The sequence below is a fragment of the Zonotrichia leucophrys genome, chromosome Z, assembly GCF_028769735.1.
Source record: "Zonotrichia leucophrys gambelii isolate GWCS_2022_RI chromosome Z, RI_Zleu_2.0, whole genome shotgun sequence".
NCBI classification, from domain to species: Eukaryota; Metazoa; Chordata; class Aves; order Passeriformes; family Passerellidae; genus Zonotrichia; species Zonotrichia leucophrys.
Genome location: NC_088200.1, coordinates 71,888,733 through 71,958,389, shown reverse-complemented (window position 1 = coordinate 71,958,389; position 69,657 = coordinate 71,888,733). Strand labels below are relative to the sequence as shown.

General features: G+C 41.1%; 2 protein-coding genes across 3 annotated transcripts; both read left to right on the top strand.

The window, feature by feature from the left end:
- Nucleotides 1-8,938: 8,938 nt before the first annotated feature.
- Nucleotides 8,939-16,568, top strand: RFESD (Rieske Fe-S domain containing). 2 transcript variants are annotated; one of them, XM_064735983.1, is made up of 4 exons: nucleotides 8,939-9,046; nucleotides 15,023-15,203; nucleotides 15,294-15,328; nucleotides 15,510-16,568. In XM_064735983.1, exons 1-4 carry the CDS (start codon nucleotides 8,969-8,971, stop codon nucleotides 15,801-15,803), a joined length of 588 nt encoding a protein of 195 aa, XP_064592053.1. In that variant the 5' UTR covers nucleotides 8,939-8,968; the 3' UTR covers nucleotides 15,804-16,568. The 2 variants fall into 2 exon arrangements, with proteins under 2 accessions (XP_064592053.1, XP_064592052.1); XM_064735982.1 differs by lacking the exon at nucleotides 8,939-9,046 and adding an exon at nucleotides 14,037-14,257.
- Nucleotides 16,569-35,232: 18,664 nt separating this feature from the next.
- RHOBTB3 (Rho related BTB domain containing 3) lies at nucleotides 35,233-63,679 on the top strand. Its single transcript, XM_064735856.1, has 12 exons — nucleotides 35,233-35,398; nucleotides 35,568-35,784; nucleotides 43,315-43,507; nucleotides 45,962-46,113; nucleotides 46,927-47,038; nucleotides 47,817-48,185; nucleotides 50,420-50,532; nucleotides 52,072-52,183; nucleotides 54,282-54,455; nucleotides 55,638-55,804; nucleotides 56,944-57,040; nucleotides 60,193-63,679. Coding segments are annotated over exons 1-12 (1,824 nt in total). The 5' UTR covers nucleotides 35,233-35,396; the 3' UTR covers nucleotides 60,309-63,679.
- The last annotated feature ends 5,978 nt before the right edge of the window (nucleotides 63,680-69,657 follow it).

Genomic DNA, 69,657 nt, shown 5'->3' with positions numbered 1-69,657 from the left:
TCTAAAAAGACACCCCAAGTACACGGTAAGTATATACTGCAACAGGCTGTCATGCACCATGTTTCTAAATACATTTAACATTTTAAATACATTTAAATAATTAACAGCAAAATTCAGTAACAATCCACTTCATGCTGAAAGCTGGAAGAATGAGAAAAACAAGAAAAACAAGATGAACTGGATAAACTAGTTAAAGCAGAGAAGCATTGTCAAGTGCTTCTTCAGCTACAAGCAGAGACATTTTCAAACATGGATGAATTTCCTCATTTGTTTCAATTTATGTTTTCCCTTCTAAGCTTCACTGCTATTTAGCCTAAACAATAAATACAAACTTCAATACACTGAAATTAAAGTTCACTGTGGTTCTACACTGGACACAAAAATAATACATACCTCAGCTTCTCTAAAGCTACCACAGAACTAAGGGCCTCCAGACAACATGATCCAAGCCTGAACTCTGCTTTGTTCCTGTATTCAACTCCATATTTACACTTTTCAGGGAGAGAAAAAGTGGATCTTGACCATGACTGATAGTAACTGGTCTGGTTCAAGATCAATCAAGTCTTATATTGTACTTTGGCCTGATCAGGTTGCTTTAAACCAGCAGCTGCCAGGCCAATGAATAACTAAGAATTGTAGATATTTTTGTCTTGCTTCAAGACTGCCTTCAATTTTAAGTGAAAAATGAGTGAATGCATCTTACAGATCTGTGGCCTGTGTTTTGTCATTATTGAATAGTTTATGAACTATTCAATCAGGTAATAGTAGAGGTTAAAGTAATTTTTTGGAAAGAAATAGTAAATTCAGCTTTTCCTGCCAGAAAAGGTTACATATCTGAACTGTTCTGTCAGTAACCATACCTGGAGCTCAAAGCTCCTCTGTGGGGTCTAGATTAGAAGAGGATTTTTAATACTAGCACTCTACACTTCATATTCTTATCACCACATATAAGGAAATGCAAAATGAAAGGGAATAAAAGTTCACCTGTGCTCTACTAACATGAATCATCAAGGAAGTTTTGAACATGAAACCTGAAAATCAATTTCAACCATTATGTCAATAAGGTACTCCATACTCCACATTACTTTACACCTGTATGGGTAGGAACAGCCAACAAAATATGCAAAAAATATTGCTTTCCAAGTAATAAAATAATTACCTTGCAGTTCTTTGAGGCTTTCTTATATCCTTTATTTCATACGGTATCTCCAGCTATCTCATTAACATTGTTCCCACCTCCTTATTTGACATTATGGATACCAAGTAAAAATTACATATAATCAGTTCTTATAAAAAGATATATTGAACTCAAAATATTGATTATATCTACTATAATTGCATAGAGATTATTTTAAACACAGTGCAAAATCCCAAATTACAGTCACACCAAGAACTGCCAGAAAAAAATTATATGCCTTAGAAATGCTCAAGTTTAGTTCCAGTACAGGATTCAATCAATGTTCCAAGCAGCTAAATGATACAAAATAATCACTCCAGAATTAAAGTTTTGTTAAGGTTTTAAATAAATTTAAATAGGGAGAGATGTGTTATAGGACAGGCAGATCAGTTAGTATGACACCCTGCATGTAGCCTCTTTTTAAAGAGAAATTGCTAAGCAGTGAACTGTTTCCAAGAAGCATTTTGCACTGGACATGTGCTTGAATGATTCCTGGGGACCAGGGCTTCTCTTGCCAGCCTTTTCCACGGCCAGCCTGTCGCTGGCACTGTGTGGCCCACAGTGCTCCTCTCCTTCACACACACTTAGAGCACTTCCAAATACAGCCAGGGAGCCAAAAAGTAAAAGCCTTTAAGGACACACCACAGAGGCATTCGTGCTTTTGAGCTCTTGTCAGGATAACCATGCACTGTTTTGGCGTATGTCAAAGTTTTTGCCTCAAGCCTTAGAAGCACCATTGTCATCAAAACTGTCTGAGAAACCATGGTGGCATCAGCACAGAAAGGAAAAGCGACCAGATGAAGAAGAAAAAAGATCTTTCAGTAGCTGAAATGCAGAAGAAAAAGAGTAACAAAAGGGTCCAGTACTAACTCTGTAAGATAAATTAGTGGATAATAAGTAATGAAAGGAAAAACGAGGAAAACAAATTTCAAATGTTCCCTTGGAGCTCAAAAAGCACTGGGAAAAGTCTCTCCAATTTACATTGATCAGCATCTCCTGGAAAGACATTTGTGCCCAGAAAGGCACAGATGCCTTGGCCACCACAAGTGCGCTCCGCTGTGGCCCTGCTGTCACCCAGGGCCACAAGGGACACGGCAGCAGCACCTGCCCGGGCACGGTGGGAGATGCAGCTCCTGCAGTGCCAGGAAGGACACGCTGTGAGCTGTAGCCCTGGGTCATGCTGTCTTTGGGGGCCATCTGTGGCTCCTGATAAGCGCCCAGGGAAGAGGCCCATCCCACGGGGAATCACGGCGGGGATGCTGTGACAGTGGTCACAAGGGTTGCAGGATGAAGAGAGAGACAAGAATGTTGATTCCATGCTCAGAATGCTGATTTATTATTTTATGATATATATATATTACATTATGACTATACTAAAAAGAATAGAAAGAAAAATTCTCAGAAGGCTAGCTAAGCTAAGAATAGAAAAGAATAGAAAAGAATGAATAACAAAGTTCTGTGTCCCGGCAGAGAGCAAGAGCAGCTCTGTTTGGATTTACTGAGTGGTCAGTAAATCCAAACATCCACAGGAGACCAATCACAGATCCACCTGTTGCATTCCACAGCAGCAGATAACCATTGTTTACATTTTGTTGCTGAGGCCACAGCTTCTCAGAAGGGAGAAAAATCCCAAGAAAGGACTTTTCACAAAAGATGTCTGTGGCAGGATGTCAGGGCTGCAGCAGCGAGGATGCAGCAGCAAGAGCTTCCCGGGAGGCTTGATACCAATATCGGCTCTGTAATATATGTTAGAAATAATTCATGCTATTAAAGAATGTGCTTTATAAAGATTGCGAAATCCGAATGTGTCTCTGACCACACAGGGCCCAAGAGTGGATGTCCATTCAGATTCTAAGATTCCCAGACACAGCTAATGATCAATGCTCTAGCGTAAGAACAGACGCTTCCAGGATGATGATCACCAGTATCTTGAGTCATCGGATACCGCCTAAGAGCGATCATCGCCCTGCTGATAGCATCAATCAAGATAGCCAGCGATGCCAGAATTATATATCTGAATACAAGGTTCCCGCAGAGCCCATCAACGCTGACTATCCACCTGGAGACGATCTTTGTCCCACTCTGCACACTGAAAGGAACAGCGATGAATGTGAAGAGTTACAAAAGAAATCGGGACTCCTTTGCCTCGGGCACAACAAACTGTATAAAACCTTGTTGCTAGACATGGTTCTTGTGAAGGAAGAAGGATCTGATGCGATAGAGGTTGGATCCAAGTTCACCCAGTGCCGATCCCTGGCTCGACGCTGCCTCTTTGGCTGTGGTGGTTTTGAGGACCATATTTCGGTTGGGCAAAAAGATAAATATTTTCACAATTTTTGATAATTTGGCTCACTATTGATCACTTATAACAGGCTCTGTTCCCAGGAATGTGCTCCAGGCTTGCATCAGGCCCATGGCAGGGGTCAGGCTCTGGTGGTGGTGCCAGGTGTGGTACCCGCAGCGGGGAACGGCAACCGCTCCAGGAACAGAGATGCTGCGCGGGATGAACCCCCTTCCATGGGCTTGGAAAGCAGAAGGGAAAGCAAGGTCGATAAAAGCTGTTGTTCTTGGCATGCTGTGTCCCAGGAACCTTAGGGATGGGGTGGATTGTTCCTCCAACCACACGTGAAAAATTTGACTGAGTTAATGTAGAAGCATCGGGGGGGTAGGACGGTTGGGACAGACAGATAAGATGCTGGGCCTCACATATTGTTTGAATCAGGCTTTTATTAATTATAAAAAACACTACAATTCCAAATAAACCCAGATAAAAGGATACAGGAACCAGTAGCTTTTATGAATTTCTAGTAGCTTTATTACAGTGAATTTATTATTCATAAGTTTGTATCAATACATCCAATATCAATCAAGACAGGTAGAGAAGATTTTTCTTCATTCCCAAATTCATACTGTATATGTCAAATACATATTTTCATTCCCAAACACACAGCATAAATAAACATATACTATATATATATATAGTATACATACCCTTGTGAACAGCTAAAACCAGAAAATCTTTTACTGTTTTCTCATCACTCTTCTCTCTGTTCACCCAGCATACTGGACGTGCTTTACTCACAGGAAAGGGGAAGCCTTGGTTTCACTGCCTCACCCAAGCCCTCCTTACTGAGGAATCCAAAATAAGCTCCATGCTATTATATCAAAGGCAGATTACCATTTTGATTACACTAGTGGAGAGCTGGAAGTACCAGGTTTATTTTTAAAAATAAAATGCTTCAACTCCTGCAGTTGAACTCTTCCTGTTCAAAGGTCTGGGCTTTCTTTTGAAAGTGTGCCTGCCTCAGTAGTGGGTGGTGCTCCCTCTGGAACACTCTCACCTGTTATGATAAGTGTGACAAATGTTTTCTTCTCAGTGAAGAAGGCTGGGCAGAAGTGTCAGGTCTGCAGAGCAGTGCCCTGTGGCTTGAACAGCCCCTTACAGCTGCTGTGTTATGTTAGGAACACCCTCTGTGCTTCTCACAGTGCTTGCTGGTGGGATGTTCTGGCTGGAGATTCAGCTCCTAAATTGCTTCTTGAGGCTAACCAAGTGATGACACGCTCTGCTTGCAACACAGCTTGAGATCCTGGATGACATGTGCTTGATAAAGTTGCTCAGAATTAGGACACTGCTTAAGGTCCCTCAAAACCAAGAAATTCTACATAGTCCTTGTAGAGTGGGTCTCCAGAAAAAGCTGCAGCATTTTCATATTCTCAGTCTGTTCAAGCAGCTTCTTTCACTCAATAGACATGTTGCCTGGGCACTAACCAAAGTGGCCTACAGCTGTTCAAACAAACCCTTTCTGTGTTGGACAAAGTTGTGAGTATGTGGTTGACAGGATGACACGTCAGTTGTGTACTTTCTCAAAAGAAGTTTCTGGTCCAAGTCCCTTTTTCAAATTCCACCTTATGATTGCAGCTTTATTTCCAGTTTGTCCTACACAGCGCCTGTTCCAGTTGCCAGTTATAGTGGTGTACCAGATGAGGCAATTAGTCTTTAGACAAACTTGTCTGCAAGCTGATTCCAGCTGCTGGGATGTCATGGTTAGCTCTACTGGTGCTAAATGAAATTATGTATTCTACAGTGCTGTGTCATCCAGGAGCATTTGCTGCCAAAAAACATAAATTGAGGGAATTTTTTCTTCTGAGTGCATCCCTGTTATGAACTCTAAAAGGTAAAAGAAAATTACATTAACTATGAACTGATGAGTGATGGAAGGGTGGCTAGTGAGGTAATGAAGAGCTTCCGCTGTAAGGTTAAAATATTTGGAACAGTGCCATTGTAAATGTAATATTAAAACATTTCAGTAATTTACAAGAACTGTTTCCTATGGTAGAGCACAATTTCAGTGCTTAACTGTTTTTGGGTTCTCTATGAGACCTCACAAAGTCTAGTTCTGTGCAGTGTCCTTTGTAAATTGTCACTTGGATGGTTAGTGCCTATCCCTAGGGAATTATGTGTCATAGAAGCAATAGCAACACAGACTGTAAATTTTTTTAGGTTTGGTCTCCCTAATTTGTTCAGGATGGGGCCTTTTTACTCTCAGAGATTATTACAGAAATTTCAAATAATAAATACTGAAGTGTTAATTTGGAAATATATCTCCTCAACTACAAAAAGAGCGGAGTATGAAATTGATAGTAAGGATTATCTGATCTATATTCTCGAAAAGATGAAGACAGAAAGAAACTTATGCACCTGATGCTATATCTAAAGTCCAATGTTTAATATAGGAGAATGTTATGTTAAATATAGCTTTTGTTTGAAATGTTTGTTTTAAAAAAAGATACAGACTAAAAAAATAAAATTAATAAAAGCACATTTTCTTAATAAACATTGTAGATTTCTGTGGGAGAATCGTCTCTCTTCAAGAGCTGTGCCAGTGTTTATCTGACAGCATCTCTCACAAGGGTTCAGCCTCTCAGATGTTGTAGAACAGGGCTGATAGTAATGAGAGCATTTTAGCTTCAACAGGATAATTGGAAATTGGATTTTTCTTTCCGTCATGTCCTTTGGGATCTTCTACAATTGAGCTATTGGATGTTTTGAGGGATAATTGTGATGGTAATACTGGTGGTGAAATAATAATAATAAGGAGGATGATGATATGTCTTGCAGTTGAATAGCAGCCTGACAGAGTTATTTGGGAGAATTTTTATTGAAAGCCCCAGCATATGCCCAGAACAAACCCATTATCCACCTTGTGTGGAGCTGATAATGGGCAAAATGATATTTTTCTCACTTCTATCCAAATTAGCCACCTTAGGCAAACAGGGAAGAAACATTCTCTGTTCTGAATTATTTAATTTTTTATTTGCAAGGGCTTTGTACCACTTTACACAATAATCAACCACCATATTCCCTTGAGATGGGGAGAAAAATGACCTGAGAACCTCCATGCAAACAGTATGTTGGTCAATTACAGTAGAGAAAAGAAAGGAAAAGAAAGGAAAAGAAAGGAAAAGAAAGGAAATGAAAATAAAGAAGGGGAAGAGGAAGGGGAAGGGGAAGGGGAAGGGGAAGGGGAAGGGGAAGGGGAAGGGGAAGGGGAAGAATAAAGGGTTTTTTTCATTTGGAAGAGACCTACAAGAATCATCTCTTCCAACTGAAAGAGAAAGGGATGACGCAATGTAAAAGTCACATTAAAAACACTGTGTAAATGCCTCTGGAACACTGACAGGCTTGGGGCATTGAACACCTCTCCAGGAAGCCAGTTCCAAAGTTTGCCCCCCCTCTTGGTAAAAAATGCTTCCTCATGTCAAGCCTGACACAGCTCTGAGTCATTTCCATGAGTCCTGCCATGAATACCAGGGAGAAGAGGTCAGCACTTTCCTCTCCACTTCCCCCAGAGGATGGCCACTTTGTGAATTTCCACATGGTCAAATTTTATACCAAAATGCTTTCTTTGAGCAGGGGTGGCACGATGCTTCCAATATTTAGTACATCTTTACTCCAGGACAAAGGTGGAGTGAGAGAAGGCGTGGACATATCAGCAGAGGAGAGACAGGGATGGTGAAGCTGGGAAGAAGCAAATGTGGACCAGAGGTCTGTGCTCAAATGTCACCTCTCTGCTTGTGTCCTGTGCCCTCATGTTCTCCTGACAGCCCACAGTCACAGCACCAGGAAGGCTTTTTGCTGATATTAAACAGAAGGAAATTGTTGCTATACTTAGCTGTATTTTTGTTTTTCAGTATGAATCTGAAGTTCATGATTTAGGACAGTCTGCGTAGTGCTTGTTAGAAGTGACAATTTATGGAATCATTCTCTCTGAGGTGTATTGTGAATATATGAAACTTGGATATGAAGTAGTAAGACACAACAGAAATCTCTCTTTTCTGTTAACCTCTTCTGTGCGCCTGTAGCTTTTCAGTGTTTTCAGAGTACAGAACACTCTTGTTATATGGAAAACAAACAAATAGTACTTGCTAAGAAATAAATTCCAAAAAAGTGGACATTTTTTATTCTGTCTCACATCATGTCTTCAGGCACCACTCTCTACTACAAAAATGTAAATGGCTTACAACAGCTTTCACCACATAAAGGAATCAGCATTCTCTGCTGCTGAAGAACAGAATATTAAGTTTAAAAATAAATTATGTTTATTTAAAACAAAAAATCAACTTATGGAGTTCATGCAACTTATGGCCTTTTCTATTACAGGACTGTAAAATCTCTGTGTGCAATAAAATCAGAAATACTTGGAAACAAGGACATACAAACAAAGGCTGAGAAACATGAATGTCATTGTATACAGGGTTGTGGTTCTTCTAGGAATGGTGAGAAGTTTTGGGGGATAAGGAGAGCAGGGCAGGGGAAATATTTGCAAAAAGGAAAATCTAGCTTGCACATGAAGGAAAACTTTCCAGGTGCTAAATGCTAGGTGAGATGTGTCTTGGAAAGCAGGGGTTCCTTTTATTCAGGTCACAGACAGAGTTATAACATCTCTATTAAAGTTTCCTCATCCTTAATCCAGCTAGAATATGTAAACCCCATAGGCTGCTGAGGTCCTTTCCACCACTATTTACACATTTCCAGTATATGAACCACCATTTGCTGATGAAAGCCACCATTTACTCACCATTTGCTGATTCTTCTGGAGTGCAACTGTGTTTTGAAAATGACAAAGATCAATCTCTCTTTTGAGTGCATTGATGATGAACTTAGAACTTAAATTAAATTTTAGGTCTGCTGGGGAGATAATACAGAACAGAGTACCAGCAAAATATGCTTGTGAAACCTTGTGTTGCTGAGCAGATGGTCTTCTGCATTTTGCACAAGGTAGCGCTTTTTCAGGGCATGTGGCTTCTTTCATAGGCCTGAATTACCACAGAAAACAACAGGATTATCTTACACTTCTTCATAATTAAATGGATCGGCACCTGTTAGAAAAAAAAAAAAAAAAAAAAAAAAAGAAGAAGAGTACTATAAAATTGAAAATTGGTGTAATGTACTGAATTCTTTCTCTCAAGGTGTCATGATCTGTCATGCACTGTCCTGAAGACCTTATAGGATAAATGAATTTCTATATTGTTCTGTAGTCTCACATAATGCCCAATCTTTATGGTTTATAGTTATGCTACAGCTAATAAGATGCTACGCCTGTGTTTCTGTAGAGTAAAACATATTTTCTATAGAGTAAAACTGTAGGAGATTATTATGCAGTACCCCCTTAAAACAAAAAAGACATGACCTGATAAAGCACATATTTCTGGCTCCTACGCTTTGTTTCTAGCTGATTTGTGCAAGCATCTTTTAAAATAGCTTGGTATCTGTGGAAGCACAGGGAGAACATGAAGGAGGTAACAATGCTGTGTAACAGATTAGCCTCCGTGTTTCTGGGACCACAGAATGAAAACGACAAATATATGGTAAAAGGTTTTAAATTACATCTGCTTTTTTTGTTTAGTTTTGGGAGGTTTTGTGATTTTTAAAAAATTTGTTAAATTTAGTTGCTAAAGTATTGTAATTTCTTTTTACCTTTATGTAACTATTAAAATGCCGAAGTAGTTGCAGAGGTAGATTATTACTCATTGTACACCAAGAAATTGCACAGGAGAGTTCTCAGAGGACGAAGTGAGAAAACTGAAAGTATTTTATTATGCTGTATGTACAGGGGCAGATGCCACACTTGGTAGGTATTATTCTGATTATTTTTTTTTTTTTAAATATTGATAGGCTGGACTTTGGCGGGGGGGAAGAATAAAAAGGTCTGGGAATAAATCATATGGATGTTGCTTACCCAGTCTACAAGACAAATAACTGTATACTTTTGAATCTTTTGCAAGATGAAGTGAGAGTACTCTGTAAAGAATTTACAAGAAGCAGTCAGAGGCACAGTAACTGCAGTAAAATATGGAATGTTTTATGTGACTCATGCAAGAGGAACTGAGGAACTAACTAAAGAACTAACAAGAGGACCAAGTGTTGACTGAAATTATGGAAATAGTTGTGAATGGGACAGACTGGCAAAGCAGAGCTGCAGGGAGAGAAAAAATTTAGGGCATGGATGAGGTGCTGTTGTGCATGGACTGAAGAGTAAGGTTATTCCTGAAGTCTTCCTTAGCAGCATATTATTGACAGTTTAGAAGAAAGCATTAATTGGGCATTCAGAATTCTTCCTAGTTTACAGCAAGGTCTTCGTTCATAAAAATGATAGTACAAATTGGTCTTAATTTACAGGACTGGAAACCATGATTCCCTGGGGTTTGCATGCTCCCTCACTGGTACAGAGGGGAAGGAATATTTTGAAAGTACATTTTTCTTGTGGCACATGATCTATTTTCAGCTCTGTGAGATATCTGGCTTCTTACAAAAACAATTTCCTTATTACTGTTACTGTCATCAACACAACTACAGGGAATCATTAGATTCAGAATTATTTGCTGTTAAAAATGGAGGTTTAGACACAAAGTCTTTGCTAGCAGTCATGCCTAACAGTTTACTACAGAAATGATAGCAAAAATGCATCCAGGAAAAATATTAAACATGAAAGGATGGCAGGTTCATTAGCTTATCAGAGAAATTTCCATTGTGAAGGGTCATGTGGAAGAAATGTGATAAAGACTCCATACAGGAAATGTACTATTGATCTGGACCAGCAGGATAATATGTAATAACATGAAAATAAGATATTATAATGGATGTAGTTCTTACCTCCTTGGATATGCAGGCACTCATTATGAGAAATAATGAGAATGAAATAAGAAATAAGACTGACATTAAATTGCCTAAATACACATGGAAGTTAACATTAATAGTGAATTTTTGAAGTGACCTGTGATAAAACATGTAGGAGATGAATCTTATTGAAACTGAACTTTAGAAGGTTTATCTGGGATCTTTCAAGCTAAGACTCAGGAAAACATTCTTTGCAATACAGACTGCGAAACCTGCTCTTTCAGAGTCATGTGTAAACTCCAGTTTCTGGAGAGAACATGGAGCAGGAGATAAAACTGCACTTCTGGCAGTGAAAGCCAGTGAAAAATCCTGTATTGTTTCACTTTCATTTTCTAAAAGCAGAACAAAAGATTTGTCTGCTTGTCTCTTCTCAAATATTTGCAACCAGTTATCCAGTTGAAAACAGGACAGAAAATCTGAATAGCTTTGTCTTCCAACTATTTATATCAAAAACTAATTTGGATAATAAGTTTTAAAACTCTTGTATTTTACTTTGTGCCTTTTCCCCAGATAAAACAATTGGTCTGCAAGAATTCAATGTAGTGCTGTTTGGTATTTTTTTGGGAAGTAATTAAATACAGGAGTATGCACTCTCTTCTTGCTAAGCTTGAGAAAATGCACCCTGGGAGAGCTACCAGCGCTCCTCAGGATAGGCTAAAATCCAAAGGAGTCTTGATTAGCTGGAAAAAATACCTGAAATCAATCAGGTAAAATAATCATGGACTAGTTTGAAGTCAAAATAAAAAGGGAAGGGAAAAACATTATATTGGTTAACAAAAAACTGTCCGAGCTGCATTTTTGCAGTTCAAAAAAAGTGCAATAATGCCTGGAAATTTTAGAGAACTTGAAGCAGAGCATTAGCCAACCACATGATGGGGTGGAAAAGGAAATGAGTGACATGTGGGTATGACTTAAAGGAGTCACAAGAGGCAACTGTTTTAATAACTGCAGTGAATGCTCAGGGCATTGATTCTGCTTTGTGACATCATAAAAAGATGAGAGCATTTGGAGGAAAATAATACAAACACGGGACTTGCGAGTTGTATGAGGTATCAGCTGTCAGAGGAACCTTGAGGAGCCCTCTGCAGTGACTAAGGCTTCACAGCCTGGAAAATGCTGCCACCCAGAGCAGGAAAGAGAAATTATTTTGGTTTCCAGGCAGGCCTCCTCTGATGAGCAATGTGGAGGAAAAAAGTGAAGAACTCCAAGTGTTTAAGCATGAAAACTGCCTGCCAAGTTATGCAAACTCTGCCACTGGAATTTAGTTCAAAATATTTGTCAGGAATGGCCAAAGTAGATGTGATCTTGCACGAGATAGGGAGGCCGACACAAATCAGTGGGAATGTGCTTCACAGCCCCTTTGTGTTTGGGGCGGTGGTTGAGGCTTCACCATTATTACTAAAAAAGAAGCCACTGAGATTTTGATGTTACCTGCCTTGGTTTGTCCATCCTTTTTGTACACGTAAGCTCTCATCATCATGCTGAGGGTTTTAATAACACATTTGCTACCAGCTCTAAAGATTGCAGGTTGCTCTTGCCCGACCGCACAGAAACAGAGCTCTCACATCACAGAAAAGTATAGGTTTTATTTGTAATGTCAAAATGATGAAAAAAAGTCAGCTGGTTCAGTGAGTGCAGTGAAGAATCTTATGAACAGCAACAGAACTAAGTGAGGAGGATACAGTCCTCATTTAAGGACTGTGCCTTAAAAGGCAGGAATAATTATAACAATGTTTTACAAGCCTTTTGCCACAAGCAGGGCAGGTTTTAGACATATACAACATCCCATTGCAGTGTGTCTGTCACAGTCTGTGCAGCTCATTAGTTAACTACTGCAAGAATTGCACCAGCCTGCTCAAAATGAAACCGTCACATCCAGACTCTTCTGGTGGGTTTAAACAACAGCAACTACCAAAAAACTCCCAACAACAGACTGGACAATTTTATTTCTGAATGATGTATCCCAAAATCCACAAATATGACCAAAATATTGCAAGGCTTTGTAATGGTAACAAAAACTCAGAGTCTGAATGAGAATTCAGAATTCTGAATGAGAATAGTATCTGGGCAACTTGTGTAGCAACTGCCATCCTGCTGATCTTACACGCTTTTTGAAGTTTGACAAGGAAACACAGCGGGGAGAAAACGAAATGAAATTAAATTAAATGTTACAAAAAAAAAACCAAAAAAAAAAACCAAAATAAAACAAAGTAAAACAAAGTAAAATAAAATAAAATAAAATAAAATAATAAAATAAAATAAAATAAAATAAAATAAAATAAAATAAAATAAAATAAAATAAAATAAAATAAAATAAAATAAAATAAAATAAAATAATGTGCCCTGTGGCAGGGGTAATTTTCTTTTACCCAAAATAGGGAAAAATTATTCAGAGCAGGGTACAGCAGTGAATTGCCACAATTTACAAAGCCAGCTCTGTTTCCAGCTGGAGAAGGAGCCCTTACACGGCTTGCAAACCCCTTTGCTGTTCCCACGAGGTGGCACTTGGCAGCAGGGACAATTCTGGCCATGCTGTCTGCAGTGACTCAGAAAATATCAAAGCAGCCAACCTCTTAAGAAAATATCAGGACAAAAACTGTTAGAAGGCTAAATTACTCTGCATAAGCCTGGAAACAACCTTTCCTCTTACTGACTGAAGTGTCCTCACTTGCACGATTTGGAATTGCTCGATAGCTCAGGATTCTGTCTTGGGATCTGCGAGGAGGTGATGTGACCCATTTCCTCTTATCTAGGGGAAGAAAGTAGCCTTGAGTGTTTCTTTTGGAGGGCCCCTGACGTGCCTGTGTAGTCCTTAGCCTACATTTGTTCATAGATAAGTGTGCAAGTATCAGCTGTGAAAGGAGCTTTTTGGCTACTGATTGCTTGCACAGTTTAGGCTGCTCGGGATCCACGATGTGCTGCTGATGGTGTCAGTCAGGTTTCAGAGTGGGAGCCTGGATAATTCATTAGTGCAAAATCCAAGCTGAGTGTAAGAAGTTATCTAAATGAGCTGGAGGTGAGGTGTATTCTAATACTGGTTGGGAGATACAAACAGGTATGTGTGTACACAAATACGTGTGTGTGTGTGTGTGTGTGTGTGTGTGTGTGTGTTTCTGTTATATACATAGGGGTTTACAGAAGCATCTCATAAAGAAAGATTTTAATTACAGGCTTCTGCATTTTAGTGTCTTTGGCAATTTGGAAAGTTTATAGGGAGAGTCAGCCAAAAGGTGATAGCAAAAACTGGGGATTTCCTACTCTGGTTCCTGAGGTTAGCTTGCTTATCACCTGAAAAAAACTGAATGTGAATGTTTTACTGGATCATGCTGTGAGCCTGGCAGTGACGTTTCACTTTCTGGGTAAGACTGGGTGGCTGTTCCTTGAACTGGAAAGCAGGGAGCAGATCTGATCCCGTGCAGATCAGTTCACAATTGGTCTTGGGAATGCCACACTGGCACTTAAACCAGCCTCCCCAGCACGGTGGCCTAAGAGGAAACCTGCATTTGCTGATCCTGAGGACAGGCCGCGTGTGGCTCTGAGCAGGGTTCTGGGAGCAGGCCACAGGACTGGGCTCACGGCGAGGACAGCAGCAGGGGGAACTGGAAGCTCTGCTCCTCCCTTATCAGGCCAGCCCCAGCGTGTCCCTGGCTCTTATCAGCCCTGGCAGAGCCAGTTTCTGATGCGCTGAGCCTCTACAGCCCCGTCACAGGGTGCTGCAGGGCCTGGCCCCGCTGCCTCCAGCTTGTGCTTAAAGAGGGGCTGAGTAGCACCTTGTGACACATGGGGACAAGGCAGGGCAGCGGTGACAGACCTGAAGGGAGGCCATGCTGGACCTCATCATCCTCAGCCTTCATTTCTTCATCTGCTTTCTCATCTTCATTGCAATCTGGTATGGACCAAAGGTACAGTACAGCCTCCTGCAGCCAGAGAGACACCCCCTCCTCCCCCTATCCATGCTTACCCTTTCTGTGTTTATAAAGACCTGGTCTGGCTTTGTTTTACTGAGGAAGCAAGGTTGTATTGGGAATTTGGGAAGAACTGGAACACAGTAGCTAATTGCAAGTAAATTTAAAGGGAAGGCTGTTTTCATAAAACTGCTTATGTTCTGTCTTGTGAGAGGGAGAGTCTATTATATGTTTGAAATACATAAGAGGAGGGAAGGAAAGACAGGAAAATTTACTAGAAATGTCAGGTTGAATACAGCTTCTCAATAAAAAATGTTTTCTTTCCTTTGCAGAATAATATTTTATTAATTTTAATCACTTTATATTTCTAGCCATAATATTATGGAAAAGTATTGGATTTACATGTCAATGTTACCTGTTGTATACCTGAACTGTATAGTATTTTACATTGGCCATCCTTATATTTGTTTGCACGTGTGTTTTGAGGGGTGAAAGTGGTTTAGGTGCAGAGTAAACAAATAGTGATTGAGAGTTTATCTTGCCTGAGCCTCAGGTATCTGGTTTCCAGCATCTGGTTTTCCTTGTCCTGTCAGTTCTGCTAGTGAACACAGTAACTGAACATTGTCACCAAGCTCTTGTGCTTTTCTACCTCTGCACACCGACAGTCTTTCACTGAAACCTTCTCTCCCTCTCCTCACATGAAATCCAAATATGAATTGCTTCCTAAGTGACCTTTTAATTTATTTGTTTGTGTGTTTTAAGGATGTGGATTCACACAGCTCAAACACAGGAGGAGCTGAAATGCATCCAGATGGTCTTATATTCATTGGCAAAGAAGATGACATAAAGAAGTCCCAAAGAATAACACCCAAAATCGATGGCAGAGAAATTGTTGTTTTCTACCATGAGGGGAAATTTCATGCTCTGGATTCTCGCTGCTACCGTAAGATATTGGCCTGTGTGATATCAGTGCTGTTAGAATTAAGCATAAAATCTGCTGTATAAATTAATATGGTATTCTGCCATGTTTCAGATGAAGGAGGCCCTTTGTGTTTTGGAGAAATAGAGGTATGTAAGCAAAATAAAACTAATGCAGAGGCGTGGAGTCATGTGAAAACTCTAATGGATTTTCTGTAATGCTTTTATCTGAACACTATATAGAGAACCTTATAACCTCAGACACCCTTACAACCAAACATACCTTCTGTCCTAGAAGATTACTTGCTATCTTTTCTTTTTCCTCCTGCAGGATATCGATGGACAAGCATGTATTGTTTGTCCTTGGCATAAGTTTAAAATTACCTTGGAAACAGGAGAAGGACTGTACAAAGGAATAAATCCTCAGGAGTCATCACCAACACCAAAGTGGCAATCAAAAGGAGTCAAACAAAGGATTTATAAGGTCACAATAGACAGTGGAAATGTTTATGTGAGTCCCCCAGATTTTTCTGTGAGCTTTGACTCTGATTATTATGCTGAAAAGTACAAGCAAGGTGGTGAATTAGCTATAGGAAAACCAAGCCGCTCAGAAGACACGGAGTAGGTCATGGCCATAATCCTGGGGAATGCACAAATGAAGAATCTGTTGGGAAATAAAAATGGACTGTGCCATCAAGATTGTCTCCAAATTAAATTCTAATATTGTTATGTTAAAGCATTGAAATACATAGAAATGAGTAGGATAAGAAACCTGCATTGCCAGAAATGTGACTGATTTTGTGCTGAGGATATTTTTTGCACTTGCATTTCAAAAAAAGACTTAATTCCAGCAGAGTGCCTCACAATATTTGATATTTTGCTCAAATTATTTTAATTTTTAAGAGGGGATATAGTACATTATGGCTTATAAAACTTACTACATAATTAAAAGCAGATAGTCAGGTGTAAAGGTTATCTTTATATACTTAACAGTTTATACTTCTAATGCCTGGGGTAAAAATGTCATGGAAACTTTTAACTTTTGAGATATTTGTGTGATTTCTAGCTATTTATTAAATGCCACAAAGGGAAGCACAGAATTTCAGAATTTTTTAGCACACTCTTTTATGCCTATTTATGCATTAACACCTTGAGTTTATAAATGCATTTCTTTTCCTCCTTCTCATGAATTCCTCTTGTTAGTTCATCAAATAATGCAGCAAGGATTTATTATGTATACCTTGTTCTTCCTGGTTCTGCTGGTTAAAGAGGGAGCTGTTTGGCGTGATATATAAATTAGTGACCCTTGTTTGCTTGTTTTTCTTTATTGTAACCACATTTTTCTGCATTCATTTGAAAAAAAAAAAAAGTGCTGTCTGTGTAGAGGCAAAACCTGTGTTTTTCTCTGTGTGTTTCTGTCCAATATCAGATCTGCCCCAAAAACCCCTTCCAAGGAAGTTTCTCTCTGGGCTCTGCTGCACTCCAGGATGTGGTGGTGTGACCGTGTTCACAGGGGTCTTAGACTGAGGGAAGAGACGAGGATTTGACTCCATGTTTCAGAAGGCTTGATTTATTATTTTATTATATATATTACATTAAAACAATACTAAAATAATAGAAGAAAGGATTTCATCAGAAGGCTAGCTAAGAATAGAATAAGGAGGAATGATAAGAAAGGTTTGTGGCTCGGACTCTCTGTCCGAGATGGGCTGTGATTGGCCATTAACTAGAAACATCCAACATGGGCCAATCAAAGATACACCTGTTGCATTCCACAGCAGCAGATAATCATTGTTTACATTTTGTTCCTGAGGCCTCTCGGCCTTTCAAGAGGAAGAATCCTAAGGAAAGGATTTTTCATAAAAGATGTCTGCGACATGGTGAGTTCTACTGTTCAGCCTGTGGAGTGCAGAGACAGAACACAGAATCATTAAGGCTGGAAAACGCCTCTAAGATCATCAAATCCAACCATTAAATCAGCTCTGCCAAGCCCACCACTAAACCCTGTACCCAAATGCCACGTCTACACTCCTTTTAAATACGCCCTCCTGCATGGCTGCAATTCTTCAGTGTGGGGTTTTTTTTTTGTAATTTTCTGGGTTTTTTTGCAAAGTTCATTCATAGCCAGGTTCAGTTTGAAGTGCCTGCTCTTCATCTCTACATTCCACTTGTGTTTGCAGCAGGCTGTCTTGTTTTAATGCCTGTCACAGGTAACCAGGCCTGTGTCAACACTGCTGCTGGTACAAATGTGTTTAGAAGTAGTGAGGCAGAGGGAAGAGTCAAAGGAAAATTTGTACTGCATCGATCACAACAAATAAAGCAAAGTACACGATCAATTGATTTCACTACAGCTAAACTGAGAGGAAATTATCTCTGGTCATGCCTCCTTGACATGGTTTTTGCAGTTGACAGGGAAAAGTGTTACCTTGAAATTGCTGCTGAGCTGACCCACCCTAGTTCTGCATTTTGTAAGAACTACAGCACAGAAATGCTTTTCTTGCCATCCTCTTCTTCCCCCTCCTCCTCCTCCTCTCCCTGACCACTGAGCCAGCCAGTGCCAATTGATCAGATGCAAATGCCTGTCCTCCTTCAGGTGAATCACATCTTGATTATCTGCTATGAAATGCTGTTCTGAACTGACCAGTTCTGTGATTTGTTGGCTTTTTTTTATCACAATTTGTTTGCTTTTAAGTGAATAGATTAATTTTTTTCTCTTGAAGCCACTGGGTAAGTGGCAGGAAGGTGGAGCAGGTACCATCTACTCCAGCTGGTGCCCCAAGGGGCTTGGGTGGTGTCAGGGGGGTGCAGAATTGCTGCCCTTCCCTCCCTCCTCACCCAGATACCTGCACCTGAGATTCAACTCAACCACAGACGTTGTGTCCTAGTCAAAGACATGGATCATATAAAAGGAGAGTATTGCAAGAATTTCAGATACACCTGCATCAACTCATGTGATTGCTGAGAGAGTATTTTTACTGACTTTTCTTGAAGTAGTGCATTTCTAGAGTGAATTTCTAGTAAATAAAATTAATAAAGACACGGTTCAGTTTAAGAAAGCACTGACTCTGAACAGTGTGCTATTATCTGTATGATGTTTAGAAGAATGATGGAAATAGGAAGTTTTACTTGAAAGTTTCATGGACATGTTCATACTAGTGGAAGAGTACTCAGGACTCTGCAAAATTTCATTTACTGGCTAAAATTCAGAAAAGTGTTTAATCAGCGGCTTCCACTTAATCACATTGAATAAATGAAACTGCATGTACAGGCATAGGTAAATCCTTTTCTTCAGTACTTCTCAAGCATAATAGCTATCTGAGAGAGTTCATAGTTATTTTGCCTCTTTTTTTTTCTTAAGCGTTCTTTCCCAGGAAGTTTGCCCATTGAATTTCATTCCCCTCGATTTTCCTGTTGATGATCACAGAAGGAACAGAAAATTATTAACTTAGGCAGCTGTGAACAGAGCAGGGAAGGTTGGTGGGCTGTTAGTTTTTAATTTATTTTACTCTTTCACCTTCCTGCTTTTCCCTTTTTTCCTTTTTCAATTTTTTCTTTTTTTCTCTTCCTTTTTTTTTTATTTTTGACAGCAAAGAACAAAGCTTCTCTTTCAGCATATTAAAGTCGCTACCTTTAAAAGAATGCATGCACTGCTCTGAGCTTTGAAGTGCTAGACTGTACACCTAATTTGAAAATAATTTAAATATTTAATGCCCAATAGTTGAACATTCTGAGTCTCCTACGTGGCATTTAAGGCACAATGAAGAGGCAGAAGGAATGAGTAGCTGTGGGCAGGAGGTCGGTGAGTGAGTGGCTGGATAATTACTGCTTCCTAGAGAGGTGTGTTAATGACAGCAATCAACCAAGCCATTCCAGAAGAGTGTTTTGTTTGTGGGAAGGGAAGTTTAGTTTAATATGACAAATGAACAAATACCATCTGTTTTTCATCACAGATCCGCCAGGCAGGGAGCAGAGAAATACCTTCTGTGTTTGGAAGGAAAAGTTTTGTGACGATTTGGCAAGGTACTCAGTCTCTATAATAAGCAAGCAGCTTGAAGACAATAAATAAGTAATGTTATGCTATCATGGAACCATCTTTTCTAAAAAGACAGGTGAAAACTGTGTAGCAGTTTGAAGTGCAGAGTGAGCCTTGACCTGATGTACCTGCACTGCAAACTCTGATTAGACGGTGTTGGCTATAAACCTGGGTGCTGTCCTTTCCCTTCTATTTGTAGTGCCTTGATATGCAATACACCCCTGGTTACACGTTAAATGAAGGACCCCTCCAATGCAAAACATGCCATCAAGTTGGGACTGAGAAGTTCATTATGGAGCATGTAACTTGGGGCTGAACAGTTTGCAGGACGGCAGAACACAGAGAGAAAAATGTTCATTCCGTAGGTAAGCAATTTTAAAAACAGTCTTTCACCACTGAAGCCCTTTTCAATAGCTTTGTGTGGTTCCTAATTTTATACTTAATATTGGAATAAAATCAGTTCTGAATTTTGCATTCCTGGTTCCTGAAATGATCAGAATTATCTCAGGTGGCTCCTTTGATGCTGGTACAAACATGGATTGCGAGAGTCAGCGCTCACCGACCCCCATCACTCTGCCCCACTGTCTTGGCAACTTCTTCCCTAGGTTCCTGGGGGAATCAGGGGACAGGGAATAGAAATAACATCAGAGGAGAGGTCCTTCAGCCCCCGTGTGTGTGTGGGGAGGCTGCCCTTGGCTGGCAGAGCTCTGTCAGAGCTGCTGCCACTGCAGACCCAGCCACGGCTGCTCCTGAGGTGTCGGTGTTACGAGTATGAACAAGGCCAAACTTTCTCTGGAGAAAGAGGTTCTCGTTTATTAAAATAGCTACAAGGAACGAAGTACCCAGGATAAGCCCAGGCACCCACACAGTGAGCCAAAACCAAAACAGTGCACTAACCCCAAGTATACAGGGCTCTCCCCAGCAAACAAGCTTCCAAAAAGAAGAACCCTGACCCAATGTAACTCCCCCCATTTACAGCCCCCTTCGAGTCCAGGATTGGTCCATTTTGGATCCGCATGATGATTGGTCCATTTCCAGGCTTCTCATTGGTCATTCTGGACCAATCGTTTCTGCAAGGCTTCGAATGATTGGTCAGATCTTCCATCCAATCACTCTTCGACCTCGCCTTGCCCTGCCACACCGCCCTTCCACCAAACCCTGGGCCCTTCTCCTAGAACATTCCAATAACCTCCTCTTCTTAACGTAATACAATTGCTATAACAAAATTAATGCAATATAATTGAACTATGTCCTAATTTAAATTAACTTAACTTTTGCCTATAACAACTGGGTTGTGGTTTTCTGATGGGCCAGCAAATCCAGCCAGCTCCGTCACCAGATGAGCAGGACCATGCTGAGGGAGGCAGGAGTCAGTGAGGCTTAGGGGGTGTGACAAACTGGGTCAGCTCTTCAAACTCCATTCTGCAAATGCTCTTTTTGATGTGGCATTTAATCATGCAAAGGCATGGATTTCATTAAGTGGATTTTTTTAGCTAAATGAAGAGTTGAGCACAGTTTTCAGCCTCTGCCAACTATAAACTGTGGGAGTAGAGTAAAAATGAAAGTGACAGTTTTGCCTGTTGGTAAGAAAAACTGGAAAAGCAGTGTAGATATTCTAATTAGCCCAGTGACTCTCCCTCCATGAGATGAAGAGAATTCCCTGACAAGCAGTACCTGAACAGTGGAATTGTTCTCCTGAAAGATGTCAGAGAAGTATAGTTTATTGTTGCCAACAATGGTAGTTAGAAATCCAAAACTTATGAAGGCAACTCCATAATTATTCTACCTGAAAGTAAAATATGTGTTATCTTTTTAAAATAAACAAACAGTTTTTTACATTAATTATATATTAATTATTAAATAATTATTAATTATTAATTAACCTAACTGTTCAAATTACAATTAATTTTTGCTGCAGCTGTGGGTGACTAAGGATCCAGATAATGCAGAGATTACCAGTAAGGGTGATCTCTCTTTATTAAGACAGTCGCTACAGTGGAAAAAGTGGTGAAGCTTTTGCCCCTACTAAGGTAGGTCGGCTGCACCTGAATGTTTTCTGAATTTTAATGTTTATATGACAGTTGCTCGATGAGAGGTTTCACCTCTGCACACATGTGTCCATCTGTGATTTCAGTTAGCATCTAAGATTCACATTCAAGGGAAAACTACTTTCTTAAATTACAGTGTGTGCTGAACATCCCCCTCCCACCCCTTCGCCCCCCGCCCCCCCAAAAAAATTACATCTTTATTTGGCACAGATTGCCCCAGGAAAAACTGAATACTTGTGTAGCTTTGTTTTGGCCCAGGAAAGCACAGAAGAACAGAGAAGTAATGCCCCCCCCCTTACATTTATTATAAGGCCTTGAATATTCCTAGCATGGCTCTGGCTCAGCACCCAGGAGACCAGCATGCCATCATTTGAACAGCCAAGGATGTTCAGGATCAGCACCACTTCCCTGGAGGCTGTGTCACCTTGCAGTGGTCATGGTATTTTTTCATGAGACTCAGCACTGAAAGAATACCTGAAGCTAAGATTCAGTTTGGAGGCGCAGGTGTTCACACTAATTTTCATTATCAGTTTTCTTGTGCTAAGCAGAATGGAGCTTTGATGTAAACTGAATGGATATGCAAGGTGCTGCACCTGGATCAGGGCAATTCCAGGCACAAACACAGGCAGGAATGAAAGCTGTGAGGAGAAGGACTTGGGGTGTTGGCAGATGAGAAGATCGAGATGAGCTGGCAATGAGCTCAGACAGCCCAGAAAGCCAAAAATGTCCTGGAGCAGAAACAGCAGTGTGGGCAGCAGGGTATGATACCATGGCAGGGGTGTTGGAACTAGACACTCTTTAAGTGTCCCTTGCAACCCAAACCACTCTGTGATTTTATGACTTTACGAGATGTGATACTCTGGTTACTTTTCCCATTGTTTTTTAATAGCTGATGGCTGTGAAACTGAAGCAGAAATAAAGATTTTAAATGTTTCCTAGTTTTGGTGTAGGGTATTAGTCTTCTATTAAAAAAGTACAAATACTCTAACTGAAGCAATAAAAATATTAAATGTGGTTTTGGCATTTACCCAAACACTCTCCCCACACCTCCCTACTGCAAAACTGAAACAAGAAGGAACCCAAAATTTCCCTTGGGCTAAAGAAAATAAATCTTGACTTCTTGTCTTTTGAAGTTCCAATGGAACGAAACCAGAGCTGTTCTAAGTTCCCTTCCTGAGATGACAGATAAACAGTGAAGCACATGGTGGCTGCCCCCTGCCCAGGGCAGCAGCTTTGCTCTCCCACAGTGGTGACAAGCTGTCCTGTTTCCACAGCTGTGACATGTTTACCCTCTCCTTAGCTGTACAAGGCAGCTTGTCAGAGAGCTCCCGAACCCTCCCTGTCCCTGGCTCTGCAGAACTCACCTCAGAGCAGGTGTGGCTTGGTCCAGCAAGTCTCAGATTTCCTTGACAGCCTGTGTCTGAAGGGTTCTTGTACCAGCAGGTTCAGCTGGAAACACAGGTTTACAGTCTTTGGCCTTGTGGAATGCACAATAACAAAGGAACAAAGCTCCTATAGAGACACTTGATGAGGTTTTATCTCTGTTCTGTCCAGAAGTGAGTGTTCCCCAGACTTTCTACATTACTACAGTTACTAACATTACTACAGTTAATGTAGCCTGCAGGCATTCCTGCAGGGAGTGTGGGGGTTTGCATGTGTTCCACTCAGAAGCTGCCTGCAACTTCATGAGTCCAGCTGTTCCAGTCTCCAGCAGCATTTTATGCACTTTTGCAGGCAGATGTGCACCAAAACCAAACATCTCTGCTCCCCCATCTCTGGAATGCATTAATTATGAGAGTGCACAGGCAGTCCCTCCTGCAATTCCCTTTTGCTGTTCCAGTCTTAGGACAAACCACATTGTCCATCAGTGATGGTGGGGGAAAGGAGGAAGGAATAACTTTTACCACTGTCACACTCTTCCAAGTCCCTTTCTACAAGAGTTGTGTGTGGGAAGAATATCAGTTTATTTAGACAGAGTTGTTCCAGCTGAAATTAAAAGGAAAAAAAAAATGCAGTTTAACATTGACAGACTCCTGGTCCTTAGTTTTAAACAGCTGGATGACATGCTCTGCAATGTCACCTCTGTACCTCAGGAGTGATATAAACATTAATTACAAGTGGATGGTCCTAACGAAAATTGCTCTCAAGAACTTTCACGTATCACCCATGTACAAGTTTCCCTGCATCCAGGGAAATGGAACAATGGAGGGCAAGGTGCCTGACAAACAGCAGAATTCAGGCCTTTATTTCAAAGGGAAGGAACTGAGTTTCCAAAACAAGCTTCCTCCAGTCCTTGTAAGAGCTTTTCTAGCCCAGCAGCACTTGACAGCTTCCACATCTTAGCTGATGGCAGCTGTGTCCCATCCTGATGAGTGTGGCGCATGTGTGATGCTTACTGCTGAGAAGGGATCTTGGCAGGACACCCTGTAGTACCTGGGAATACACCATAGTCAAAGCTTATTTTATTTAGGAGTAAGGGGAGCTAGGGTACACTGCTGTGCATATATATGTAAATTAGGCAAGGTTTCTGAGTAAAGAAAGCCCTGTCTGCCAGGAGGCAGCAAATGATGAATTGTAAATGAGATATCTTCGAGATCCTGTCTTCCTTCAGATGTTCATCCTTTTCAGAGCTTGATAATCCAGATTCCAACAGAAAAATTAGAGGCTTTAGGATGAGGAGTATTGTAGCACCTGTACATCAGTGGTGCAGCAGAGCTGGTGCCTCTCCCCTGTCTCATGCCACTTCCAAATAGGCAGCTGCCCATGAACAATTTCTGCCTTGTTGGCCCTGTGTTCCTGCTCCCTCTGGGTGCCTGAGGACTTGCTTGTGGCCAATCTCCTCCTTCTAAAGTGGCTGCCTGGCCCTTGTCCAGCACACTGGCCACGATGCAGCCGCCAACAGGGTGACCTCCAGCCATCTGTGTGGGCCAAATCCCAGCCAGCAGGACGAGGCCTCCTATTGAAAGCCATATGGAGTTGATGGAGAGGATGTCTCTGGACCAGCCAGCTGCAGTCTTCCTGTCCCACCAGAGTCTGGGTGCTCTGAAGTCCCTGGCAGCCTCCTCTCTCCAACAAGTGCTGGTGGGGAAGCTGCTGGAAGGGCTACTCCACATCCACAGCCTTCTGTGCAGGGGGGCTGCTTCACAACTTTTCAGGCTTTTGGGCTGAGGAAAAGGTTTTGATGTGTGCAGGTGAAGGTGCTGGTGGAGTCTGTGGTTGAAAACTGTGTGGGGAGGTCCTTCAGCTGAGGAGACCCCCAAGGCCAGTGACAGGCATGAGGAGGAACAGAGTGCTCTCACAGCCTGAGGCTTGGGGTTCCAGAGACCTCAAAGTCAAGATGACAACAGGGGAAGGGCTCTGGGTGGGCTTTGCTTCAGACTTCCGAGAAGACACTGCTGCACACACTGGTGCTTTGTGGACAAGCATTCGGAATAGTGGAGCAGTAAAGCAGAACAGGTGGGATTACCAGGCAAGACCTGGATGGATCCATCCCCCTCTCTGCCAGACAGAGAAGATGGCAGAGACATGGGTGGAATCCAAAAGGCAGGTGTATGTCAGCTCCACAAACACTGGAATAAGGTGTCTTGGGCAGTGAGGTACTTTCTGCTGTGCCTCCCAAAAGCAGCCCATCTCCTGGGTTTACTGGATTCCTCGTGCCACACAATAATACCTTGTAACCCCAAATTGGAGTTTTTAATCAAATGTATTAGGAATGTGTTTGTGTGGTGTTCACAGAGGTCCCAGGAAGAGGGAAGAGCCGAGGATCTGACTCTGTGTTTCAGAAGGCTGATTTCTTGTTTTATAATATATATTATATTAAAAAGAAAAGATATATTAACACTATACTAAAAAAAAATGGAAGAAAGGATTTCTTCAGAAGGCTTGCAAGCAATAGAAAAAGAATGGAATGATAGTAAAGTCTTGTGACTGACCAAACAGTCTGAGCCAGCTGACTGTGACTGGCCATTAATTAGAAACAACCACATGAGACCAATCACACATCCACCTGTTGCATTCCACAGCGGCAGATAATCATTGCTTACATTTTGTTCCTGAGGCCTCTCAGCTTCTCAGGAGAAAAAATCCTAAGGAAAGGATTTTTCATAAAATGTGTTTGTGACATGTGTTTAATCAAATACCAAAACTTTATCTGGAAAAACAAAGTGTACCTTCAGAGTCAACAACAAAGTCAACTTCAGAGGATTTTTGCTCAGCTTGTTCTTCATCACAGTTACATCCAATCTGTTTTGGGGTGGGTGGACTGTGCAAGATGTGAATGATGAAAACCAGCATCTTCTCTGCAGAACTGAGGTGATGATTTGGCAATTGGTCACTGACACCTCCAGGCTGCCTTCTGCCAAGCATTAACCCCAAACTGCCTGGTTTAGGCGCCTCCAGCTTTACTTCCTGAGAATGTGGTAAGAGTCCCTGGTAGATGTGGAAGGGCAGATAGGCCTTTCAGAGGAAAGGATGTAAATTGACCTCTCTTTGGTTAAAAACAAGAATTGACTCCAGACAATAGTGGCTTTTCCTGCCTGTGGGGTGGGCAGGTTTGCAGGATCCTACCAGGAAAATGAAAACCAAAGGCAAGGCAAACAAAAAGATTGGAGGCCAAGGAAAATGGGATGGAATGCTGGCCAGGAAAGGAAAGGAAAGGAGGAGGAGAGAAGAAGAAGGGGACAGAAAAAAATGTAGGAGGATCCATCAGGTCAAGAAGCCCAGGTGCATCTCAGGCTCTGCTGCCCAGGCTCTGCCTTTCCCAGAATGCTGCTCTAAGTCAGAATGACATGGAGCTGTGTCAGGGGATCTTAGGTTGGATATTAGGAAACAGTTTTCCATCCAGGGATTGGTTGAACACTGGAACAAGCTCCCCTTGGTCATTGCACCAAGCCTGACAGGGTTCAAGAAGTGTTTGGACATGGTGAGATTCATGAAGCTGTGTGGTACAAGGCCAGGAGCTGACTTCCAGATCCGGATGTGTCCCTTCCCAGTCAGGACATTTTATGATTCTAATTTGGCCCAAACTGCTGGCAAGGGCCAGTGAAGAGCAGCACTGTGCAGGGTGTGGAAAGAACTCCATGGCCCCCTCGTCTCCATCCTGAGTCCTGCTGTGTGGCACAAGGGCCCTGTGAACCTCTGCACAGGCACAGGCCTCTGTGCACATCACCCACAGGGGGAAGGTGCCAGAGCCATCCCATCATCAAAGCCAGCACTAATTCCCTTCTGGTCAGTGGTGACCCTGCCCTGGGTGAGCTCCTGACCTTGAAGAACACTGGCCTGGTGAGGAGACAGGTCAGGACCCTAAACTTCAGCAGAAGGAATTTCCAGATAGACAAAGATTTGGTGGGTGAGATCTGCTGGGATGTCTTTAGGAACAGAGGACCTGATCAGAGCTGGCAACCTTTTAATGAGACTTTTTTTGGAGCAGAAGACCTTTCCAAGCTGATATGTGTCACAGACACATTTTGTGAAAAATCCTTTCCTTAGGATTTTTTTCTCCTGAGAAGCTGAGAGGCCTCAGGAACAAAATGTAAACAATGATTATCTGCTGCTGTGGAATGCGGCATGAGGCATTGGTCTCATAGAGTTGCTTCTAAATAATGGCAAATCACAGCTGACTCAGATTCTCTGTCTGAGACAGAAGCCTTTGTTATCTTCTTTTTTTTTTTCTATTCTTATCTAGCCTTCTGATGAAATCCTTTCTTCTATTCTTTTAGTATAGTTTTAATATAATATATATATTAAATAATAAATCAAGAGTTCTGAAACATGGAGTCAACATTCTCGTCTCTTCCCTCATCCTAAGACCCCTGTGAACACCATCACAGATGTGTAAGGAACCAAGTAAGGTGGACAGTAAACTTCCACAGAAAAGCGGGGATCTTCTCCTGAAACTGAGGAGTAAGAGGAAGACACTGCCAGTGGGAGCAGGAACTGGTGACCTGGGGAGAGTACAGGGATACTGTTTGGATATGTAAGGATGGGATCTGGAAGGCCAAAGCAAAAATTAAACAGGGCTTGGAAACGGGTGTGAAGAGTAACAAGAAGGGATTCTATAAGGACATCAGTTGGGAAGAAGGGCCAAGGACAGTGTACCCCCGATAAAGGAGAAAAGAGAACTGGGGACAGCAGTTGGAGAAGGCCGAGGTACTCAATGAGTTCTTTCCCTCAGATTTCAGTGGCCATCAGGCTTCCTGTGCCTCTTGATTCCCTGAGGCTGCAGGTGGGGGTTGGTGAAGAACAGATTCAAGAGCAGCTGTTGGAACTGAATGGGCACAAGCCTGTGGGGCCTGGTTAGAGGCACCCCAATGCCCTGAGGGATGACATTGTTGCCAGGACACCCTTGTGATGTTTGTAAAGTCACAGCACCCAGGAAAAGCCCCCAGTGACTGTGAAAATAAAAGCATCATTCCTATTTTTCAAAAGGGAATAAAGGGACTACTGAGCAATCTGTGGCCTTCTGTAGTGACTGCAAGGACTGACAAGGGAAGAGTGACTTGTGTCATCCATCTAAACTTCTGTAAGGCCTTTGATGCCACCATCCCACATGGCATCCTCATGTCCAGATCAGGGAGACATACAGCTGAAGGTGGACTGCTGGATGGAGGAGGAATGGCTGGGTGGATGCAGACAGAGTTGTGGTCCATGGCCCAGTGTCCAGGTGGAGGCTGATGACAAGTGGTGTTCCTCTTGTGTCTTTGGGCTGGCGCTCTTTGCTGTTTTTGTCGATGACACAGGCAGAAGGATTTAGTGGACCCTCAGCACTTTTGCAAATGACACCGAGCAGGTTGGTGCAGTTGGCACAACAGAAGGATGGGATCCATCCTGAGGCACCTGGACAAACTTGAGTGGTGGGCCCATGACAACAAGGCCAGGGGCTGGTGCTGCACCTGGGTCAGGGCAATCCCAGGCATGAGCACAGACCTGGGGAAGAAATCCTTGGAAGCAGCCCTGTTAAGAACAATGGATGCTGGTGTATGCTGGTGGATGAAAATCTGGACATGAATAAGCCATTTCCAAGTACACATTTAGTTATGTCCTTTTATGAGAAGCCATTTCTCACACCACATAGAGAATTATGATGCAGCAAAGGCTTTAAGCAGCCAAAAACCTCTGGGAGAGGCTGCCCCTCTGGGGTAAGTAATATGAGGGTGCAGGATAATTCAAGAGGCTACAAAGCTAAAATCAAGTTAATTTCTCAAAGCAGTAAGGAGAACATTCAAATCCATGAAGAACATTCAGTTATCACACACTGTTCATCCTCTCTTGCTGCCCTCATAATTGCTTCTGTATTTACAGGTATGCAGACAGAAAAGGAGGCTGAAAACTAGAAAATAGCAGTGAAATCATAATGGAATGGAAAACAAGAAAATAGAAAACAGGAAATTAAGTTAAAAAGGAAATAGCTGATTAAAAGACTCACTCTGAAATGACTCTGTGAATTTTAGTAAATTGAAAGGTTTTCTTAAATATTATTTTTTAAATATGAAATGTTCATCCAATGGCAGATGTTTAACACCTCTATAATGCAAGTTAGTTAACAATGTGCTATGCCTTTTGATTCTGGAAAAATGCAATTATATAAAAATTAAGATTTATTTATGATTCATTGAGACCTTACAACGTTGATAAGTGAATAACTCTTTTTATATGCAGAGAAGCTACTGCAGATATTTGTATATCTAAGTATAACCTTTGTTCTTTCATTTTCTCTTAAATAAATCTTTGTCCTTTAAATTTCTCTTTAATTTTCTCTTAAAATAGATATTAACTCATATGTTTTGCTGACATTATTAGATAATTTTCATTTAACATAGCTAAGGAGCATTATCTGCAATCATATTGAATGTCTTTTGTAAGAAAAAGTGGAAACCTGATTTTAGTAAGAAAAACTAGAAACTTGCAGCCTACTGAAAAAAACATGTGGGCAGACAAAGGGCTGAGCTTCTGCAGAAACATGTTAAAGCAGTTTGAGGCACTTCTCTCAGTAAAATTCATGTGCTGAGTCACTCAGTCCTAAGTGCTTATCCAGGGGATCATAAGGTGGATTAAAATAGCTCAGAACTTTCAAAACATGCTGAGTGTATGCCATCCCTTCCCTGGCCCCAAGTATCAGCAGCATCTCTGGCCAGGGTGGTACTTTTCTGAGAGCCTTGGGGGAGAGGACACCCACAAGGGTGAGATTTGTTGAAGGGTTTTGGTCAGTATGTGTGGCCAGGCAGTGCCAGAAGGGATCTTTCCCTGCTCTCTAGTGACACAATGGTCTGTGTCCACCTTGTGGCAATGGCTTCCTTTTCTGAAACAGCAGAAATGACATATGAACTACTTTGTTTTTCCTTTGACCTTCATTCTAACGCAATTTGTAACACTTATTAAACTATGACATAAGAACTGCAGGGTGCAGCTCTGCACCTACAGTTGGGGATTTTCACCAGTGTGAGTGGGGTTTCTTCTTGTGCAGCATGCTGTGCTTTCACCCCTTCCCCTCTGAGGCAGGCTGGGGTATTTAGGCACCAGATGGGTCCCCTCCTCATGGCACCAGGCCTTTCTTTCACTGCCAAAATCAACCAGCTTGTTGAGCAATTCTTGTGTTGCACATCTGCAGCAGCAGACCTGGCTCTTGTTTTCCACATCTCACCCTCACAGAGTTAGCTGCTTTCCACAGCTTGCTAGTTACTTGCACAGCTCTGTTCTGCCACAAAATGGATCTAATTTTAATTTTAAAAGTGGCATACATTTTTATTTCTCCTTCTCCTCTCATCAGATAATTTCCCACTCTCTTAATATTTTTGTTTCAATATTGCACTGATGCCTTTTCCTTGGTCCTGAAATTAAGAGCCAGACATGGTTAAGGGATAAAGGGTTTTTGCTTTGGTATTGAATAAGGATTTTTATGGTGTGAGACTTCTCCAAGGTGGAATACTCAAAAATGCACACACACAGAGTAGATCTCATATACAATTTTAGAGACCTTGTAAATTAGCATGTCTAACAAAGATGCTCTAATGAGAGATTTGAATGAATAGCATGAAGTATTCCCCCTTAGATGGGCCTAATCTTAGTTTACAGGATGCATTCTAGAGAGGATCTTGGTTTCTCAAGATAGTGTGGGATTTCTGGCCTCCAGCTGCGAGGCCTTTGGGATGTTTGGTCTTGTGTCCTAACAGAATACCAGGACTATGCTAAGTTATCAGACTTAAGGAATTAAATGCATGCTAAGGGCACTGAGAATACATAAAAGGTGTATAAAAGAAAAGGCAAAAAAATTGTCATGGCATCAGCACTGGTACTCCTCGATCTGATTCACTAAGACTAGAAAAAAAAAATAGTAAAAATAGGTGTTAATAAATGGGCAGGATTAGATAAAATTTTTGAGAACAGTCATAAGAAACTGTGGCGAGAGACTGTGTCTGGGGTCTGTGTATCATAGGAGGCCACCAATATACTCAAAACTCTTTTAGCAAGGCCTGGATAATGCCAAAGCAGTGGGAGCAGCTACCATTCCTGGTGAGATGACAAAGTCTGAGAGAAAATGAGATCCAGGGATGAACACAGTCTCTTGGGAAGCTGTTGGAGAGGCTCCAGTGAAGTTCAGCATCACTGGTTTCTGAAGGAAGGGTGGTAAGTATGCCAATAAAAGGGGTCGTGTGGGCATAATAATCCTCTTGCACTTTCAAAAAGCCTTTGAGAAGCTTTTTGTAAAGCTTATTAAACTTTGTAAAGAAAATAAGTTGCCACAAGATTGGATGAGAGGCTGGTTTTGGAGTTGAAAGCTGGTGTAAGAAGAGGAAGTGAGGGACAGGGCTTAGTGGTCACTCTCCAGGAAGGAGGAGATTTATGCAGTCAGGGGATAATTCAGGTTGGAAGGGACCATTGAATGCCATCTAACCCAGCCTGCTCTCCAAGCATGTCTAAAGGGCTAAGGTTATGCAAGGACTTCTTCAGTGAAACTTGAAAATGCCCAAGGATAGCCATTCCATAGTTTGACACAAAAGCCTTAGAATTTGAGCTGTTTTTTCTTGATGCCTCCATCTAAACCTCTAGAAAGCAGTGGAACCTGTTGGGCTGGAGAGGCACACGGTGGCTGTGGTTGTGGTCACTTGGTAGTGGTCCTTAAGGTCCTTTTCCACTCAAATTTCAAACTCAAATTAAGTGGAAATTAAAAAAAAAATTGCTTCCAAGTTTGAACAACACTACATGATTTTTCTGGCATGGTCATGCTGAGAAATACTGCTGACCCTGAACACTGTCCGTCCATTCATTTCCCACCCACACACACAGATGGCTTTAGTTGGTGGGGATGTGGCAGATGGCTACAACAGCAGAAAACCTCCTTTTTGTTTCTGGTGCTTTGTCCAAGCAGGGGGTCTTGGCTGGCTGATCCTGCAGCAGCCGTGTCTACTCTGGACAAGCACCAGTAAAACCAAGACTAGCACAGGACTTTTTTTTTTTGCAGTATTATCAGGAAACAGGCCTATACAGCAAAGTGTATTAGTGTTATTTGGAATTATATTCTATCTTTGAAAAAAAACAAAAACACAAACAAACTGGAAATTTACCTGTCCTAGAGCAACATGTTTCCTCATGCACCTGAAGCTGACTATACCAGCATCAGCAGCAGCTCTGTGCAGTGTGCAGACTCAGCTAATAAGCAGGTTTGGCAACGACTTTGACTTCAAGTACATTAAATCTCCTCACTGTCCTGAAAATACAAGCTGGATAATTCTGCATGGATCAATGCACATAAGGCTACAGCTTCCACTAGGAAAAAAATCCTTCTCCTTGACTTGTGTGCACTTATCTCCTTTCACTAGCAAATATCATTCCCCTTTGTCATTAACGACTGTGTATTTGTTTTCAGTGCTTTATCTGAGGTACTCACCGGAAAGCCACGACGGAAATGGTTTGGAAAAAAAAAAGAAATGTTCCAGCACAACTACACAAGACCGAATATGCGATTGTTTCCTGGACCTTGTCAAAGGCTCCCTTCTCTGCAGTTTAGTCTTTGTTTGTCAGCAGCAACGGCAAATGCTTGGTGGATGAAAGGTTTGCTGATCACAGGAGGGTATTCAGCATTCCGATTGCCAAACAGAGAACAGTCAGGCAATCCTCTGTAATCCTCTAGGTTAAACAATCCTTTGCAGCTTTCCCTTGCAGTGCCCGTGTAACTTGTAGAATGCTTCTAGGGTAGAGGTGCCAAGCAACTTCCGTGTTCGTGGTATTTATTATCCTGCCAAAGTGAACTCGTTTCCTTTCCTGTTTTGTTTGTTTGTTTATTTGAAATGCATTGCACAATCCCTGAGCAACGCAACCAAAAACAGGGTTATAGACCTACTTTGACAGCAGAACAGACAGCATTCTCCAGTTTTAATCCTTGCTTTTTAAACACTGCTTTCAGTCATCTGATTGCTGGAAAGCCGTTATTAAGACAGTGTATTTCAGTGTATTTTAGTATGTAAGCTTTAAGTGCTGTTCATCAGCTGAGATGAATCTCGCGTCCCCCATCTGCACAATTTGCCAAAGCTGATGGGACTTCTGTCAGTCCCAAGTTTCCCAGGTGGTTGAAGGAAGAAGTGAAAGGAAAACAAAAATGTTTGCTGTGACCCTCTGTCTCAGTTGGTGCTGCTACCCTTGTCACCCCTGGGCAGCACTAGGTCTGCAGCAATGAATAAGCTATGCTAATTGGAGTTTGGGTTAATTGGGTCACCCCTCATTAGTACTGCCTTATTTACCAGTCCGGTTTTTCTTGGTATTACAACTGCCTATATAAGTGTCCACATCTTCATGTATGGGTGTGTTGTATTTATAACATCAATGCATGTATTTTAAACATATGTTTATATAAATCTGTGTATGCGTATTTGTGTCTATATATGCATGGGCGTATTTATTTATTTATGTATATAGCTATTTATGCTTTTAGCTGTTGCAGATCAGGCTCGTTAGTGATGTGAAGAACTTTTCTCCCAAAGGTTTCCTCATTTTCAATGGGTAGATTGCTCCAAGCGCAAATTTAAGAATTCCAAGGGATCTTCAGTGACCTTTAAAACATACACAGTCATGGTTGCAAAATGTTGGCTGCTCTGTTGACTCACAACATCATGTAACCAGTCTGGACACCACTGAGGCTTTGGATGTGAACAGTGATTCATCACAGTCAGAGGATCATCTGGGGAAAAAATAGTGGTTTCCTGTGATACTTTTTAAAAGTTACCTATGAAACAAGCATTCTAACTTTTATTTCCAGGATGAAACAAAACAAAAGCCTCCACTTGTCATTTTTCTTTTGATTTTCTAGGGCAAAGCTAGATTGAAAAGCAGAAGCTAGGATGGGATAAAACGTGTGAAAACAAACAGGCTGGGGAATTATCTGTTGTCTTGTTCTTTGGGTTTTTTCTTTTTCAGTAGCCCCTGTACAATTTATAATAAAAATAAAAATAATAAATTAGCATTCATTAGCTGATAATAATACTTATGTTTTATTAAAATAGTCTTGCTGTTCAGTACTATGTCTGTATAAAACTTTGTTAGTGACATCAAATGGAATCTCCTAAATTTGCAAATAGTGGAATAGTACTTTTGTCAAAGTATGGATTGTTGCAAGCAAAGCTCTATTCATTATTCTGTTGATAATCGTATCAAGTCCTGTTTTGAATGAGTTCTTGCCCGTGGGATTAACAGCAGCATGTGTTCACATAACACAGACTATTGTGTACCATCTAGTATGCTTAAAATATTTTTACTCTCTTTTTTTATGTACACACTAGTATGTGTACATTAAAAAACAGAGTAAAAATGCCTGTACACACATACCAGCATGTACATAAAAGGAAGAGAGTAAAAATATTTTAGGCACACTAGATGGTACACAATACTCTGTGTTCTTACTCTGTTTTTTTACTCTGTATTTTTTCTCTGTTTTTTTTAGTGTACACAGTAGTATGTGACAGCTAATGGTATTTTTATATTGGATGTGGTATATTTCCTGTGTAACCTCTACAAGTGACCCTGCATTGGGGGCTGGGCTAGGTGATCTTCAGAGGTCCCTTGCAACCTAAACCATTCTGTGATTTGGGTTCATTTTACTCTAACGCGACAGCATCCTTTTGGAACATTGTGCTTTAAACACCGCATGAACGCTAAAAAGCCCACGTGACATTTAAGAAATTGTATTGCTAATCAGCCTACTATTGAAAAGATAGATATTATTTAAATAATAATTAAAAAAAAAAGTTTAAATACTTTAAAAGAGGAAGTTTACCCTGCTCTCTCCTTTGGCTGTGGCAGCTCCAGGTCCCTCCCCCGCTGCAGACCGGCGGTGCGGGGATGTTGGTCCTGTTGGTGCGGGGCGGGACCCGGCTCTGCCCCAGCGCTTTCCCTGCCCTGCTCACCTGGCGCACCTGCCCTCGGCGCGTCACCGCGCTCTGCCCATCGCCGCTCGGGGCTGCCTGACGTCAGGATGCGGGGCCCGGGACCGCCCGGCCGGACGCGGCTTCGCCTTCCCCGACAGCGCCGGGGCACCGCGCCCGCCGCAGCCCGGGCTGCTGCTCATCCCCCTGCTGCTCATCCCCCTGCTGCTCATCCTGCTGGGGCTGCAGATCCCGCTGCTGCTCATCCTGCTGGGGCTGCAGATCCCGCTGCTGCTGCTCATCCCGCTGCTGCTCTTCCTGCAGATCCTGCTGCGCTCATCCCGCTGCTGCGGCCGATCCCGCAGCTGCTGCTGCAGATCCCCATCCTGCTGCCGATCCCCATCCCCATCGTGCTGCAGATCCCCATCCTGCTACGTATCCCGGTCCTGCTGCAAATCCCCATCCTGCTGCTGCCACCACTGCTGCAGGTCCCCATCCTGCTGCCGATCCCCATCCCCATCGTGCTGCCGATCCCCATCCCCATCGTGCTGCGGATCCCCATCCTGCTGCTGCCGCTGCTGCTGCTGCTGCAGCTCCATCGCCCGGAGTTTCCCAGCCTGGCCGCAGCCGGGGCAATGCGGCAGGAGTCCCCGAGGTCACCGCAGCGAGGCTGAGCCCGGACACCGAGGAAGGAATAACAAGCCAAACCCGCTGGGGATTTGCAATGCAAGCGGCCTTTCCAGGTTTCTTTTCCGCTTTGCTCTCACCCTGCTGTTGGATTTGAGATCATGTATGTGGTTTTGCTGTCGATTACGGGAGGGTGTTAAAATCTAGGGAGGGAAGAGGATTCAGAGGGATTAATATGTTAGTTTTGATTTAAGGGGATTTTATTTTCTTTCCCCTTATCCCTGCCCTTCATCTTTGTTAACACAACTTCGTCTTTATTATTTTTATTTTAGGTCGGTTAATATTGTAGCTTTTGGGAATGAAAGAGATGGTTTTTCTGAGGACAATCATCAGCCCAGCCTGATCTGGAGCTATCTCGGGAGAAGTGCTCTCATTTCCCAGATCGACAGCAGCTTGTCTGCCAGTCATGTTGGAAACCCAGTTTTTACTGAGTATCAAGCCTGCGTGTTTGGCAATGTCAGACTGGTGGTGCACGACTGTCCTGTCTGGGTAAGAGATCCATCTCAGTCTTTTTAACTACAATTAACAGTGTGAACTCCTTTAGTAAAATGAAATATGTTCTATTTTTAAATGGTTTTCATTGTTGTGGGATTTTATTTGTGGTTTTATTACTGCATTTAGTAAAAAAAACTTTAAAAATGTAACGAGGCAAATGCTGGGAAATCTCAAAGGTGCTATAAAAAGGTTCTTATAAACAAGCCTCTGCTTGGCCTTCCCTGTAATAAGGTGTTTTTTTCAACTGTATTGCCCAGTGGAAATTTTGTGAAAGACAATCCAGAAGTAAACAAGAATGCCTTGTGACACTACACCATAAGTTCTCTCTCCAAATATTTGCCAATAATAAAATGAAATTTTCTCTAAATAAAGGCAGTAAGTTTTCCAGCTGTGAAAAATAACAGATAAAAAGATCTGATTGTTTATATATTATATATTATATGAATTATATATTTTCATATAACAATAGAGGGAATAATTTTACTCCTCCTACAAAGAATAATCATGTCCTAACATTATTACCTGTATCTGATGGTAAATAACAAAGATTTTGGCACTGTTGCTAGTTGCCAGCACTTTTGTTAGTAAGTGAGAAAACTTAGTTTGGAGTGTGAGCAGATCAATGATTATGTAAGAAATGATACTGATAATCTAAATTAAAACATATTTAATGACTACTTAGCAGCCTTAAAAAAAAAACCCTCAGCTTACCAGCTTTTAGAAATTAAAACAATAATCAGTTTCAGCTCCATAATTCTATCCTTTGGGTGATTTTTGTACTCCTGTAAGGGAAACCTTTTGTAGAATCTGCAGGAGCCATAACAGCTCCATGAAATTATCAGAAGCCAACAATCTTAAAACTAAACAATCCAGTTTAGCTGTCCTTCTGCTCTTTATTTCTTTTTGCCAGCTGCTTAGAGACGCCAGTTCAGATGGACTGGGGGATCCTGTTTCTAATCTGAAGCTGCATGTGACCCGCACGTGCAGTTTGCTGGAGTCACCGGAGCGCAGCAAAATCTCCTGAATATAAATGAAGTCTGTAGGGCTTCGGAGGCTGTTTCAGAGGGATGGAGGGAGGTGGGTAAGGGAGTTGGGAGGGTGAGTGGGGGCAGCTGGAGAAGGGGAAGCAAGGACATAGATTGGAGACAGAGTTGATGTGTTTTTACATTGCTTTAATTGCATTTGGCCTTCTGCAGAACAAGGTTGTTCAGTTCTGGACACCTTTTAATTTCTGCCTTTGGAAAGTTAGCTTGTTGTTGTCGGAGTCACTGCATTTCTGGGTCCTCAGGTTTTTTTCCCTCTATCAGTTAAAGGAGGCAGAAGATATATTACTGAGAATGTTGAGGACAAATTAGCATGTTTCTCTTCGTGGAAGACACGTCAGATATCAGGACTGGACTCTGCAGGAGATTATGTGTCGTGCATAAAGCAGTGTCCTTGCTAGGGTAAGGCAGAGCAGGACCCTTTCCCACAGCCTGGGTGCTTGAGGTTCACTATATCACAGTGGATCCTTCAGAGCTTCTCCTCTGCCAGCCTGCGGAAACAGCACAGAACAATTCAGGATGTTGACAGATAATGCCTCAAGCCATATTCTGCATGGAAATGGGTCCTGTTTCATCTTACCAAAACACAAAGGTGGTGGTGTCGTGGGCCCTGCAGTATTTCAGCCTCTAATAGCTGAGGCCAAGAGAGATTTGTATTTACCTGGGATTTGTACCTCATCTAGATTAAACCCAAATGATTAAGGCAAGAGAGTCCTAGACATGAACTTGGCAGCTGAGTACACTGATAGCTGTGAGTCTCAAAACTCAAGGGTGCCCAGCTGTTCTTTGTCTTCCACAGCCATGACTCTGGAAAAGCAGTGTTGATGTGGTTTCACTGAGTAGAGTTCCACAGAGAGTGGGGGGATCCTTTTGCACGGCAGATTGTGGTGCAGTTTAATTTTCTCGAGTTTGAGCCTGCTGCTGCACCTGTCTGTCAGCCCAGGATACTGCTCAGCCTTTTGAGTCTGCAGGAGGGTCCGCAGCTCAGGTCTCTTTGGGAAATCACAAAGGTAAATTCATGTTTGCCAACATGCAAACAAAGATAAATTCATGTTTGCCAACATGCAAACAAAGATAAAATCACAAAGGTAAATTCATGTTTGCCAACATGCAAACAAAGATAAATTCATGTTTGCCAACTTGCAAACGAGCATGTTGTGAGCACCTCTCCTTCCCCTGGCAGCTGCAGGGTGCAGGAGGGAAATGCTAACTCCGGGGACCTTACAATGTCACAGGGCTGTAGAGACAGCAGTGGAACACCACACTTTTCAAAATCTGGGGGCAAAATGTCAGGGTTTCCAAGGCCAGGTTGCTCTTTGTGTGCGGCTGTGTCTCGGGGTGTCCCACTGTGGTTTGCTCTGGCAGAGCTGTGTGCAGGGGACAGGAGCACAGAGCACTGACATCATTGTAAATCATGTGGCCTGAAAATGTTTTCTCAAAAAACGCAAACCTAGGGTAAGAGAAGACATAAAGAACTAAGGAAAACACATGTGTGCTAACATCTCTGCTGAATACTGTGGTTTTAGTAGCTGATCAGTTGCTAATGTAGCCTTAAGCTGCTCTATAATAAGGCATATTGAATAAGAATGGCCCAGTTTTTCTAATTTTGCAGGGATGAACCTCTCTATGGAGCTAATAACTCAAAAGGAGAAATTCACAAGATGAGTTTTAAGACTTGCTTTGGAAAACACTTCTTTAATTAACAATGTGTGTTAGATTTGACAGTCTTCAGGACTGAGATGCCATTTTATTGACTTACATGTATTTTGCAATTCCACTTTACTCTGAATTCATTTAGGCTTCTGCAGAAAAAATGCAGGCAGAATTTTTAATATCTAATTAAGTGAATCTTCCTCAATTCCAGAATTTAGCATAGTATAGAAGCTGTAATTCATGTTTTGATTCACTTCATTGTAGTGCTGGAAAATAAGTGGCAAAATAACAAGTCCTTTGCAATGCCCCCTACTTGAAGTAACTCTTGTCCTCTCCTCTCTTACCTGGAGCAATACTCAATGGATATGAGAGTGTTTCTCCCCTGGCCTGGGGGTCCTGCTGCCGTTTTTAACTTTTTCTACTAAGACCTACCTGGTTTTGTTTGTTTGTTTTGTTTTTGTGGCTTTTGTTTGCTTTGTTTGGATTTATTTTCCCCATGAGAAACAATACCCCCCCCCAGATTTTTTTAATCTTTCCCCTATTGTATAAAAAATGCTGAGCTTCTAGAGAATTACTGACATCATCAAGCACAGAAATGTTTACAAAAGGGGAATATAGAGCAGCTGGGTTTTGGAGATTGTCTTGTGCTGGGTTAGATACTTGAAGAGGGGGGCATGCTCTGGTTGCACAGAGCTGCAGACCTCCATGGGGCTCACTAGTACACAAATATATTAACTGCAACTTAAATATATTAACCACAATTTTGAGAAGGGGCTCTGTGAAATTTTTTCTAGTTCTCCCTTTCAACAATCTCTTTCCCTGAACCTTTTTATATTTTTTCCTTGTTATTTACTGTACCAACAGGAGTCATCCCTAAAACACTGTGAGTTTTCTTATGTCAGCAATATCATGCATTGTGTAGTTCTCTGTCTTTTTCCTCTTTATCCTTATCCTTATGCTGGCCAGCCTTTACCATGTCTAAAGGTACAGGAATCTGAGCCATGTTCAGATTTTATTTACTATTTTTAGGAATCTAGACATATTACTGCTTCAGTATAAAAATGACAGCTAGTAAGTAACTTTTCATTTTTCAGTATGTCATCCCTTCTCATTTTTAAGCTTGAATGGCTGAAGTGGCAATTTACAACAAATTATCATATCCTGGTAAAAAATACTATTAAATTCATGTATGAGAGGATGACAGAGGCCAATATGATCTTCCTTTGTTTTGTGAGGGGGATGTTTAGGGGGATTTCTGGAGGAGATACTTCCCTCTGTGCTGTAGATTACTTATCTGAGTAAGTTCAGGGGACGAGTAAGTTATGGAGAGTACACCCATAAAATTTGTCCTGCTGTAGACCTGATAAGAAACTGCAGAGGAATCTTAAAATAAAAACAGAGAAGGCTGTGGTGTGTGGTGTGGAGGACATCAGTGTGAAGAAGGTTTTGGTAGTGGAGACTGGGTCTGTAAATGGATTATAGAGAGGGATAATTCTCCAGTGTTGCCAACGCAGTTCTCTTGGATCCTGGGGAAATCCCAGGGGAACATTCCTACGGGGTGTCCAGGCGCCCTTTTCCCCACAGAGTGGTTGGCATTGCTGCTCCCTCTGACCCAGGGCTGGGGTGGTTGGACATGGGGACACTTATGAGCAGCTTTCAGAAAGAGCGTGGGCATTGCAAGGGCGCTTGTGTCAGGAATTTCACTGCCGTTCAGAAAGGCATTCATAAATCATTTTTAACAAAGCAGGTATTGTTGTCTTCTGAGATCACGTGATTTTGTAGGAAAATCATATCTTCAGTGCCTCTGAAAGCTTTATTTTCAACACTGAGTCTTGAGAAGTATAATTTACTAATGGCAAGAATGTGTTATGAGACACTTAGAATGAAGGCAAGCAAGGAAAAAAATGAAGATTTTTCCTAGTATGTCCTGAGTGGAACAGCAACAGAAGTATAATTAAAATTATAATTATTAAGGTCATAATAAAATGACCTTAGCTGTACAGATACTTCTTCCTTTAGCCAATGTCTGACTTGTGAAATGGAGCAGGAAACATGATGAGGAGTAGCTGTTACAAAAATTTCATACATGGAACCTGAAATTAAGGTTATTCCTGAATCTGAATGGCTGTTCATCACCTGATGACATTCCCCCTGTCATTTTTACATTAAAGTTTCTCTAAAAGCAATAATGAAGGAGGCTCTAGATGCTCTGTCTTAGGGATGTGTTGTGCAAAAAACCCATTGTCAGAGATATTTCTGGAGGATTTTCATGGCACATGAGATTTACCTCAGTTCTACCCCTGAGTGAGTGGAAAACAATATATCAACATACCACAAAACCAATATACAAACAATATAAAAATATATATATTAAATTCCATAGGAAGTTTCCATAAGCATTTTTTATTACTCATGCTTACAGCTGTGCAGTTGCAGTGTATTTGTGCACCTGTGCTCTACTCTTTGCTTATGATACCACCCATTGTCTCCAATCTTGTAGAGATGGGCAGGTGCAAATCTGGGCTGATCTTGAAAATGGTCAGCTGGAAGGAAATTGCAAAGGAACAGATGTGCTTTCTGTCTGCCAACAGAACAGAGCAAATAAATAGCCCATGTTATTTTTGGGGTTGTGTTGTATTTTTCCTTTAAACCTTTGTTGTGTTAAATGCATGCAGCTCTGTTAAAAATTCCCCATTGAGATCTTCATCAATTAAAGCTTTCCCTTGAAAATTCTCAGTTTTTGCCTGCTTGTGTCATCACGTTCTCCAAATGTCCATCTAGATGGCTGTCTCTAAGCACTGTAGCTGGTAGTCCTACTTCTAGAGGCGCTAAATGTGCATTTATGTGTAAATGTTATGTCATTAACCGGGCCTAAATGATTGTATTAAGTGCTAATTGACACTGTCCTTACCCTGGATTTCTAATAGTCTCTAACTGAGTTGTCTCAAAAAAACAAATATCAGGAGCAGTGCACTTGACCTCCTCTATTGTCAACATGGTTAATCATGTGAGAGCTATTCCTGATAAATTGCTAATTCTGGTTTACTTATTGCAGAACAAAAGCTTCTATTACAGGCATCAATGGGAATGTGTACTGTAATTTATTTCCTGACTTATTTCTTTGTAAGGTCAAGACCTGAATTGGGAATGATGTGAAGCGACACTTTAGGCAAATACGCGCTGACTTTGACTTCCATCAAGGTCATGCTACTTCTTGTAGTTAAGAGCATTGCAGCTACCTCACCAGATTTCAAACAATGACCCTTTTGAAGTGGTCAAAAATAATTATGTTGACAATGCAAGCCATGCCACTTGTTGATATTACTAATCTTTTATGTACTTCACTCCCCCTTGTAATGCTCTTATTTCTGTACTTGCTTTACAAAAGTCAAATTGCTCCCCACTATCAAACTTTTGAGTTCTGCCCTTTTTTCACTTTTTCTCTACTCATTTATTCCTATTTTAACACTGTCTTTATTTCATTACTGCTAATTTCCCTTTTTTTTCCCCTCAATATCCCAAGTTCTTCTAGTTTTGCCTCACATGCTATGCAGGGCTGACATAGAATCACAGAATCCCTGAATGATTTGGGTTGGAAGGAACCTTAGAGATCATCTCATTCCAGCCCCCCCTGCCATGCTGGGGACAGGTTGCACAAACATGTGCTTGGGAATTGTTAGCTCTTTCCTGCCATGCACAGGAACACCTTCCTCTAGACCAGATTGCTCAGAGCCTCATCCAACTGGGCCCAGAGCACTGCCAGGGATGGGGCACCCACAGATTCTCAGGGCAAATTCTGCCAGGGCCTCGCCATCCTCTGTATAAAAAATGTCTGCCTTATGTCCAACCTAAATCTACCCTATTTTAGTTTAAAACCATTGTCCCCTGTCCTATCCCAACAGGCCCTGCCAAAAAGTTTGTCCCCATCTTTCTTACAAGCCCCCTTTAAGTACAAAAAGGGCAAAAAAAAGCCTCTCTGTTCTAAGAGGCGATAGTATTTCGGGTCATTGGGGGTTTTCTTCAGTTCTCTGGACCACTTCCAGACTTCTCTCAAGAGTTTTCAATTCAGCATACATTCAAAGCCAAGGCTCCCCTGGTATTTATGAGCTACCTCCAGGTGAAGCAGAAATTGTGGAATCACATTCCATGACAGATACACAAGTAATAACTGTATATTGCATGTGGATACAGCACAACTGTAAATGTACAGAATATCAAACAGTTTTAGAGGTTAAGTCCTCAGCACAGAACAATGAAAATTTGAATGTGAAATTGAAAAAGAAAGTTTAGGTATGTGATTTAAGTCCTTATCCTGAAGACATTAACACCTGGTGAAGCTATCTAGAAGCTCTAGTAACAAAAGTCACACTGAATTAGTAAGTTTGTATTTAAAAGTTCATAGGTACATAGGATAATTCTCTGTAACCCTTTCTCTAAAATGGTGTGATTAATGTTTTTGTATGTGTTGCTGAAAACATCTACCACTGAAGGTGTTTTTATTTCCTAAAGGAAACAGTTTTAAAGTTAAGTAATAAAGCAGCAAAGATTCTTCTGAAAAGAGTATTCTCTGATAAACCCTATTTTCAATTCTTCTGGCAGAACTCCTGAATTAATGGAAAATATTTATGATTTATTATAGCAAACAACTTGCTCTCCAAACAAGGAAATTACAAAGCAGGAAGTCTGCTCATTGTTGCATGTCTTCAAATAAGATCTAATCAGACAAAAACAATTATGTAGAGTTTTTCATTAAAAATACAGAATATTTCATCTTTTTCTTTAAGTAAGTCAATTCTTGATTGGTGGTTTTTTTGTTTTTTTTTTTTAGGATATATTTGACAGTGACTGGTACACTTCCTGCAGGCTCATTGGAGGAGCTGATATTATTGTGATTAAATACTCTGTCAATGACAAGACTTCATTTCAAGAACTAAAGGACAGCTATGTGCCAATGGTGAAAAAAGCACTAAATCACTGCTCAGTTCCAGTAATAATTTCTGCTATTGGGGCAAGGAAAAACGGTATGTATCCAGCCTCCTGTAACAACAGATAAAATCTCATTTGGAAGTTGGGTATAATGTAATTTCAGTAGAAGCTGGCTGTTTTTCCAAGCTGCTAACAGAAACAATTAGTCTGTCAGGATGACAGTAATATGCACATGCATTTTGGCTCTCTAGACTGATGTGCTGGCAAGAACACTGTGCTTAATTAACCTCAGTAATGATAGGCAACCTATCCTTCTTTGACCTTTGCAATGACTCTTCTTGTGAAGCCATCACACATGAGGATTAAATCTAGTAATTTGGATAATGCAACATACATTTGGGTATAAAGTATCTCTAGTGTATGAGATTAAAATTATATCCAGCATTCTGCAAACACTGGAGAGTGGTTGGGAAAAGCCTTTAAATTCTCTGGGATTTTCTTCGTAAAGCAATAAATGAAAACCACAAGCCTGGCCTCTCTTTTACTTCATGATACTTTACTAAAACAAGTGGTTCTGAGCGTCCCTCCTTTTAATGAGTAAGAGACATGATGAATGTATATGTAGACATTTGTTTTGTACTGTACAGAAAAATATTAATCCATATGAAGTATATCCTCTGTGGATGATCTGTGTTGCTAAGGTCTCCTCATAAACCTCTTAGCTCAGTGACAGATATAGGACAGTTAAAGAGCTGCATAACAGTTAAATATTTATTTTCTTACATTTAGTAATTCAGTGATCATGACCAAGAGCTTTCATGCTCTGATATATACAGAGCATGATGCTTGCTGGCTAACAGGAGTAATAAATCTCCCATTCTAAATGCAAGGTTTTGGTAAATTGTTATTATTCCCCAAGTATTTCCTTACACTTTTTGTTTAAGATGAGGATATCACCAAACTGAGTGACTCCTCTAGTGGTTATTTTTTTCTTTTCCACTTAGTTTTTTTTCTCTCTTCCTCCCTAAGTAATGTGGCCATGAGAGACACCAGGCTGGACCTCTGGGTTTACCCTGGGACCTGTCAGAGCAAACTGCTGTGCACACACAGAACCCTTTTGTTTCTAGGAGGTATTTGTGAACACAGCAGTTTGCTCATACAGATTACTAAGATCTTAATCCTCTGTAGTGGTAAATGTTGATGCCAAAACAAATGATTAAAAAAAACCCAGAAAAAGCTGTTTTATTATGTTATCCATAGGTCTAGGCAGAGGACATTAGCGGGGAGCACGCACAGCACATTTGAAAGCACATCCATGGCTGGCACATTCTTACTGTCATTAAGCAAAGCTGACCCAATGTAGCTGGAAGATTTTTGTCCGGTTTTCGGCTGTTTGAAGGGCCTGGAAAGGCCCGGAGTGGCCTTGGGGCAGCCCGCGTATCAAAGGACGAGAAGAGGCTTCAGTTCTTCTTTCGGTCTTTATGTTTATTAATTGTTTATCTAAAAGATGTTCTTTCGGCCCGACAGAGATCTGCTCAGCAGTCAGCCATGAGCACACTCTCCTGCCCTCCGGACAGTCACCTATCTTTATACCCATAGTTACGTGTACAATATTTATCATTTTTCCCCAATCCTTTTTATTCTTATTGTCCGGTGCACTTTCAGTAATGACCAATCCCAAAGTGCCACCATCAGCACAGAAGATGGAGGAGAAGAAGAAGAAGAAGAACAGGACACGCCCCAATTCCTCCATCTTACTTCTCTAAACCCCCCTGTACATAAATCCTAAACCCTGTGTCTCACCCTCTAATTAACTAATCCCTTCACCATTCACCCCGGTGAAGTCCTCCTATCCTCATACAGGTGTCGTCTCCTGTGTAGGATCAAAGTCCAGCCACCAGACACTTCTGGCAACATTCCAGGACTCCCGAGCCCCCCAAGGGTGGTCTTGGTGACTCGGCACCTCAGTCCTGAGGTGCTGAGATCCCACAGATTTTTAACATTGAAATGGCATAATCTTAAAAGTTCGTATTTTGTGTTTTTAAAAAATGTATGTGAAATACATGTAGATGAATCAGAACCTGCAGTACATACAAACCCATCAAAGGTTGGTCTGAAGTGGAAATTTTCTTCTTTCACTGCTGCGTGTGCTTCCTGCATGGACAAGCCACAAGAATTCAACAGATTTAAGGGTGACATTCATGAATGATAACACCTGCAGGCTAGTACAAGACCTGGGCATGCAAAGCTATTGAGCCAAAGCCAAATCTGGCATCCATAAGTCTGGCTGAACTCTTCCAACTTAACAAAATCAATAAAATAATACTAATGTAATGTATACAGTGGTTTGTAGAGTGACTAGTGTTTTGAATTGATTAATATGAAGTTGGGTTTTTTTCTGTCATTACAGATTTCTCACTATAAAATTCCTATGTTTTCATTTCCCTCTTTGTTCTCCTATAAGTAAGATATCTTTACAGTTTTTTAGGAATCTAAGAATTCTGCATTATTTGGCCAAAATGGTTATTTTCCATGACTTTTTACCCCAGGAGTGCCTTGCACCTGTCCCCTGTGCACTTCAGACAGGAGGAGCTGTGTCACAACCTCTGAAGGAGTCCAGCTTGCGAAGGAACTCGGAGCCACTTACCTTGAACTGCACACCCTTAATGACTTCTACATCCAGAAATACTTTGGAGGAGTGGTGAGTGAGAATCTGCAGCTTTGGAAGCAGGGTAGAACATGTGTGAGGTGCTTGGCAGATGTGAGGGCTTCAGAGAGCCAGGGGAGGCACACTCTGGACCCTTCCACCAAGTGTCGAGTTCCCACCAAGGCAATATTCAAGTTAGGTATTAGAAAGAAATTCCTCCCAGTGAGGGAGGTCAGACAGTGGGACAGAATGGTCCAGGGGGCTGTGAGAGTCCCATCCTATCCTTGGCAGTGTTCTTGGCTGGGTTGGAAGGGGCTTGGAGCAACCTGATCTGTGGAAAGCGTCTCCATTGGAAGAACTCAATGGTCTTCAAGGCACTTTCCAAGCCAAACCACTCTAGGATTCTGTGAGTCTATGGTGCTATCTGAATTAGGAGTACCAAGGCTGCTCTGGTTTTAAGCAGGAAGATTTAGGAAAGCTATTTGTCTCATTGCAGTAAGTTTTCGTTTTGTATTCTTGTCCTTTTATCTTGCTGGCTAACATCCAGCCGAATTAAGCCACTCCCCAAGACAGAATTAGCATCTTAAGAGGTCGGTAAATTGAATATCTTTGTATCTGTCAGTTCTAGGAAGATTAAATACACAAGAATTAACCACAATCATTTGAATAAATAGTCTTGTAAATTGTGCTAGTTCTATCTAAATATGTATGGTAGCTTCTCAGAAATGAGTTTTGGTACTCTCCTGGATGACTGGTAATAGTGTCAGCAGCTTTAGCCCTGCATACAGAGCCTGTTATACCCCTAATTTGATGTATAGGTTGTTATTAAATAATAAGGGTTTTTTTTTTAAATATTTCTTGTCTTAGCTTGAATATTTTATGATCCAAAGTTTGAATCAGAAGTCATCTGAAAAAATGAAGAAAAGGAAAAAGACGCAGAAGTGCCGTCGAGTCCAACCACCTCAGCTTGAACAGCCAGGTGCTCATTGATATGTGGTCTCTAGTATAATTCCTTATGTGTGTCACTTTCTTTGCACAATCAGTATATTTTACTACATTTTTTAGTAACAATTGTTACTATGAGCTGTGTTATCTATTATTAGCTGTTGTGGTTATGTTGCATCACCTTTTAGTGATATTTTAATTTACTTGGGGAGAGTTGTATGGCAAAATATAACATCACAATGGATTTCTGGTTTATTTTAGGTATAACTAATAGAAATGGTTTTCTGGTGGACTTAAGAAAACATGAATTGATAAAAGCTTTACATAAAGTCTTAGCACACAGATTAAAAAAAAAAAGTTGTTAGAGCATGAATTATTACTCTACAGGATAATCAGATAGTGTTTTTGTTTGCTGCAGATGAAGCAAGGGAGAGAACTACGCACCTGTATGTGATTTCTGAGCATCTGATGCATTTGCTCAGTGAAAGAATTACTGACAAGTAGTTACCTATAAACCTGTAGTTGTCTCTTCTTCCATGTTCTAAAAATTTGCTCAGACCTCTTAGATTTGGAATACACAGTGAAAGTTTCTTTATAGTGTAACTTTCTATAGAGGGTTCGTGAAAGGACAGACACTTAATATTTAACTGTTTCTTAACTTGCTTACTGTATTAAGTATTTGAATATCTTGAGTATTTTGCTCAAGATATTCAAACAGCATATAAGAAATATTCTTATTGAATATAATATCCTGTGGTTAGCACTTGCTAAGGTTGCAAAACTTAGGTTTTACAGCCTGACTTCTTTTGCAGAAAAGATGCCGATCCTAAAGGGCGAAGCCTCGCACTACAACGCAGACCTGCACAACCTGCTCTGCTGCTGCCAGTGTGCAGATGTGGCCTTCTACCCCGAGGACCTCAGCACGGTGGTGGAGGCTCACAAGATCATCCTGTGCTCCGTGAGCCACCTCTTCATGCTGCTGTTCGGGGTGGAGAGCCCGTGCGACGTGCACGACGCCTCGGCGGTGCAGCTGGCTCAGAGCCTCTTCGCGGTGCAGCCTGGGGATCCCTTCCCCTCCTCGCCCCGGGCTGTCCCGCCCTGTGTCCCACCAGTCAGGGTGGTGGTGAAGGACCCTGTCTTCTGCTCTTGTCTCCCAGATATCCTCCACTTCATTTATTCAGGTACCTGCTGGGAACAGATCTGGCAACTTGTTTCCTATTGTCTCATGAAAGAATGTGTAATTGCCCTAAGGAACGTGGCTTTGCTGTTGCTAGATGATGTCTCACCTTGTTTCCACATCTATTTTATCCCTTGCGATTACCATGCACAATGAAAACACCACCACCTATAACAAAAATTAGGTTAGTTGTCATTCCAGATTTAATGGGCCTAAATAAAATTAGTCCATAGGCTAACATCAATAGCATTCAAAATTTTGCCAAAACAAATTTGGAGTTTGAGTCAGTTTCAGATCTTAGGCTTTTAAAATATTGTAAATGGTTGCATGTTCTAAACACAAGGGCAAGAGTGCAGAGTTGCTTAAGAAAACTCGAGTAATTTTTATTCTGAGTATGGTGCAGCTGAAGAGAAAACAGTGAAAAAGTGGCTGGACTGTGGAGACCTCTGAAGTGTTGCATGAGTTCTGCTACCAGCTGGTACAGTCTGTGACCTCACCTACTTAAGGCCAGCTATCAAAATGGCACTGATATTTGTTTAACTTTTCAGATGTTGCTTAGAATTACTCAGCAGAAAGATTTGGGTTTTATTTCTGGAAGTAGCTAATGCCTGTTTGTTCTTTGTAAAATATTTTTCAACCTGTCAGACAATCTTTCAGCTTTCAGTTGGAGATTTTACATCAAAGACTCTTCTTTCCAAAATAGTAACAAACATAAAGAATATATGAAGCTTTTCACTGAAAAAAAATCCATGAATAGATTATTTTTTTTTTGTTCTTATTTATTTGAGCCAAGGATAGGGGATGAAAACCAGATTTTCAGCAGGTAATGGATAAATACAGTATTTTTAATTCAAAGACTAATTTAATAATTTGGGTTGGAAAAGACCTTTATGATTATCAAGTCCAACCACTGACCCATCACTGCCAAGCCCATCACTTTAACTGTGATCCCAGGTGCCACATCTTTGAAGTGCCTCCAGGGATGGTGACCCTACCACTGCCTTGGGCACCTTATTCCAGTGCTTGACAACCCTTGAGGTGAAGAAATCTTCCTGATACTGAATCTAAACCTCCCCATGTGTAGCTTGAGGCTGTTTCCCCTTGTTCTGTCACTTATTACCTGGGAGAAGAGGCTTTCCCCGGCCTGGCTACAACCTCCTTCCAGGCAGTTGAAGAGAGCAACAAGTTCACCCCTGAGCCTCCTTTCTTCCAGTCTAAATATCTTTGTAAACATCTTCATCTGTTAACATCTACAGCTTAGGTTTAGTGCCTTGTGTGCACTAATTTTCCTTTTTTTACTTTCCTTCATGTCAGCCAAGGAGCTGTGAAGCTTTGCAGTTGCAGGCAGAGCTCTGCTTTATGTTTTGGTGCCTCTGAGAGGTGGAGGCGCTTGAGGTAGAGGCTGAGAAGGGAACAAATAATGAGTTTTCAGATTTTCAGGGCTGTGACATGATGCCCATGAGGTTATAAACCCTTAACCAGTGTGGTACAGATGGGAGATAATTGAGCTGAGGATGCTGTGTGCTGTAGATGCTGATTGAGCCTCTTGGCAGCATCAGCTGTGCTGAGTGGGGCTTGTTACTGAGCTCGATCTATTTCTGTCTCATTCTTTTCCTAGGTTAGAACTGAAAGTTACCACAAAACCCCACTTTGCCTCTGAGACTTACCCCAGCAAAGTGCATGAAGATAAACTATCTTTGTTTTCACTCTCTTCGTTTTTCTAAGAAAGCTATTGATACACCTCAGGGAATGTCATGGCTTTGACTGCAAAAACAAGAATAACAGAAATTCTACTGCAAACTTTGTGCTGATTTTAGCTGTGAGGACTAATAATGTAGCTGTGCATTAAATTTTTCTGGTTCCGACCCCTACAGAACAATGCAGCTACCAGCATGAGCAGAAGCTAAAAAATTTCTACAAATGTTGAAACATGAAGGATTTTTTTTTTCTGAATCTCTACCTGCAATTTGTAGTGACTGAGCTGGGAGGAATGAATAGATTGAGTGTGAAAGCAAGTGAGATTTTATAGTCTGTTGGTACTTGGTTACACTATAAAAAGTACCATAGAAATTTAGTGTGCAAAAATTGCATTCTGCCCTTCCTAAAAGCAAAGATCAGGCTGATTTATGTGCAGGCCCCCTACCATTTCTGCAGGATGTGTTTGGCAGTGATGCCATCTTTCCTCTGCCTGCTGAGGCCTGCTGATTTATAATCTGTCTCCTCCTGGTTTTGTGGTAGGTGCTTTCCAGTGGGAACGATTAGAAGAGGACATAAGAAAGAAGCTGAAGGATCCAGATAAAACAGAAAATGTGCTTGAGAAAGTTAAATGCATCCTGAAAACTCCAGGAAAGGTACATCTAACTCCCTTGGGTCACCATTAGTTACTTAAGTTTTTGAGAAATTGTTTTGCAGACAAGGTTTTCTTGTCAGTCTTTGTTTTAAAGTCACTTTGGATTAAAGAGCCTGTACTTTTTCATGCTTTCAGTGAGTAGTTTGCAGGCACATACACAGAGATCCTGATGTAACATGCAGAATTAATGTAATTGGTAAAAACCACACAAGCAGGTATTCTAAAGGGATTACTCATATTCACAGCTTTAAACATTGTCTGCCAATATGATTATGTGTTGCTAATTCCCATGTAATAGAGGCTGCCCAGGAAAGATTTGCTCCTGAACATAAGCCAAAAGTTGGGCTTCTGCAGTAGATCCAGAGGGGGTGGTTTCTCAAATAAATGCTGTGATGTGGAAAGCTGTCTGTAGCTCAATATATTTTTTTCGGTAGAACACCACACAAAAAACCACCACACATATTTTTAAGTTAATAAAAAGTCACAATGTAGAATTAGTTTTAATACAGAATTCGTTTTTACAGACATTTTTTCTTGGAGCATATACATTCCCTGATAATATAGAACTTGCACTAATGATTTCTGTTGATTTAGAAAGGAAAACCTCTCAGATTCTCTAGGAACAATACAATATAGACATCAAAAGGTTACTGAACTGTTTTCAGCTTATGACTGCTTTGTTTTGGGCTTACCAGCCCTTAGTGCCCACAGCTAAAACATTTATAGTTTTTGGCCGTGGAGAGCCTGAAGACCTTTAAGATAGCAAGCCTGAGCTATTGTAGTTTCTTTTATTCTTTTTTTATGCTTTCAGGGTACTCTTATTTCTCATTCAGGCATTTTTTTTTTTAAGTCAAAAAGAAGGAATTGTGATTTGTCTTAGTAAAACTAAAAATTTTATAAATTTAACCTTTTAACCATAAATTCAACCTCATCTGAATTTCATTAATCAGAATCTAGTGACACGATTTTAATATAGTTCCTTTTATCAGCTTTAGATTACACTTTTAAGGTAAGAAAACCAAAACTGAGAACTAATTGTGAGCACTGGGTTTTGGAGGGCCTTGACACTACCAGGTTATTGAAAGAGGAGTCTGTGTTCCAGCCTGTGAGCTCCCTGTGCCTCTGTGGAGGTGATTCCAGGGCAATATAAACACCAAACTTCCAGCTGGAGTGGGGTGGATGTGTGTCCCATCCCTGCTCCCCCCAGAGCCCTCAAACCCCGTCCTGCTGCAGCATTGGGTCTGCACAGGGAATGTCTGCAAAGGCTGGGACTCCAGAAAACTGGTGAAGCCCAACCTGCCTGCAGGGGCTGGATGGGGGAGGTCAAGAATAGCAAACTTTGGTGTGACTGTGAGGGACAAGAGACCCCTCAGAGCTGCTGCACTGCAGGGAATAGGAAATTAGAAGGTAAAAGGTGATTGCAGAGGAATGCACATGCCAGAAGCTGTTGTTTATTTTCCCATAAAAAATTACATCCCATAATATTTAGTTCTGTGGGCAGCCACACATGACAGTGTTTAATTACCGATTTATTTTTCAGCTAAACACTGTAAAGGACTGCAAGTCTCACCAGATAAAACGGCTCTATAATACTTCTCTCAGGCTATTCTTTAACACACCTGTGCTGGCTGATGTAATCTTCAAAATACAAGGTACAGTACCACTTGGCATCCATCCTTTACCCTCTTTCCCCTCTTCAAGAATGTGGGACATGGAGGTGACCATGGCATCCAAACTAAGGAATTATGAGTGCTTTGCTGTCATTGTGGAAAGCAGGGAAAGCTTATCCCTGTGGATGCCCTGCACCATGGTTCATCTGGGCTCAGCCTATGGGAATTCCCTCTCCCTGATTGACATTATTTTTTATTCTATTTTATTCTGTTTTGTTTTACTCCAAATGTGCTGCAGTGTCAGGATTCAATGTTTTGTCTGGAAATTAAATATGTTCATTGTTACAACGAAAGATGCAGTGTGAGAAATGTGTTGCATGCTTTTGTAAGAATAAGAATGAGATGGTTTTTAAAAGCTAACACTGTTTCTTTGTCCATACTCACCCTTCTTGCAGAAATGACCGTCTAGAATTCGATAATTATTTTCAGATGTATATTTCAGGGACAGATATGAAGCATTAGCTCCTCAAATATAAGCACAGGTCAAGGAGACTCTAGATGTTCTGTTTAACACACAGAAAAGACTGCACAAAAATATCATTGTAAAGGAGAGGAAAATACTGATTTTGACCTCAATGACATGAACAATTCACCTCAGTGTCCCACTCCTGAGAGAGTCTTTGTGGGAACCTGACTCCTTTTGCAGCCTTTTGCAGCTTTCCCAAAACCCTCCAATTTTATAGATTCCCACACAACACTATATCTTTTACAGAAATAAACCCCAAATATCTGGGTTGAGGAGTATTTTTAAAAAGCATGCTTATCCACTAATAAAATGTGAACTGTTTTTCCTAATAATTGATACATCTTCCAATTTTTTTTCTCAAATTCATCAATCAGAGCAATTGTATCAAATTTATATAACTACTAAGAGAAATTGAAGGCCCTAATCTTAACCAGACAAACAGATTTGTAAGGTTTTGAGCAATTCCTTGGATACTTAGCATTGCTTTGAGTTTTCTAGCTTACAGAAGTATGGAAGCCAGGAAAAACTGGAGCCCATTGTGTCTGTGTAGAGACACAGAACGTGATTGAACATCTTAATTAGTAGATGAGTATCCATTCACAAGCACATATAGGACATATAACATGAAGCTTAGACATTTTGAAAGTGGAAGTACAGGAGGTAGAAACAGAACAAAAGACAAAAAAATGCCAGAAGGTTTCAAAAAATTACTCAGGTGTCAATGTTATGATTAAAGACATACTTGAAACAGTAACTTCTTTGTAAGTGTGTGCAGTATATTGCATGTGAGTTGATCTGTTTATTATAACTTTGATTAAAACATTTACATCCAACTCTAAATGCTCATTTTGGGTTTGGTTGCTGTCCTGACTGGCACTTGCTTGGCGCTTGTTGCACACTGAGCTGGACTCTGCAGCCCAAAAGGCCTCTGCCATCCTGGGCTTTTGGCCTCTCCACATCTTCCAAAGGCTGAAGGAAGGCAAAGGGTTCACTTGTAAATAATAGAAAATGAATAAATTTCTGGGAAAATATCGTCAGTGATTTTTTCATAAGACAACCATTCAGGAAATTCACTTAGGCACAGTATTTAATCTAGTTAAATTTATACTTACTGAACTTAGTGGAATTTCATCTGGAAAAATTTGCTTTTCTCTGCTTTGTATGGTCATTCTATACAATATCATTTACCAGCAGGGTTACTGGTGCACATAAACGACTCTTCATAGAATCATTCAGGTTGGAAAAGACCCCTAAGATCATCAAATCCAACCATTAACCATTTGCATAACAATTCAAAACACTGCATATTTATGAAATGGGCTGGAGGTCCAGTTTGTGTGGACAGATTTATTCTATTTTGTCTATTCTCTGTTGGTTTAGTCTATTGCATTTTGGCTTAAATAATTCTTTGCTTGTTGATTTTGTTTTATTTTACTATGCATTATTCATCCTAACTAGTATGGAGTGACTGAGTTGTTAGTAATTGTCAACTTTCAACACTTAAATCATGTTCAGTGGGGTGAAGACCTCCTAAGAAGACATGAACTTTAAACTGAAGATCTTTCTGTGTTATATAAAATCATTGTATATTGATTTTTGTCTTGCATCCTGCAGGTGCAACTGTTCCAGCCCACAGGGCAGTTCTGGTGGCTCGCTGTGAGGTTATGGCAGCAATGTTTAATGGTAATTATCTAGAAGCAAATAGCGTTCAGGTTCCAGTGTATGGGGTTTCCAAAGACACTTTCCTGTCCTTCCTAGAGTACCTTTACACTGACTCCTGCTGCCCAGGTAAGGAAACTGTAAAATACAGTTCTATATCTGTAACTCATTTTTTCACAGCAGGGCATGGATAGAGAGTAATGTAGCAGCGCGTATTTGATTGAAAAATACCAATATTTGAATGTGCAATGTCTCAAGAAAAATAACATTTTTGTATTGTGCAATAAAAAAAGAAATCCGTCCTATAGAAGTAAAATAGAAAAAATATTTCTAAAAAAATTATTTATTTGCTTTGTGCTCACATCACAAGACTCAAAGAAGTTTCAATTTAATTTCTGATCCATTATAATATTTGTTGTTTTTTTTTTTTTTTACATTACAGTAATACTGCTTTCTAGTCTGGATTCTGTGTTAAATTTAAAAGTTGTCATTTCTTGAACACACATATAGCTGAGTGTATTATAAACAAGGCTAAATTGCAGGAATATCTTATTTATACACAGGGTTATCTTATGTGTATGTCTACCCAGAAAAATATGCCAACAGGAGTGTTTGGCAAGAAAAATTGAGCTAAAATATTCTTTACGTCTCAATTTTTATCTTTCTTATGAGAAGAAAATCTGAATACTAAATCTAAAACATTATTTAAATTTAGCTGATTTATCATGATATAATGAAAAAATGATATTGTGACATGTATTTTTGCTTTTGTTTTATTTTGAAATAATTATTCTACCTTATTCTTAGATATTCCATGTTTCTCTTTTCCCTCCACCTAACATTTCCTTGTTCATCAGTTTAAAAATGCAACTACTGTGCTATATTAAAAAAAAAAAAAATTGCTCTTTTTTTTGTCTTTGGACTTTTGACTATATTTTCTTGCATCATAAAAGTGCTTTTCTGAAAGAGAACTTAGCTAAATACACTTATTCCTTCTGAGTTACTCTAAATAAATCAGCAGCACTTGACTCATCACCTTCAAGATCCACCATATTGACAGCAGTTCTTTATACCCATCTGCCAAAAAGTTCTAAACACATTTTTTCTTCTTAATTGAAAAGCTTATCTGGAAAAATAAGGTGATACAGGAAAAAAAAATTTATAATAATGAAAAAAATAAAACAAGGTGATCGCAGGAGTCTGATATTGTGTTTGTTGTTAGGTATTTAAAATTCAGCTTGGTGAAAAGTAGCTTTGATCATCTTGTCAGAAAGGTAAAATACATGTAACTTGTGTCTTCTTGTTTTTTAGCCAGTATTCTCCAGGCGATGTCTCTGCTGATCTGTGCAGAGATGTACCAAGTAATGAGACTCCAGCATATTTGTGAACTTTACATCATCACGCAGCTCCAGAGCATGCCTAGCAGGGAACTGGCTTCCACAAGCCTCAGTATTGTTAGCTTGCTCAAGAAAGCTAAGGTACTTGCTGTGTGTATATCAAATGAGAATATATATGTTGACTCCTATAAGTTGTTTTAAAATTTTTAAAAATATTAAGAGGAATTTCTGTTCCCAAGGAAACGTGTTGGTGTAAAATCTGTTTATTAGGATAACTGGTAACTCAAGGGTGGCCAGAAGAAATCCTTCAGCCTTTAATTGCTGATTATGCAGTTACCGAATCACAGAATTGCCTCTACCACTGTGCCCAAGCCTGCTCCAGAGCTTGTCAACCTTCACCATGAAGAAAGCTTTCCTGCTATTCAACCTAAACCTCCTGGCACAACCTGAGGCTATTTTCTCTTGTCCTGTCACTTTTTATCTGGGAGCAGAGACTGACCCCCCAGCTGTCCACAGCTTCATTTCAGGGAGTTGTAGAGAGTGATAAGGTCTCCCAGAGCCTCTTTTTGTTCCAGGATAAAAACCCCACCTCCTTCAGCTGCTCCCCTTAAGATTTAGGCTCCAGACCCTCTAGTCACACCCTCATCTGTAGAATTCCTTTTATCATGGACGCACTGCAGTAATTCAATTTAATTACAGCTTCTTCCAGGAAAGGTGGGTTTTAGGCAAGTAAAGATGCGCTCACTCGTCTTTTAGACAAAAAAGAAAATTATGTGGTATGCAGGTGACAAAGGAGTTCCAACTGCATAGAATATTGAGAGAAATGCATAGAAGAAGGAAAAGATTAGATGCTTAAAAAAGAGAGACAATAAAGACAGGTTTGGAAAACAGAAGAGGAAAGTAAAAACTAGATTGAAGGATATTGCCTTAATCAAATAGGATTTAGTGCAGAAAGAGGAGACCACAGAACCAACATGACACATTCCTTCCTTCCTTCCTGTGAAGTTCTGTCTCTGTGCAGATGTCAAAATTTCCAAGATTCATGATACCTCTGGGTTTTATTTCTACCCCTGGGAGAGGGACTTTGTTGATTTGTTCTTGGGTGTTCACCTGTTTATGTATTTCCATTAAATTACTTTTCTTTCATTATCTTCTATAGTCAAATCTTTATTTAGTAAATTGCTTCACAATGGAAACCAGAAATATTTTGACATGTGAGATGTGGTTATATTTTAGACATGATAGCAGTAAGAGGTTTTTTGTCTTCTTTTTTCCCACAGTTTCACAATTCTGATTGCCTTTCAACTTGGCTTCTTCATTTTATTGCCACTAACTACCTCATCTTCAGTCAAAAGCCTGAATTTCAAGAACTTTCAGGTATTTTTCTGTTCATTTTGAAAAGACAAATGTTTTTATGTTTTGCTGAGATAAAAAGTGATGTTCAGGATAATACCATTTTTGCATGAGAAAATAATTAGGGTTTCTCTAGGATATTCCAGCAGGATGTTTCACCACCCTGGCATGGGATCAGCACAGAGCATGACACAGCCAGCATTGCATCACCATTTTTATGGGTCCTGTTCCTACCCATAACTGAATTTGCTGGACCAGTTTGGTCATTGTATGTCAACCCCTTCATATTATCATGCTAATTTAAATCAAGTTAATGGGTCATTTTTGATACCTCTTCAAGTGCTGGTTTTTAAAGGGTCTTCCTTTAAGAAAGTAGGATTTTTATAGTATGCTCCAGCAGATCTTATAAAATTAAAAAATTATGGCCCATTCAAGTAAATAAATCCACCTTCTTCCAGGGACCTGATATTTATTTTTCCAAGCATTTGTATTTGTTTCTGGTAGTGTAACTAGAATCTTTTGCTCATTGCCTGTGTGATTGTCATTCACCCTGATGAGGGGTGCATCTCTTTGACCTGTGGCACCTCATCACCTCGAGGTTCAGGACAGCAACACAGCAGCAGGCAGCAGCTCTCCCAGGGCTTTCCAAGACCCGAGACCTTCACAGAAATGCAGAATTAGCTGAGTTGGAATAACATACAAGGTTCACTGAGTGCAACTCCTGCGTTTGCACAATGCCATCCCCAAGAGTCACACCATGGAGCATTGTCCAAAAGCTTCATGAACTCTGTCAGGCTGGTGCTGTGACCACTGCCCTGGGGAGCCTGTGCCAATGCTGAAATACACACTGGAGGAAGAACCTTTACCTAATCCAGCCTAAACGTCCCCAAGGAGGTCTGAACAAAACTTCAGGCCATACCCTTGGAGTGTCTGCCCCTCTTTTTCCTGTCTGCCCCATGTTCTTCCCCTCACAGGGAAGTTGCAAACCCCACTGAGGTATCCCCTCAGTCTCCTCCAGGCTGAACAGACCAAGTGCCCTCAGATGCTCCTCACACAGCTTCCACTCAAGGCTCTTTGCTGCCCTCCTTTGGACACTCTCTAATCGTTTTAATGTCATTTTTACACTGTAGTGCCCCAGTCTGCCACGGACTTGAGGCAGTGCCATCCCAGTGGGCAGCAGAGCAAGACAATCCCCTCCCTTGCCTGGCTGGCCATGCTGGGCCTGGTGCCCCCAGGACAGGAATGTCCCTCCTGGCTGCCAGGACACTGCTGACTCGTCATCGACCAGGACCCCCAGATCCCTTTCCAGGGCACTGCTCTCCAACATCTCATTCCTCAGTCTGTCCATTCATCCAGGGTTGTCCCATCCCAGGTGCAGAGTCCAGCACTTTCCCTTTTTGAACATCCTATGGTTGGTGATCACCCAGTCTTCTAACTCACTGAGGCCTCTCCGAAGGGCCTCCCTGCCTTTGGGAGTCAGCAGCTCCTCCCAGATTTGTAGCATCTGCAAACTTGGTCAGTGTCCTTTCCATAAGTCTTCCATCTGGGGCACTTATGAAGATGTTGGAGAGCACAGGGCCAAGGATGGAGGCCTTTGGAACCCCACTACTGACAGGTCCCCAGTCTGATGTCCCACCAGTCACTGTAACCCTTTGTGCCTGACCTGTGAGCCAGCTGCTCACCCTTCACATGATGTGGTTATCCAGCTCTGGGCTGGACATTTTGTCAAGAAAGATCCAGTTTTGGTGAGAAACAGTACCAAAAGCTTTACTGACCTGCAAAAACTTTACATCAACTGGCTTCCCTTGATCGGTTAGGTGGGTTACCTTGCCATAGAGGAAATCAGATTTGATTAGCAGGATATTCCCCTGAGGATTGCAGCCCTACCTTGTGCCCAGGTGAGGGCAGTTTGCCTGCCCTCAGGCTCTCCCAGCTGTAAACTCTCTGCCTTCATCTGAGGCCCTCAAGGAGCAATGGATGCAAGCTGACTCTGGAATATCTGGGGTTAGGGGGATGAAAATGCATCTTTCTGCAAATGCAGAGAAGAGTAATCTACATAATATGGGTAAAAGACTTTATGTCAGTGATTAAAAACTGTATGCATTAAGAGATTAATGTCTTGCTGGATTCTTAGCTGCACTCCTCACCTTGCTTTCTGTACTGATCTTGAGACAAACTGTCTGGTTTATCTCGGCTGTTTGAGGGGCCTGAGAAGGCCCGGGGTGGCCTTGGGGCAGCCCGTGTATCGAAGGACGAGAAGAGGCTTCAGTTCTTCTTTCGGTTTTTATGTTTATTAATTGTTTATCTAAAAGATGTTCTTTCAGCCGAACAAAGATCTGCTCAGCAGTCAGCCATGGGCACACTGTCTGCCCTCCCGGGCAGCCACGTATCTTTATACCCTTTGTTACGTATACAATATTTATCATTTTTCCCCAATACCATCTATTCTTATAACTCGGTGTACTCTCAGTAATAACCAATCCAAAAGTGCCACCGTGGCCAAAGAAGATGGAGGAGAAGAGGAAGAAGAAGGAGGACAGGACACACCCCAATTCCTCCATCTTACTCCTCTAAACCCCCCTGTACATAAATCCTAAACCCTGTGTCTCACCCTCTAATTAACTAATCCCTTCACCATTCACCCCGGTGAAGCCCTCATCCTTGTCGTTTCCTGTGTAGGGTCAAAGTCCAGCTACCAGACACTTCTGGCAACATTCCAGGACTCCCGAGCCCCCCAAGGTGGTCTCGGAGGCTCAGCATCTCAGGACTGAGATCTTGAGATCCGACAACAAACTACCTGCACAGGAATTGATATACCCTGCTTTATAGTTCTGCAGTATAAAAAAAATCCTTGCATACTACATATGACTGTTCTCTAAGAAAAAAGTATACTCATCTTTAGGAATATCTCTCTGTTCTCCTTAATAAGTATTGTATTCATTTTTTCAAAAAAACTTTTTTATTACTAACTTAAAAATAAGAAAACATTGTGTAATAACTCTTACCGCTGTGCCATAGTAGAGCTCAAAGCAAAACAGGCAGCACTCACCTTTACTTTTGTAGTTGTATTTATATCTTTAATGGTTTTTGTATCTATTTTAAAATACTTTTTATAGCCTGTGCATATGTGCTCTCTGCTGCTATATTACATTTAATTCCTTTATTTCTTTTTCTAGTGGAAGAGCGCAATTTTGTTGAGATGCACCGATGGCCTTCAAACTTGTACCTGAAGCAGCTTGCTGATTACAGGAACTATATCCACTCCCAGAAATGCCACTGCACAGTAATGTAAAGAGACTGAGTGCATACAAAGTACATTTCAACTGCAAAATTTCAGATTGGGGATTATACTGAACAAAAAAACCATGTCAAGAGTGAAACCTGATGCTCACCTCCTCTGGAAATTACAGACATTCTTTGTTTCACTAACAAATCACTCTAATTTTTACCTTGAAGCATTGAGAAATGTATGTTGAAGATTAATTTTAAGCACAATGACTTCATATTCATGGGGATTAAATGTATTACAGGACAGTGCCGTGACTGGCATCTGCTCCCCTTTCTAATTTCCTTTTTGTTTATTTTATTGTTTTTCATGGTTATTTGTGGCTGCTAAACTGAATCTGACTGGTTTTGTAAATCTGTGTGTCATAGAAGCATAGGAGTACAGTAGCAGTGCAGGGAAGCTGAAAAGCCAGGTCATAAGTTCTTCATTATACTTCAGGATGCAAAACTTTTCTGCAGCATTTGTTAGTTCACAATATAACAGGTAGGCTTAAGAAGCATTGTAGTTACTGTTAATTTATTACTCCAGAGAAAGCCTGTAGTTCTGTTACAACCCTATGAGTACATATTTTAATTCCAGAGGAATGCCTATGCATCACGGTATTCTCTAGTGCCTCCAAATATCTAAAGAATGACATAATTTTTCCTGCCAGTAGGTAGGAGAAGAAAACCTGTTTTCACAATCTGCAGAACACCTTTGTTAGTCTGGCCATATTGTATTTTTCCCCATGAGGAATAAAGAGAGGGAAAACTATGTATGCTCAGAGCATATCTGTATGGTACTGATGGACAGGGAAGAAAGGCAGCGGGGTCAACAGCCTTTCTTGGGGTTTGAGCAGAAAAACCCACTAGTAGTAGTGGCTTTTTTGGGAAAAGTGTGTCTAGTAATCATAGTCACCACAATAAATGTTAGATATGCTGGCCATGACAGGGGCGACCCTCACAGATTTGGGATGTTGGCTTTTGTGGTGGGACTTGGAGCTCAAACCTCCCCAGCAGGGACTCAGTTCAAGTTTAGTTGTCATCGTGTGCTCGTAAGCTACACCGTGTGAGACAAACCTAGCTGTGGATCCTTTCTGACACAAGAGAAAAACCCAGAACATTATGACTGGCATGATCCTTGCAGATGCTATTTATCATTTTCTTGACCAAAACAACTTGTCATGCTGCTGACTTTTCCTGAGCATAGGTGCTTTTCTAGAAGCAAAATCTAATCAAGGAACTAAGCACCTCATTATCATTCTTGTTCTTTCAATTTTGGCTTTTCATCTGCCTTTGTAATGTGGTATGTAGCCTGAGACTGTGGCATTTCTACCACATCAAATGTATCTGGAAACTACATCTATGAGAAGGTGTAAAAACAAATTACTGGAGCTGAATCTTTTTTTTTTAAGGTATAAGAATTGTTATATTTTTCAATACCATTTTCTAGATAAATTGTTCTTTTCAAATTCCATTCTAGAGTCATAGAGATTTTTTTTTGGTGATACTTTGCAGAACTTGAGAGGGTGTTTCCTTCCCTATTTTTCTATACACACAAAATAAAAAAGAGTTTATGATTCAGCTGGCTGCTGCAGACTCAAAATTCCAAGGCTCCTTTTAGGCAAGAATGATTTTTAAAAAAAAAAAAAACCCTGCATCTGCACATCCTAAAGTTATTTAAAAGATGAATAAACTTATATACATTTTGCATATAGGGAGCCTAAAATCTAGAAAATGATAGTGCTTTTTCAGGATCATGAAAGAAAACTGAAATTATTAAAAAAAAAATTAGTAGGAAAGTAATATGTATGGAACTTACACCTGAAAAAGTAGTTTTTATAGTTATATAGTTATTAAAAATTTAAGCAAAAATAAAATTACTGGATAGATATTAATAAAACTGTAAGTTCTTTGAAGCCTAAAGTAATGAAAAAATTTGTGCATACAGTTAAACTACAGCTTGTCTAGATGTCTGATAGCATCCTTGGGTGCTTCTACCAGAAGTCAGCTCAATTATCAAAAGTAGGGATTAAGTGCTGTATACTGACAACCTGTGCAAAAGTGACACAAAAGCTCTGTGAATGTTAATCTAAGTTTCATGTAGTCCTGCATTTTTAATATTTTGAAAGCTTTCCCAGTTTTTTCACTAGGAATTAGTCTGTTGCCAATGATTTCTGTGTAGATAACACATAAGAAAGTACTGGTTTTAATATCTGTAAATGTTTTATAGATATTTAAAAATAGGCTTAGTGGAAATATGAACACTTTATATCCAAACCAGAGAATTATTTTGCTATTATGCATTTTAGACAGTGATAGCCACAGGTTTTATACAGACAAGTTAGGCAGTATAAAATATTTAGTATTTATTCAGAGATTCAGAGATTAATGCTTACTACTGTTCAGACAATAAACCAAGTTTCCATTTTACTGTGTATCCCCATAATGCTGCCTGTATCAGGTGCAGTTGTGTTGTACTTGCAGACATACACCATCTGATAAATTTTAAGTCTTAGAAGAAATCTTACTAGACATTCTTACTTTCATTCTGAAAGATGATTTTCTGTGGAAAAGTATGTACCTTAGAGCTATTTTTAAACCTGTTTTAGCATTTGGAAACATGACTGTAAGTAGATAATGATGCTTTGTGAGTTGCTATTCTTAGCTGGTTTTAGTGGGGGCTTTAGGACTGTATCCATCACAGATAGTCAGGAATTAGGGAAGTACTGAATTTGGTATTTATTTAAAACTGTGTATGGCATAAAGTAAAAACTGCTTTGATATAAACCCCCACCTTATACTATGGTATAAAGTAAAAACCAGGAACCAATTGGAAAAAAAAAGGTTATTTAAGGAAGTGGTTTTTGAAAAATAGAATGTTTTGGGAATGCTTCCACTGGTTCCAATGCCTCCCAAACTCCCCTGGCACTGGCAGCACTCAAATGAAAGAAAGAGATCAGTGGTGAATTTGGATGTCCCTAGGCAGTACCTATAGCATTTCAAATTATATATTTAGGCTTAAGTTTTAGACTTAATTTTTGCTATCCTATATATGTGTGTTCTTGTCGCAAACTAGCACTAAGCTTTATAGAGACAAAAAAAAATCTTTTCTGCACTAGTAAGGTTTTCCACATGATAGTCAGAAAACCTTTGCTATTGTTCTTAATCCATGGTGGTGTTGATTTGAAAAAAAAAATACACAAAAACAAAACCAAACCAAAACAAAACAAAAAAAAACCCCACACCAACCTGTTAGAAAAAAATAATAACTATTTTATTAGGCATGTCCTGAAACACTTGTATGTTTTTCTTTTAATGTACCCTGACTAAATTACACATTTTTGGATTGAATGTGTAAAAATTTTGATACAAAATTAAAAAAAAATTCTCCTATCAGTCTTATGTGATTACTTATGGATCTATATTAACATACTTGGCTGTTACACTGGTGATATTTTTTGTAGCATATTGGAATCATAGAACCATACTGACTGGCTTGAGTTGCAAGAGGACTTAAAGATCCTGTTGTCCCAACACTCCTGTCATGGGTAGGGACACTTGTCGAAGGAAGGGGACCAGGACACCAGTTGGTTCATCACAGGCCCTCAGGTCCGGCCCGGTCCCAGTCCCTCAGGTCCTTCTGGTCTAGTTTATTGAAGAAAGTATCAAACACTTATACAGCAAATAATAAGATTATGAATATTCTGTAAGCCAAGCAATCTATTGGTTAAACTATAGCATTAACTCATCCTCATTCCTTAGGGGTTACATCTCTCGTTTCTCATGTCTCTTTCACTGTTTGTTATTATACTACAGCTAAGCCTCAAGCACATGCTATCAACACAGATGGTTCTATTAGTCATGGTTTTGTACTTTTCCATTTTCTAGCAGCTAAATTCCCAACAGACACTTTCCACTAGACCAGGCTGGTTAGAGCCACAGCCTCACTTTGGACACCCAGAACCTCAAGGGAGCACCCACTGAGCCACAAGAGCAGCACTGAGCACTGATGGAAGCTGCAGGCAGTGTCTCAAAAGCCAGAGTGTGTTCAGGCAGCAGGGGGAGAATCTGGGAGGAAGGGTATGGTTTATGAAGCATTGAAGAAAGAGGGAAGAAAGATAAAAAGGAAGGGGAGATCAAATACGAGAGGATCACCAGTCTTGGGTCCAGCATTGATCCAGCTTGTTCCCCACCCAGGCTCTGTGAGGGTCTCGGGTTGCTGTTGATAATCCCTGCCCCAAGATGTGCAGGATGCCTCTGCTTTCGCCCGCGTAACTGAAGAACGAGTCTGGACTCTTCACTTTTCGGTCTTGAGGTTGTTTATTAATTCTTATCTATAAAATTTTCTTTCTGCCCAACCGAGATCTGCTCAGCAGGGCAGCCACAAGCACTCTGACCAGTCCTGAGGCAGTGTTGTCTTTTTATACTACAAAATACGTATCACATATTTACTCTTAATTCCCAATACCCATCACCTGTGTTAGACAGTGCACTTCTACTCTAAACTAATCCCAAAGTGCCAACATCACTGCAGAAAATGGAGAACAAGAAGAAGAAGGAGAAAGGCTGGACACGCCCAAGTTCCTCCATCTTGTCCCCATAACCCCCATACCAAAAATCCTAAAATCTACATTTTCACCCTGTGATTATTTTGTTATAACACTATTCAAACCTCTGTGACTTTCATGTCCTCATACAAAGCTGAAAACTTTCTCCAAGGGTCAAAATCAAATCCCCAGGTGTTCTGGGCAGCATGCCAGGGTCTTCGAGCCCCCTGACGGGGTCCTTGGCAACTCTGGACACCCAGAGGGACATACTGAGTCCCGACATGAGAGTACTTTTTTATAGGTAAGTATATGTAGGCTCCCTGCATTTTTTTGTTACCTGTCAGACTTTTCCAGTGGTTCTGAAAACAGGAGGCAACAAGGACACTATTAAGACTCATCCCATCTTCACTGACACTGCTGTAAATCTGTGGCAACCTGCTCATCTTTTTCCTAAAAGCTTGTCTGGTGAGATTTTTGCTATCTTGTTGCAAGTGCAGAACTGCAAGAAATTTACTGTGGAAAGGGATGGATGGGTGGATAATTAGAAATTATGCAGAGGATTGGCACTAACTTTGCTGTAGATGGCTTCTTCTTTCCAGGGTTGTGACATGATATTCAGCCATCATGAGTTACCTGAGATCGTTTGTGCCCACTTCACTGCAGTGATATTAGGGGAAGCTCTGCTGGTGGAGAGCAAGTAGCACAGTATTTGCTGTCATTGTAAGTCCCCAGCGTCTCCTAGAAAATACTACAAAAACTGGTGTCAATACAAAGACAGACGTATCAGCCAGTCCAGGCCTGCTCCAGAAGCCTCAGGTTGAAGATAGAGAAGGCAAACACCTAAGGCAGCAACACTTCACCCAAGTACAGAGGGTAATTTGGGGTGGAAGGTTGAATTCTGATCAAAGCTTTATTTTTAAAAGGTTTGCAGTTGCTCTTCCTCTCTGGGTCAGTACTTCTGACTTTTCAGTAAAGTGATGTCCTCACAGAATTGTTTTACTGCATGTATTTTGCAATCAATGTTATTAATATGAAAATGGCTATTTTGAAAACATGATCTTATTAAGTATCATGAAGCCATTCTTAGCCTGTATATGTGGCTGTCACATTTGGAGAGGAGGAGGAGGTTCAGGTCAAGTGGTGAGGAAAAACACCCAGTCTTCCAGTATTGAGATCCATCCCTCTTCTCAGTTTGCTCCACTCTTGTTCAAGAACAGCTGAAGACAATGGCCGAGGCCAACAAGAATACCATTCTATACATCTGCATCGTGTGCATGTTGCTAGTCAAGTCCTTTGTGTGTCAGGGATGCAGATGTCATCAGAGGAAAGCCAGCCCTGATTCTGACTTTTCTGGCTGTCAGGGTGAAGACTGCTGTAGGGTTTTTAACCTGAAAGATTTTCCATGTGACCTGGAGATTCACCTGGGAACTCCAAGCTGAAGACATGAAATTCCCACTATTGTTTGCTCAAAAGGATAAAGACTGGGGGGGCTGTCTATAGTCTGTAAATGCAAATCAACAACTACCTACATTCCTTTGTATGTTCAGCCATGCTCAGTTAACAGGAGAAATCAGCTGGACAAGCCTGGGCCATGACATGCCCATCCTTTTGGAGACCAAGGATACTCCAGTTCATAAACAGAGACTTTCTAAAGACTGGGACATCTTTTTATTCGTTAACCTGATGAGTTCTGCTTTTTCCTAACCCAAAATCTTCTCGCCTGCAGCAGCAGGTGAGGACTACCCCAAGAATGGGTGCAGCCTCACTAGCAGCGCTGCAATCTGGGGTGCTCAGACCTCTTTTGCAGCACAAGTTATCCCAGCTGTGAGCTGGCATGGGACAGAGTGGTGACAGGCTTCTGGTGAAGCCATCAGGTGCCAGTCCCCATCGTGTTCCTCTGCCAAGGACACTGTGCCCTGCCCCACTCCCAGGGGTCTCAAGCATCCTTGTGGTCCTCAGGGATGCTGCTGCTTTGTTCCCCCTTATGAACTTGCAGAGTTAGATCCAAGTCACACAGAGCCTCATGAGTTCATATCATAATTTTTGACAGGCATAACAAGCAGCTTTCCAGAAACTATAATTTATTGGATTGATGGCTTTTTATTGTAAAATTAAAGTCTTTTTACACTTAAAGGTGTTGTGCTTTTTGATTCTTTCCTGTTTGGAGTAATGACTTTTTTAATTTTGATTTGGTTTTTAAAGGAGTCTGCACCAAAATGACAGCCAAAAATACACAGGCCTAATAAGTATGTGGACATTATGCATCCTAAAGGCAGCTTACAGGAAGAGTGAAAATGTGACTCAGAATAAGGATGTGCTTGTAAAACATCTGTCTCAGCCCACCCTCATCAGCAGCACTCCTGCACGCTCTGTCAACCAGCAGCAGCCCCCAGGCCGAGGGGAGGCTCCCCAGCACAATTCACCCCATGCCCCCCATGGCAGCGTTCCTGGGGCTGCTGCAATGCAGAGCTGACCCAGGCAAAAATGAACGCAAATTTCAGGGTTTAAGAGGTGACAATTTGTTGAACTTCACTTGAAGGAGAACAGAAGGGCAGAAATGGCTCAGCTGTTCAATCAAAAAATGCCCAAGAATTCTCAGGAATGGGGACTCAACATAATTGGCACAGAGAGGATTCAGGAATTTGTAGAATACTCTCCAAGGAAGAAGGCCCAACTTGAGTGTTCCCAAATGTTATCCTCCCTCAGTCATTTTCATTTCTCCCAAAAGCAGATTCTGGCATTGCTGGCCACGCCTCTATGCTGTCAGCTGAATATATTCCTGACAAGAAACTTAGGAAAGGGTCTAGACTTCAAAGTCCCCATAAGTCTGTGCAGAAATTAACATTCTTATATCTCTAGAAAGATGAGTTGTGACAGAGTAGTTTGGAGAAAAGTACAAAACTCATAGACATCCCTTAGGAGACTCTTGAACCCAATTTCTCTTTAAAACTGATTGAAGTAACTTGCCTCCAACACTTATCCACGTGTTTACTAAACTCTTGTAAAAGATCTGGATATTCCTTAGCTCACTGACAAGGGGAGGCCATGATTTACAAGCAGTCCTGAGAGTTCCTTCAGCTGACACCTTAGAGCAGCCCATGTGCACTCCTCTGTAACCCTCCAGAACAAGGTCATTTGGAGAGGGGTTTGTCCAAACTTCAATGCCTTTGACCACTCAGGCAAAGAGTTTGCCACAACAAGAAAGGTCCAAAAACACACATCCTAAACAATTTCCATCTGCCACAATCTTTTCCTAAAAGGAGCACAACTTCACAGTAGAGGTAGTGGGTTTCCACCCTGTACTGATGAATTTATTTCAGTGGACAAACTTAAGACTTGAGGAACAGAATTGACCAGGAGAAACCCACTCCAAATATAATACAAGCAACAACAGGAGAAAGAATTACAAACAGTGAGATTTCTTTATTGTTAATGTTCAACACTATCATCTTTCAACTTCTTAAACTTACTAAACTTCTTTGAACTAACTCTACGCTTTTAACAAATAACCTACTGCTCAGTGCTAAAGGAGCCTACTGTACAATACTAACTTAAAAATTCCTAAAAACCTAATCTTCTAGTTGAAATAAAAAATCCAGGGTTTGCAAATTTCAGGAGGCTGAAGCAGTTGTCTGGTGCCAGTACTCCACATACAGCTGGTCAAATTCAGAAATGCGGCTCTGAATATGGGCCAGCTTGTTGTGGAGGTACAGGCACCTGCTCTTCATTTCAGAGTAGCTGGGGCTACCCTGTGAAGGAGAAAGCAAAGGAAAATTAGGGCATGCAAACACTTCTGCAGAGTCTACACTCTGATGTCCTTTGCTTTAGAAAAGCCTTGAGGCAGGCTCAGCAGTTACCTTGGCCCTGCAGCTCTGGTGTCACACTGTTGTAACTGCTGATAATCTGCTAGGATTCGATGATGCAGTGCCTACAAGAGAAAAAAAATGAGGAGTATTTCACCACCACTATGAAATGCAAACATTGGTAAAACACTAAATGTTCGCTCAGTCTGACTCTAGACATTTTCTTCCCTGTCAGCCACCACTCTCCTGGGAGATTTGCAAAAACAAATCTCCATCTCCCAGCATCACCAAAGATCTGCAATTAAGACTCTCAACAGGAAACTGAAGGAGCCCATGCTCTAGGACTCTGCTTGGGACACCTCTCCCCTTACTGCTCCTTCGCAGACAGCTCAAAAAACGCAGTTTTGTCGGATCTCAAGATCTCAGTCCTGAGATGCTGAGCCACCGAGACCCTGGGGGGGCTCGGGACTCCTGGAATGTTGCCAGAAGTGTCTGGTAGCTGGACTTTAACCCTACACAGGAGACGACAAGGATGAGGGCTTCACCGGGTGAATGGTGAAAAGATTAGCTAATTAGAGAGTGAGACACAAGGTTTAGGATTTATGTACAGGGGGGTTTAGAGGAGTAAGATGGAGGAATTGGGGTGTGTCCTACCCTCCTTCTTCTTCCTCCTCTCCTCCATCTTCTTTGGCCACGGTGGCACCTTTGGATTGGTTATTACTAAGAGTACACCGAGCTATAAGAATAGATGGTATTGGGGAAAAATGATAAATATTGTATACGTAACTAGGGGTATAAAGATACGTGGCGGTCCGTGGGACGGGACAGTGTGCCCATGGCTGACTGCTGTGCGGATCTCTGTTCGGCTGAAAGAACATCTTTTAGATAAACAATTAATAAACATAAAACCAGAAAGAAGAACTGAAGCCTCTTCTCGTCCTTCGATACGCGGGCTGCCCCAAGGCCACCTCCGGGCCTTCCAGGCCCCTCAAACAGCCGAGATAAACCGGACATTTGGCTTCCA

What these genes read in the sequence shown, in the direction of transcription:
- RFESD (XM_064735983.1), top strand. Translation starts at nt 8,969, where the DNA reads ATGAAGGAGGTAACAATGCTGTGTAACAGATTAGCCTCCGTGTTTCTG. An exon ending in ATGAAAACGACAAATATATG is followed by an intron (nt 9,047 to 15,022) that starts GTAAAAGGTTTT and finishes GTGTGTTTTAAG; the next exon opens with GATGTGGATTCACACAGCTC. An exon ending in TCTGGATTCTCGCTGCTACC is followed by an intron (nt 15,204 to 15,293) that starts GTAAGATATTGG and finishes GCCATGTTTCAG; the next exon opens with ATGAAGGAGGCCCTTTGTGT.
- RHOBTB3 (XM_064735856.1), top strand. An exon ending in AGAAATACTTTGGAGGAGTG is followed by an intron (nt 46,114 to 46,926) that starts GTGAGTGAGAAT and finishes TTCTTGTCTTAG; the next exon opens with CTTGAATATTTTATGATCCA. An exon ending in TGAATTTCAAGAACTTTCAG is followed by an intron (nt 57,041 to 60,192) that starts GTATTTTTCTGT and finishes TTCTTTTTCTAG; the next exon opens with TGGAAGAGCGCAATTTTGTT.